At 29.6% G+C, this 60,948-nt stretch overlaps 1 protein-coding gene across 2 annotated transcripts; it reads left to right on the top strand.

Moving 5' to 3' along the window:
* Positions 1-351: 351 nt before the first annotated feature.
* LOC142238907 (uncharacterized) lies at positions 352-51,264 on the top strand. 2 transcript variants are annotated; one of them, XM_075310638.1, is made up of 7 exons: positions 352-988; positions 6,777-6,977; positions 16,923-17,256; positions 50,082-50,168; positions 50,232-50,336; positions 50,412-50,546; positions 50,610-51,264. In XM_075310638.1, exons 1-7 carry the CDS (start codon positions 636-638, stop codon positions 51,114-51,116), a joined length of 1,722 nt encoding a protein of 573 aa, XP_075166753.1. In that variant the 5' UTR covers positions 352-635; the 3' UTR covers positions 51,117-51,264. The 2 variants fall into 2 exon arrangements, with proteins under 2 accessions (XP_075166753.1, XP_075166754.1); XM_075310639.1 differs by lacking the exon at positions 6,777-6,977.
* Positions 51,265-60,948: the final 9,684 nt, after the last annotated feature.

The following is a 60,948-nucleotide window of genomic DNA, read 5'->3' as shown; positions in this document are numbered from 1 at the left end:
GAGGATATAAAAAATAAGGAAGACGCAGCTAATCGGGCACCTCTGAGGTAAGCTGACTGACCCAAACGAAAGTGTAATTTGTTTATTTTTCCTTTATAACAAAACATTTTAAAAATTAAATCGCTAACAATAGGTTTTGGCGGGCTTTGCCAATTGTGGGATTGTTTATAAAGAGTATTTATGCCCACTACTGGTCTTCTGAACAAACGAACTACAATGATATTGAACACAATGGTAAGAGAGGGTGAGATCGAGAGAGTGAGAGCGAGAGAGTAAGAGCTTTGTGATTCGCACCAAACAATCTAAAGCTTTTAGTCTAATTCAAAAATGTTTGAGATCTTTAGGCGACAGTTGATTTGGCGAATTTGAATTGGAAACATAATGGCGCGGGTGTTTTGAAAAACCAAAAAAAATGAAATTAAATCAAATCACAATAAAATGATATGCATAGTGATAGTGGACAACAAAAATTAAACGAAAGCATCTGTTAATGGAAAAAATCATTAAAATTTTTCATAATACCAACAACAAAAATGCTATGATTTGACAAATCATAAATTAAGCTAATAACAGCGTCAAGAAGAAGAAGAAGTGAATTGTTGATTGTGTGTTTATGCAAAATATTTAACGACAATATGTTATACGGTTTAATTAATTTAACGTGGTTCGATTTAATCACCGTCGGTTTTACCGTTACCATAGTGATATTAGTTCAAGTTCTTAATGCCCTGTGGTCCTTGCAGGAGGTAAAAGGCACTGACTGTGTTGATCGGGCGCCACACGCTAGTGATGACAATGTGACAAAATCATTAAAAATAAATGAGGCAAAGTCAGTGGCCTCTGGGGTGGTGGGTGGTAGTGGTACGTCATCGTATATTGATAAAATATCTGCAGTAGCTACGCCGCCCGGTACACCAACAACAGTAACGGCTGGGATTGCCTCAACAAATAGCAAATTACAAAAACAAACGAGTGAACAATGTGAAAAGTATGTGTCAAATTTTATTGGATAAGACATCAAAGCACAACAACAAAAGCAATAGCAAAAATAACACCGTATTTGAAAAAAAGAATTTGAATTGAAAACATGTGTGTTTGTGTTTGTTATCTTCCTCTGTTTTTTTTTGATGTTTTATGGTGATGATGATAGATAATCAGCCAAAAATTGTTGATGTCGATCATTTACAAAAATTTCAATACAAAAAATAAAAAAAAAACGTTGCACAGTGGGCTACATTGTAAATTCGAATAAAATGAAAAACTAAAATTTTTGTGCAAATTTTTTATTTTTATAGAAAATGTTGTCAAAATTTTGTTTCTATAGAAAATTTGGCAAAATTTTATTTCTAAAGAAAATTTTCTCAAAATTTTATTTCAATAGAAATTTTTCTAAATTTTATTTCTATAGAAAATTTTATCAAAATTTTATTTCTATAGAAAATTTTATCAAAATTTTATTTCTATAGAAAATTTTATTTCTATAGAAAAATTTCTCAAAATTTTATTTCTGTAGAAAATATTGTCAAAATTTTATTTCTATAGAAAATTTTCTGAAAATTTTATTTCTATAGAAAATTTTCTCAAAATTTTATTTCAATAGAAAATTTTCTCAAAATTTTATTTCAATAGAAAATTTTATAAAAATTTTATTTCTATAGAAAATTTTGTCAAAATTTTATTTCTATAGAAAATTTTGTTAAAAATTTAATTCTATAGAAAATTTTGTCAAAATTTTAACTCTATAGAAATTTTTGTCAAAATTTTAATTCTATAGAAAATTTTGTAAAAATTTTATTTCTACAGAAAATATTTTCAAAATTTTATATCTACAGAAAATTTTGGTAACATTTTATTTATATAGAAAATTTTGTCAAAATGTAATTTCTTTTGAAAAATTTGTTAAAATTTTATTTCTATATAAAATTTTGTTAAAATTTTATTTCGATATAAAATTTTGTTAAAATTTTATTTCTATAGAACATTTTCTTAAAATTTTATTTCTATAGAAAATTTTGTCAAATTTTTTTTTCTATAGAACATTTTGTCAAAATTTTATTTCTATAGAAAATTTTGTTAAAATTTTATTTCTGTACAAAATTTTGTTAAAATTTTATTTCTGTACAAAATTTTATTTCTATAGAAAATTTTGCAAAATTTTATTTCTATAGAAAATTTTGTTAAATTTTTATTTCTAAAGAAAATTTTGTCAAAATTTTATTTATAAAGCAAATTTTCTCCAAATTTTATTTCAATAGAAAATTTTCTCAAAATTTTATTTCTATAGAAAATTTTCTCAAAATTTTATTTTTATAGAAAATTTGGTCAACATTTTATTTCTATTGAAAATTTTGTCAAAAATTTTATTTCTATAGAAAATTTTTTCAAAATTTTATTTCTATAGACAATTTTATCAAAATTTTATTTCTATAGGAAATTTTGTCAAAATTTTATTTCTTTAGAAAATGTTGTCAAAATTTCATTTATTTAGAAAATTTTGTCGAAAATTGTGTCAAAATGTTAATGCTATAGAAAATTTTGTAAATTTTTTTCTATAGAAAATTGTTGTCAATGTTTTATTTCTATAGAAAATTTTGCCAAAAATTTATTTCTAAAGAAAATTTTGTCAAAATTTTATTTCTATCGAAAATTTTGTCAAAATTTTATTTCTATCGAAAATTTTGTCAAAATTTTATTTCTATCAAAAATTTTGTCAAAATTTTATTTCTAAAGAAAATTTTGTCAAAATTTTATTTCTATCGAAAATTTTGTCAAAATTTTATTTCTATCGAAAATTTTGTCAAAATTTTATTTCTAAAGAAAATTTTGTCAAAATTTTATTTCTTTAGAAAACTTGTCAAAATTTTATTGCTGTAGAAAATTTTGTAAAATTTTTTTCTTAGAAAATTTTTGTCAAAATTTTTTTCTTAGAAAATTTTTGTCAAAATTTTATTTCTATTGAAAAATTTGTCAAAATTTTATTTCTATAGGAATTTTTTTCAAAATTTTATTTCTATAGAAAATCTTGTCAAAAATTTTATTTCCATATAAAATTTTGTCAAAATTTTATTTCTTAGAAAATTTTGTCAAAATTTTATTTCTACAGAAAAACTTTTGTCAAATTTTTAGTTCTATAGAAGACTTTGTCAAAATTTTACTGCTATAGAAAATTTTGTTAAATTTATATTTCTAAAGAAAATATTATCAAAATTTTATTTATAAAGCAAATTTTGTCAAAAATGTTATTTCTATAGAGAATTTTATTTCTATAGAAATTGCTCTCAAAATTTTACTTCTGTAAAGATATTTCTCAAAATTCTATAAAAAATTTTCTCAAAATTTTATTTCTATAGAAAATTTTTATAGAAAATTTTGTCAAAATTTTATTTCAATAGAAATTTTTTTCAAAATTTCATTTCTATACAAATTTTTTTTTTCAAAATTTTATTTCTATAGAAAATTTTGCAAAATTTTATTTCTATAGAAAATTTAGTTAAATTTTTATTTCTAAAGAAAATTTTGTCAAAATTTTATTTATAAAGCAAATTTTCTCCAAGTTTTATTTCAATAGAAAATTTTCTCAAAATTTTATTTCTATAGAAAATTTTCTCAAAATTTTATTTTTATAGAAAATTTGGTCAACATTTTATTTCTATTGAAAATTTTGTCAAAAATTTTATTTCTATAGAAAATTTTTTCAAAATTTTATTTCTATAGACAATTTTATCAAAATTTTATTTCTATAGGAAATTTTGTCAAAATTTTATTTCTTTAGAAAATGTTGTCAAAATTTCATTTATTTAGAAAATTTTGTCAAAATTTCATTTATTTAGAAAATTTTGTCGAAAATTGTGTCAAAATGTTAATGCTATAGAAAATTTTGTAAATTTTTTTCTATAGAAAATTGTTGTCAATGTTTTATTTCTATAGAAAATTTTGCCAAAAATTTATTTCTAAAGAAAATTTTGTCAAAATTTTATTTCTATCGAAAATTTTGTCAAAATTTTATTTCTATCGAAAATTTTGTCAAAATTTTATTTCTATCAAAAATTTTGTCAAAATTTTATTTCTAAAGAAAATTTTGTCAAAATTTTATTTCTATCGAAAATTTTGTCAAAATTTTATTTCTATCGAAAATTTTGTCAAAATTTTATTTCTAAAGAAAATTTTGTCAAAATTTTATTTCTATAGAAAACTTGTCAAAATTTTATTGCTGTAGAAAATTTTGTAAAATTTTTTTCTTAGAAAATTTTTGTCAAAATTTTTTTCTTAGAAAATTTTTGTCAAAATTTTATTTCTATTGAAAAATTTGTCAAAATTTTATTTCTATAGGAATTTTTTTCAAAATTTTATTTCTATAGAAAATCTTGTCAAAAATTTTATTTCCATATAAAATTTTGTCAAAATTTTATTTCTTAGAAAATTTTGTCAAAATTTTATTTCTACAGAAAAACTTTTGTCAAATTTTTAGTTCTATAGAAGACTTTGTCAAAATTTTACTGCTATAGAAAATTTTGTTAAATTTATATTTCTAAAGAAAATATTATCAAAATTTTATTTATAAAGCAAATTTTGTCAAAAATGTTATTTCTATAGAGAATTTTATTTCTATAGAAATTGCTCTCAAAATTTTACTTCTGTAAAGATATTTCTCAAAATTCTATAAAAAATTTTCTCAAAATTTTATTTCTATAGAAAATTTTTATAGAAAATTTTGTCAAAATTTTATTTCAATAGAAATTTTTTTCAAAATTTCATTTCTATACAATTTTTTTTTTTCAAAATTTTATTTCTATAGAAAATTTTGCCAACATTTTACTTCTATTGGAAATTTTGCCAATTTTTTTTTATTTCTATAGAAAATTTTCTCAAAATTTTATTTCTATAGAAAATTTTGTCAAAAATTTTACTTCTATTGATATTTTCTCAAAATTTTATTTCTATAGAAAATTTTCTCAAAGTTTTATTTTTATAGAAAATTTTGTCAAAATTTTATTTCTATGGAAAATTTTGTCAAAATTTTATTTCTTTATTGTTGTTTTTGATCTCAGCTTAAAGCCATGCATTGACTAAACTACAAGTGTAGCTTAACCAACAGAGGAAAAGTATGCTTGTCAAATTTAGTTGGGCAAAGCCCTATAGACTGCAAGATGGTTGTATGTACAGCTGTTTCGGAATTACCACATTCCTCATCAGCATCCTCTACTTGCAGCAAAATTTTGTAAAAATTTTATTTCTATAGAAAATTTTCTCAAAATTTAATTTCTATAGAAAATTTTGTCAAAATTTTACTTCTATAGAAAATTTTCTTAAAATTTTATTTCTATAGAAAATTTTCTCAAAATTTTATTTCTATAGAAAATTTTCTCAAAATTTTATTTCTATAGAAAATTGTCTCAAAATTTTATTTCTATAGAAAATTTTGTCAAAAATTGTATTTCTATAGATATTTTTCTCAAAATTGTATTTCTATAGAAAATTTTGTCAAAATTTTATTTCTATAGAAAATTTTGTCAAAATTTTACTTCTATAGAAAATTTTGTCAAAATTTTATTTCTATACAAAATTTTCTCAAAATTTTATTTCTTTAGAAAATTTCATCAAAATTTTATTTCTATAGAAAATGTTGTCAAAATTTTATTTCCGTAGAAAAGGTTCTCAAAATTTTACTTCCGTAAAGATATTTGTCAAGATTTTATTTTTATAGTAAATTTTCTCAAAATTTTATTTCTATAGAAAATTTTGCCGACATTTTATTTCTATAGAAAATGTTGTAAAAATTTTATTTCTATAGATAATTTTTTCAAAACTTTATTTCTATAGAAAAAATTTGTCAAAAGTTTATTTCTATAGGACATTTTGTCAGGAATGTCATTTCTTTAAAAAATGTTGTCAAAATTTTATTTCTATAGAATATTTTATCAAAATTTTATTTCTATTGAAAATTTGTCAAAATTTTATTTCTATATAAAATTTTATCAAAACTTTTTTTCTATAGAAAATTTTTGTCAAAATTTTATTGTTATAGAGAACTTTGTAAAATTTTTTCTATAGAAAATTTTTGTCAAAATTTTATTTCTATAGAAAATTTTGTTAACATTTTATTTCTATAGGAAATTTTGTAAAAATTTAATTTCTATAGAAAATTTAAGTACCTCATAATTGGAGAGGAATATATTGCAAAATCTACCAAAACATCAAGTATTCTACAATGTACCAAATAGTAAAAAATCTACCATTTTTGGTATATTTCTTGGGAACCTTGAATGTAACCCTTATATAAAATAAAACAATTTTGTTTAGTATTTCAATATGGGCATATAGTTTTTGAAATTTAAAATTTTTGTGATACGAGTAGCATTTCTTCCACCTACAATTTAGGCCACTGTGTAACGAATTTGGTTTTAATGCATGATTTGTTTGTTATATACTTTTTTTATTTTTTGTTTTTGTATTTTTGGTCATGCAAAACACAAAAAAAAAATAAAAATAAAACGAAAAAACATTTATTGAATTATTGTGATTAGATAACAATGACGGTTAAGCACAATCTATGACAAGACACCACAACAATAATTCAGTGCTTTTGTTCACCTTCTTGTTTTATGCGAAAATGCAGACATTTGATAATGGCTTATATTTTATATCAATAAAAAAAAATGTGTTTGTTTTTATTTTGTTTCTTGTTTTCTATTTTTTTATGATCGTCTTGCGTTCTTCCTGTCTTGGTTTTGCCGTTTTGTTTTATGCCTTACGTTAAATCGTTTTATCATTCTCAGCGGTTCATCTACTTCAGCGTCTTCAGCAACTTTAATATCGTCTACATCACAATCATCATCATATGCTCCTTCATCTCAATACCCTACATCATCATTGCGTCATTCGGTGGGTAATCTCTTCAATGGTAATACTGGACTAAGTCTACCGAATTTTGCAACTGCCATCACATCCTGTTATCCAGATAACTTGAGTGATGAATAGTAAGTGATTTGAATTCTTTGTAATTTTAGTGTTTATTGATGTTTATTAATTTATATATGCATGTAGCCTTTTATTTAATTAATTGAATATTTATATTATTTGCATGATATATTTATTTGTCATATATATCAGTGACTAGAAATGGTATTAAATAAATTTAGTATTAATTTGTTTTATTGTGAATATATGCATATGCCATAAATCTATTACATTTACATTTTATAATAGACGTATATAAATAAGGTGACCAGAGAAAACTAAACTAAAAATAGGTCGGAAACCTATGTTGTTTGCATCTATATTTCCTGTTTATTTTCATAATTCATTATGATTGTAAATATATAAATAAATAAATAAATAAATTTAAAATCTTCTTATTTAGTATTTTTTTGAATTAAATTGTTCTTCATGGACTTGTTTGATATCAAGAAACTGCAGTGAAAACAATATTGACAGAAATTTCAGTGCAGACAATTTACACAATATGAAAGATATTTTTTTATACCCTAAAGCACATAGTGGTCAGGGTATAATAAGTTTGATCGGCCAAAAAATGTGCCTACCAGAAATATTGATTTTAGACTCCATAAAATATATACCGATCGACTCAGAATCACCTCCTGAGTCGATCTGGCGCTTGGTGTCCGTCCGTCCGTCCGTCGTCTGTCCATGTATTTGTTGTTCACAGGATTCCGGTCGCAATTATTAACCGATTTTGATGAAATTTCGTACAGGGAGTTTTTTGGGAACAAGGACGAACGCTATTGAATTTGGACGAAATCGGATCAAATTTAGATATAGCTCCCATATATATGTATCGCCCGATTTCGACAAATGGGGTCACGTTGCTCGTTTTTTCAAACGGATCGTCACCAAATTTGGCAAAACGTGATCTGTTCCATCGCCCTTCAAGTCTGCAAAATTTCATCCAAATCGGTTCAGATTTAGATATAGCTCTCATATATACGTATCGCCCGATTTTCCCAAATTTGGCACAAAACCTTTATTTATCAACCGATCTTACTCAAATTTGGCTACATGTAGTCTTCTATAGCACTAACTATATGTGCAAAAAATCATCGAAATCGGTTCAGATTTAGATATAGCTCCCATATATATGTATAGCCCGATTATCCCAAATTTGGCCATAGAACCCTTTTTTATTAACCGATCTTACTAAAAGTTGGCTAGATCCAGTCCTCTGTAGTACTGACTATATGTGCAAAAAATCATCGAAATCGGTTCAGATTTAGATATAGCTCCCATATATATGTATAGCCCGATTATCCCAAATTTGGCCATAGAACCCTTTTTTATTAACCGATCTTACTAAAAGTTGGCTAGATCCAGTCCTCTATAGTACTAACTATATGTGCAAAATTTCATCGAAATCGGTTCAGATATAGATATAGCTCCCATATATGTATCAACCGATTTTAAAAAATTCGCCCCTAATAACCTTATTTTTGACCATACAGGCCTCATTTCTTAACTGATCTTACTCAAATCTTGCACAAGGTAACCTTTTGTGGTATTAATCAAACCCGCAAAATATTATGTAAATTCGTTCAGATTTAGATATAGCTTCCATATATATGCATCGCTCGATTTTCCCAAATTTGGCCATATTACTCTTATTTATTAACCAATGTTACTCAAATTTCAAATTTTGATGTACTAGCCAATCGCACTTATACGTACTTGTAGCTCTTACATAAGAATATTGCTCGTTTTTTATAAACTTGTATTTATTACCCACACTAATTTAACGATTTTCTCTTTTTTAATAATGGGCTCAATATTTGTGGCATACTAACTCCGTAGGCGCAATATCAACACAGCCAGTGTTGCTAGAAGTAGGGGATATTCCCTATATGTAGGGTTTTTCTAATATTTAGCGTCTTGTAGGGACGTAGGGCCACAATGTAGGACATTTTCACTCAACACAATTTGTAATAATTTTTACATTTTGGTGGCTCTAGAGGAGGAAATTAGAAGCCGGCAAGGCTTGATCTTTAACAATGTGTGGTAAACTTTATTCCTGTAGAAAATTTTGTCAACATTTTATTTCTATAGAACATTTTGTCAAAATTGTACTTCTATAGAAATTTTTTTTCAAAATATTATTTCTATAAAAAATTTTCTCAAAATTTTATTTCTGTTTTTTCTCAAAATTATATTTCTATAGAATTTATTGTCAAAATTTTATTTCTATAGAAAAATTTCTCACAAAAATTTGTCTATAGAAATTTTTTCCAAAATTTTACTTTTTTAGAGATTTAACAAAAAGATTACTAATTTGGGTAGAATTCTACCAACTGTGGCAACCGTGGTGGTAATACAAATTTATATTCTATGTTATATACGTTGCATATTCATGTTTTAAGATAATAAATACTTAGAACCATTTTTGTTTTGTAAAATTTTTTAAATTTAACGAAAAATGTAGTAGGGAAAGTTGTTTGGGAATGTATGGGAAAGTAGGGAACTTTTTTTGTCCTTGTAGGGTAAACCGAACATTTTCCGTGGCAACATTGACTATGAGCTATAGCAAAGATAATTGAGAAGAAGATGCAGTCTTGTCATAGCAAAACTGAAGCACCAGAGGACTCTGCCAACAAAATATCATAAAGTTTGCGTCGACGTGTCTCTCAAATGTACTGCCGTTTGCGTCGGAAAATATCATAACTTTTGTGTTTTTCATAAATTTCTGAATAAAAACCCACAAAAGCTATACCAAAACAATTGTAGAAAATTAAAATAAAACTTATGTGTATTTTAAAGCGAATATTCATTATGATTTTATGTGAATATTGCCGTTTTGAATTTATTCCTGGGCAGAGCTGCTCTTGAAAAAATTGACAAATAAAACAATTTTTTTCTCATAGCCCTCTACACCTTGACATTTGTTTTCTCTTTATAAGAGCACAATGCTTAATCTTGTTATACTCAATTATCTTTGGCTATAGTCAGATTGACACAAAGCACCCATAGACATGTAACCCTTAATTTTCTTAAATATGCAACTGCGGTTTTTCTCCCAGACCTATATGTTACCCCACAAATGCTTACGATTACTAATTTTGTAATGGTGGTTTAGGGTATGATATAGTCGGCCCCGCCCGACTTTATACTTTACTTACTTGTTTTTATTTAAAGAAATCTTCATTTAAAGAAAGTTTATAATTTTCGTTTTGAAACTTTTTTTCCATCAAATTAGGATTAGAATTCTTGACATTTGCAATATTAAACACACATTTCTCTAAACGAAAGAAATTTTATTTTTTTTTATTAAATTTCGGACAAGAATTTTAGGAATTTGCGTCCCTCGGTTATAGTCCTATGTCTTCGAAGTAATTTTTTTTTTGGCACAAGGACTAACGCTATTGAATTTAGGTTAGGTTAGGTTAGGTTAGGTGGCAGCTTGATGTATTAGGCTCACTAAGACTATTCAGTCCATTGTGATACCACATTGGTGAACTTCTCTCTTATCACTGAGTGCTGCCCGATTCCATGTTAAGCTCAATGAAAAGGGACCTCCTTTTTATAGCCGCACACATTCCACATTGCAGTGAAACCACTTAGAGAAGTTTTAAAACCCTCAGAAATGTCACCAGCATTACTGAGGTGGGATAATCCAACGCTGAAAAACTTTTTTTTGGTGTTCGGTCGAAACAGGAATCGAACCCACGACCTTGTGTATGCAAGGCGGGCATGCTAACCATTGCACCACGGTCGTTCCCAATATTGGTGGTAATTCCGAAACGTGCGTCCATCCAACCATCTTGCAGTCTATAGGGCTTTGCCCAAATAAATTTGACAAACATTCTTTTCCTCTGGTGGTTAAGCTACACTTGTAGTTTAGCCAATGCATGGTTTTAAGTTGAAGCTTCCGTAGCCTCGGGGTCCAGACACCACCTACAAATATCATCATTCGCTAGACCGATCCTTACAATGTGTTTTTCCAGAGTGTTGTGTCCTGTTATGATGCCTGTTACCGACCTCACATCCTCTCTTTGCAATGACATCAGGATTTCAGAGTTCCTAATTAGAGGTGTGCGCGTGACTGAAATTTCACTCACACTCAGGCACATTCACGAAGCAAAATGTTTATTCACGCACGCTCACGCACGATACGTGTTGTAGCCAATGCCATTCATGCATATTCACGAAATGAAAACCAGTACTCACGCACGCTCACGCACGAACTACTTTTAAGGTGATTCGTGATTCACGAGCCTCACGACATTTTCCAAACGGAAATCAGCAAAGGTAACAAACTCCAAAAGTAGAATATAGTTCGAGAGCTAAATTAATTTCAGTTAACATACGAGTATGAATTAAATCTTGATTTTTTCGTGAGCGTGACTTTGCAGAAATTTTATTCACGCACATTCACGAAGCGATTTTATTTCTCACGCACACGCACGACATATTTATTTTAGTCCCATTCACGCACATTCACGAGACTTGCTTTGGATTTTGTTCAAGACTCACGTGATTCACGTGTGAATCACGCGTGTCACGAGAATTTCGTGTCACGCGCACACCTCTATTCCTAATATTATACTCGTTCCATACCAGTTTCGTTGATTCACAGACTATAGATGAAGCCCATCGTAAATCTTCATATTTGCTATTGATCCCGTAAATAAACAAAGAAAGCCGACGAAAAACGTACGAAATGACGTTATCCGTGCCACCTGCGCCTTCCTTAGCCAGTGCATATGGCTCTTCATTCCCAGTTATGTCATAATGTACAGGTACCCAGCACAGAGTTACATTATGCTATTCAGTGAGAAGCGTAACCTATCTACGACAGCGGCTGACTACCTTCGACCTTATGTTCGTATTGCCCAGGGCCTTTATAGCTGTCTGACTATCGATGAAAATGCTGATATTGCATCTAAATAACGGCCTCATCGATAGAAGATCCGCAGCTTTTTCAATAGCAAATATTTCAGCCTGACAAATGCTGCATTTATCGTCCAACTTAAAGGACTCCTTAACAGAGAATGAAGCCGCCGAGTCGCGCCGCCGATTTTAGCCGACGCCGACTAGTTTTTACCAGTCGAAGCCGTCGCCGAATTTGTCGACTCATCTCGACTCAAAGTACGCCGCCAATTAATCAAAAATATTGATTTGAATCAGAAAAAAATATTAATGATGGTTGCATTTTTTGTCAAAATGTTTAACTTTCCACCCAAATTCAGTCAGTATCAAGTTGCTATAATAATTTTGCAAAAATTTGGCTCAGAACCTTTGAATTATGTGTAAATGTGATTGTAAGATAAGTTGTACAAATAATCTCATTACCATTCGGATAACATCAAATTGATTTTATTATGGATAATTGTCCGCCGTCGATAAGACAAATTTATATCGGCTTAGCCATCAAGACGCAGCCGCCGGAGGCAAAAAATTAGTATTAGCCCCCGCCGACAAAAATGGGTCGGCTTCATTCTCTGCTCCTTAAGTTCCAACTCCTTACAGTAAATTCCGCTGCCTGTACCCTGGGCCATTTTCGAGCCGTCCGTATAGATGTATCCTATTTTCGTCCCAGTCCTCTATGCTCGGGATAATTGAAACCAGGTTATTCTCATACATATGCCGTGTCGTCATGTAGTCAGTTCCCATATATCGTCCGGCATAAAGGGTGATACGGCCAAAATTTGGTCAAGGGAAAACGCGTGTAAATCGGTGAAATCGTTTATTTAAAAAATCAAATTAAATTTCTTTTTCAAGTTCAATTAGTATAAAATTCAGGAAAAAATATTCAGTTAGGCTTTCGCTTTTCCAAATCTGAATTGTCGAGCCTCATGCTTGACACCTGCCATCAGCTTTTGTACAGCCACCTTGTCCACCTTCTTCGCCGCAGAAAGCCAGTTTGCCTTGAACTGCGGCTCGTCCTTAGCAGTTTTTTTGGTCTTCTTTAGGTTCCGCTTGACAATAGCCCAGTATTTCTCAATTGGGCGGAGCTCTGGCATGTTGGGAGGGTTCTTGTCCTTGGGAACCACCTGCACGTTGTTGGCGGCGTACCACTCCATGGCCTTTTTACCGTAATGACAAGATGCCAAATCCGGCCAAAACAGTACGGAACATCCGTATTTCTTCAGGAAAGGCAGCAGACGTTTATTCAAACACTCTTTCAGGTAAATTTCTTGGTTGACAGTCCCGGAAGCTATGAAAATGCTGCTTTTCAAGCCACAGGTACAGATGGCTTGCCAAACCAGATATTTCTTTGTGAACTTTGACAGTTTTATGTGCTTTGAAAATATCTGCTACCTTTCCCCTTCTTTTTGCCGTATAAAACTCCTGTCCCGGAAGCTGCTTGTAGTCGGCTTTGACGTAGGTTTCGTCGTCCATTACCACGCAGTCAAACTTCGTCAGCATCGTCGTGTACAGCCTCCGGGATCGCGCTTTGGCCGTCGTATTTTGTTTATCATCGCGATTTGTAGTCACTACCCTCTTGTAAGTCGATAGTCCGGCTCGTTTTTTGGCTCGATGCACGGTTTTAGGCGATACACCCAGCTTATTTGCGGAGAGAGAGGTTAGGGTTTCGCTTGAAACTACCGGTAACTCTCTTTGTCGTCTCAGCGTCTTCCGGTTTTCGATTCCCCCCCGATCCAGACTTCCTGGCTGTCGACAAACGTTCCCCAAACACTTTAATTACATTTGTAACGGTTGATTTGGCAACTTTTAGCGATTTTGCCAGCTTTGCGTGCGAGTAGCTTGGATTTTCGCGATGCGCGAGCAAAATTTTGATACGCTGCTCTTCTTGCTTGGACGGCATTTTGACAACTGAAGAGTGATTTCCAAAATCAAAATAGGAGCAACATTCTACACACACACCTTCAAAATGAGGGGTGTTCAGGTTTTTTAAAGGCAAAATTGAAAGAAATACGTCAAGTTTATATTGACCAAATTTTGACCGTATCACCCTTTATTATGTAAAGGTACATATTTTTCAATGACAAAAATATGTATACTTCATTTGTAATATTAAAATTTCCATTCATATTATGTACACATTCATAGTCAATGAAAACCTGTATTTTTGAATTTATGAATTGTTTTCATATAATTTATGAAACCATGTGTTTGGAAAATTTTTGTGAACAAATATTGATCTAAGACCCCATACAGTATATATATTCTTGGTCGCGGTAAAATTCTGAGTAAATCTAGCTATGTCCGTCCGTCCGTCCGGCTGTCTGTGGAATTCACGCTAACTTCCGAACGGAACAAGCTATCGCCTTGAAACTTGGAACAATTAGTTGTTATTGATGTAGGTCAGATGGTATTGAAAACGGGCCATATCGGACCATACGTTTACGTATAGACCCCATATAAACCGATCCCCAGATTTGACCTCGGAGCCTCTTGGAAGAGCAAATTTCATACGTGGTGTTAGTATATGGTCTCTAACAACCATGCAAACATTGGATCATATCGATCCATATTTATATATAGCCCCCATATAAACCGATCCCCAGATTTGACCTCCGGAGCCTCTTGGAGGAGCAAATTTCATCTGATCCAGTTGAAATTTTGTACATGGTGTTAGTATATGGTCTCTAACAACCATGCCAAAATTGGTCCATGCAACCATGCAAAAATTGGTCCACATCGGTCCATAATTACATATAGCCCCAATATAAACAGATCCCCCGATTTGGCTTGCGGAGCCTCTAAGAGCAGCAAATTTCATCCGATCCGGCTGAAATTTGGTACATGGTGTTAGTATATGGTATATAATGACCATGCAAAAATTGGTCTACATCGTATATAGCCCCCATATAAACCGATCACCAGATTTGAACTCCGGAGCCTCTTGGAAGACCAAAATTCATCTGATTCAGTTGAAATTTTGTACGTGGTGTTAATATATGGCCTCAAACACCCGTGCAAAAATTGGTCGAAATCGGTCCATAACTATATATAGGCCCCATATAAACCGATCCCCAGATTTGACCTTCGGATCCCCTCGGAAGAGCAAGATTCATCGGATTCTGTTGAAATTTGGTACGTGATGTTAGTATATGGTATCGAACAACCATGCAGGTATTGGTTCATATCAGTCCATAATTATATATAGCCCCCATATAAACCGATCCCTAGATTTGACCTCCGGTGCCTTTTGGAGAAGCAAAATTCATCCGATCTGGTTGAAATTTGGTACGTGGTGGTAGTATATGATATTTAACAACCATGTCAAAAGTGGTCCATATCAGTCCATAATCATTTATAGCCCCCATATAAACCGATCCCGAGATTTGGTTTTGGAGCCTCTTGGAGGAGCAAATTTCATCCGAGTCAGTTGAAATTTGGTACATTGTGCTAATATGTGGCCGTTAACAACCATGCCTAACTAGGTCCATATCGGTCTATAGTTGTGTATAGCCCTCAGATAAATCGATCCCCAATCACACAAAAATTGGTCCATATCAAGTTCATAATTGTATATAGCCCCCATATTTCAATTCTGGCTCTCTACCACGTATGGACTAACTCACAATTTTGAAAAAGATGTTAAGAAGTTTTAAGATATCACAACCCAAGTAATTCGATTGTGGATGACAGTCTTTCGTAGAAGTTTCTACGCAATCCATGGTGGATGGTACATAAGATTCGGCCTGGCCAAACTTACGGCCGTATATACTTGTTTATAACTACAAATCTACTCACCAAATTTTGTGAAGCTAACTTGTTGGAAAACATTTTTTGCCGCTAAAATCATGATTTAGCCCAAATTTGGATGTATTAGCCAATCTTACTTAGTCTAACATATAGCTCTTACATAAATATATAGTAAGATTTTAACAAATTTTTATACATTAACCACAATAATTGAGCGATTTCCTCTTTTCTAATAGATGCCATGCCAATTTCATAAAACTAAGTAAATAGTTTTCGACAAATTAAAGAAAATTTTATAGGTATTATTACACGCAGAGAAGGAATATGATCACCTCAAACATGTTTCAAGAGCAAAATGTTATTTTTGTATGGTGACCAGGTAACATGTTTGCACTAAAATGTTATTTTCTCGTCAAATATAACCTGCTTGCCGAAATCAGATACATGATTTCCGAGCAAATAACATGGTTGCGAAAACCATGTTACATGGTCACCACCCAAAAATAACATTTTGCTCTTAAAACATGTTTGAGGTGATCATATTCCTTCTCTGGGTGTACTTTTCACTTGTTAAAGAAATTTCGTAGTTTGAAGGAAAATATTGGAGTTCAAAATTGCAAAAATGGCTTTAGTACCATATTTACATTCCAAAGTGCGCTAAGTCTAAAAAGTGAATTTTACAGGAAACAAGTTCATAGTTTTGTTTTTTGAAATTTCTCAAAACCCGTATAAGATATTTTCGGTCTTAAAATCATATTTTTATAATTTTTTTTAGTATGTACGAACTCAAAATAGTGATAATAGACCATGGCTAAAAATTACTTAGGTCACTTTAGACCGAACAAAGCTTTTTGGATTGGACATTTTTTAAAACTTTAATAACAGGCTAAGTACAATATTAACCATAACTTTTGATAGAAGTGTCCAATAAATTCCAAATTTTGACAGGATGCAATTCACATAAATCCGAATAAAAAACAGCGAACTCCATCAAAACATGTAAGTCGACTTAGCGTACTCTGGAATGAGGCCATCGATATGAAGTTCAAGATAGGAGCAATTTTTTTGAAATTTGGGAGACACGAATTTAGTAAATCTTGCATGCTTCCCAAATAAATCGACGTTTCAAATATTGAATACTTAAAAAAAAAAAAAAACAAAATTTATGAAAAATCTCTGGTCTCCTTAATAGTACAACATATCAAACAAAACCATTTGTAGCATTACAAAAAACGACATTTTCCAATTTTTTCAAAACTCTATTCATTTCTTCTTACTTATCTACCCCCCAACGAACTATACAGCCATGAGGATGAAGATACCATCTCTTTGGAAAATCTACTACCATGTGATCATACCGAAATCTATTCATCACGTAAAATCAGTTACATTATTGATGAGCTATTGCAAACCGAAGGAAATTACATCAATAATTTGAAAAAAGGAATGCAGAATTATGGTGATTTGGATAAATATGACAAATTGCCCGATACGTTAAAGGGTGATGAGATGAAACAGCAATTGCTGGGTAATATTGGAGAAATTTTGGAATTGCATGAGAAACAAATTCTGCCACTGATGCTGGGTAATCAGAGGGATTTGAAGACAATGTTCGATGAGATGAGCTCATCCATTGATGTAAGTATTTCTTTTTATACATTTTTTTAGCAAAGTTTGCACTTTTCATTGATTGATTATTATTGATTTTATGGATTTTATTAGAATTTTTATATTTATTTAAATAATTTTGAACACCTGTTGCTAATGCCAAATGCTCACGCTGGCAATGTGTGAATATTTGAATTTAATTTTAAAATATAGAAAAAAATAAGTGAAGAAACTGAAATATATTTTTCTTTGTTTTTTTTTTTCTTTCTAAATAATAAAAAATCATTTTAATGATTTTTTGTTGTTGCAAAATATTTGTGAGAATTTTTGTTGTTTGTTTGTATCTCTTGCTATTGTTTAATGCTAATGAGCGAATGTCTGTGTCGTACGTCATTTCCAAATTATTTAAGGTAGCTTAGTTTCATGCTAATGAAAAATATATTGAATACATCATCATCATTACCTTAACTTATGTTGAATTTTCTGTCTTCAACAATTTAGAGGTTGGCTAGTAAAGTGTTTAGAAATATTAATGTGTTAAACATAATTTATTATGTTAAATCGTGACACTATAAATAAGTGAGAAGAAATTGTTCTATTCAGTTTTAAAGCTTTCGAGTTTATTATACCCTCCACCATAGGATCGGGGGGTATATTAACTTTGTCATTCCGTTTGTAACACAACGAAATATTGCTCTAAGACCCCATAAAGTATATATATTCTGGGCCGTGGTGAAGTGGTGGATCTAAGCATGTACGTCCGTCCGTGTGAGAAATCACGCTAACTTCCGAACGAAACAAGCTATCGACTTGAAACTTGGCACTAGTAGTTGTTATTGATGTAGGTCGGATGGTATTGCAAATGGGCCATATCGGACCACTTTTACGTATTCATCCGATCCGGTTGAAATTTGGTACATGATGTTAGTATATGCTCTTGCAAAAATTGGTCCATATCAGTCCATAATTATAAAGGGTGATTTGTTAAGAGCTTGATAACTTTTTTTTTAAAAAAAACGCATAAAATTTGCAAAATCTCATCGGTTCTTTATTTGAAACGTTAGATTGGTCCATGACATTTACTTTTTGAAGATAATTTCATTTAAATGTTGACCGCGGCTGCGTCTTAGGTGGTCCATTCGGAAAGTCCAATTTTGGGCAACTTTTTCGAGCATTTCGGCCGGAATAGCCCGAATTTCTTCGGAAATGTTGTCTTCCAAAGCTGGAATAGTTGCTGGCTTATTTCTGTAGACTTTAGACTTGACGTAGCCCCACAAAAAATAGTCTAAAGGCGTCAAATCGCATGATCTTGGTGGCCAACTTACCGGTCCATTTCTTGAGATGAATTGTTCTCCGAAGTTTTCCCTCAAAATGGCCATAGAATCGCGAGCTGTGTGGCATGTAGCGCCATCTTGTTGAAACCACATGTCAACCAAGTTCAGTTCTTCCATTTTTGGCAACAAAAAGTTTGTTAGCATCGAACGATAGCGATCGCCATTCACCGTAACGTTGCGTCCAACAGCATCTTTGAAAAAATACGGTCCAATGATTCCACCAGCGTACAAACCACACCAAACAGTGCATTTTTCGGGATGCATGGGCAGTTCTTGAACGGCTTCTGGTTGCTCTTCACTCCAAATGCGGCAATTTTGCTTATTTACGTAGCCATTCAACCAGAAATGAGCCTCATCGCTGAACAAAATTTGTCGATAAAAAAGCGGATTTTCTGCCACTGATTTTGGTAATAAAATTCAATGATTTGCAAGCGTTGCTCGTTAGTAAGTCTATTCATGATGAAATGTCAAAGCATACTGAGCATCTTTCTCTTTGACATCATGTCTGAAATCCCACGTGATCTGTCAAATACTAATGCATGAAAATCCTAACCTCAAAAGAATCACCCTTTATATAGCCCCCATATAAACCCCCAGATTTGGCTTGCGAAGCCTCTAAGAGAAGCAAATTTCATCCGATCCGGCTGAAATTTGGTACATGGTGTTAGTATATGGTCTCTAACAACCGTGCAAAAATTGGTCCGCATCGGTCCATAATTATATATAGCACCCATATAAACCGAACCCCAGATTTGGTTTGCGGAGCCTCGAAGAGAAGCAAGTTTCATCTGCTTCGGTTGAAATTTGGTTCGTGGTGTTAGTATATGGTCTCTAACTACCATGCAAAATTCGCATCGGTCCATAATTATATATAGCACCCATATAAACCGATCCCTCGACTTGACTTGCGGAGCCTCTAAAAGAAACATATTTCATCCGATCCGGCTGAAATTTGGTACATGGTGTTAGTATATGGTCTTTAACAACCATGCAAAAATTGGTCCGCATCGGTCCATAATTATATATATCCCCCATTTAAACCGATTCCCAGATTTGACCTCCAGAGCCTCATGGATTAGCAAAATTCATCCGATCCGATTGAAATTTGGTATATCGTGTTAGTATATGGTCTCTATCAACCATGCAGGAATTGGTCCATATCGGTTCATAATTATATATAGCCCCCATATAAACCGATCCCCAGATTTGACCTCCGAAGCCTCATGGATGAGCAAAATTCATTCGGTTCGGTTGAAATTTGGTTCGTGGTGTTAGTATATGGTCTCTAACAACCATGCGAAACTTGGTCCATAGCGGTCTTCATTATATATAACCCCCATTTAAATCGATCCCCAGATGTGACCTCCGGAGCTCTTGGAGGAGCAAAATTCATCCGGTCCGGTTGAAATTAGGTATGTGGAAAATTTGGTACATTGCTCTAGAATATGGCCGCTAACGACCATGCCAAAATTGGTCCATATCGGTCTATAGAAAATTTTGTCAAAATTTTATTTCTATAGAAAATTTTGTCAAAATTTTATTTTTATAGAAAATTTTGTCAAAATTTTATTGATATAGAATATTTGTTCAAAATTTTATTTCTATAGAAAATTTTGTCAAGCTGTGTTACGTATTTAATCGGCCTTTTTTTGTTTAATATATACCCCGTATGGACTAACTTACAATTGAGAAGACGGTGTTGAGAAGTATTAAGATACCCTGCCATCGGCAAGAGTTACCGCAACCCAAATAATTCGATTGTGGATGACAGTCTTTAGTACCAGTTTCTATGCAATCCATGGTGGAGGGTACATAAGATTCGGCCTGGCCGAACTTACGGCCGTATATACTTGTTTTATTTTAATTTAATTAATTTTGTTTGCGGGTGAGGATGGTAAAATGCTTTGTGCAACTGACAGTGCTTCCACATGTCGTGTGCCGGACTCCGTCTCAGTTGATGACACCAGCCAGATCCATGTCGGCCTTCTTCCAACATCCCAGTGCCTCTTATTCAGTATCATTCTGTTGACTATATTTCAAGGGGAGATACGACCGATCACATTCTCCACTTCCCTGTGTCGTTCTATCGATCGGCTACATTTGAAAAAGGTGTGGTCTGCATCATCAACAATTTCTGCATCCTCGAATATGCCCGTATTCGTACTGCATTTCCCCACATGGTTCACATATTTACGAAAATAGCCGTGGCCATATAGTACCTGGGTTATGTAGTAGTTCACTTCGCCGTGTTTTCTGTATCGCCATACCCGGCTATCTGTTATAAGTCGATGTGTCCATCTGCCTCTTCTTTAGTTTCTCTAGCGTTTTTGCCATTTCTCTATTGTTTGTCGTTGGATGTCTTCTCTCGCTATCACTAGTTCGGCTTCTCCCGGTACTGTGCGGTACCCTGGTGTAACCTTTAGGGCAGAGATCTGCCATTGTACGATTAATGTCGGCGCCCAGATTTAAGATCCATATAGGTGTATGCTGTCTATTGTCTCCTTGGGTACTTTCTTTTTACTTGGTAGCGGTCCTCCAATATTTGCCATAGGACGGCTCAACCGAGCCATTATCGTGGCAGTTTTTGTCATTTTATACTTTATCTGTTTGAAATACGTTAGTTTTGTGTCTAATCCTAGCGCCAAGTACTTGATTGACGATCTTGTACTTATACCAACGTCGTCTATAATCAACTCTATTTCTAGAGGCAAATGTCGCCTTGTCAGCAATAATAATAGGACCTCTTATTCTGATAATCTCATGTTTGCTATGTACTTCTCTTTTGGCGAGCAGTAGTTCGCAAAAATCCTCGCGGAATCATTTACTTCTATGTCATTTCTTGAGTTGTACAGAGTTTTGGGGATTGACACAAGACCTTTCGGGTACTTGTGTTCAGATCCAGGTCGGTGGCTAATCTGAATGTCGTATCAGATGAACCTACATTGCCAACTTAATGGTTACGTGACACAGAGCGTTCGTCAAGCCCTGTCAGGGGTTTAACGGGTCGGAGGCAGTTGTGACATTAGCCTGAAAGCCATTTCCCTGAGATTTCACTCCCAGGTAACATAATGCCTCAACTTGCCGATGGCAAGGTATCTTAAAACTTCTTAACACCGTCTTCTAAATTGCAAGTTAGTCCATATATTAAACCAAAAAAGGCCGACTAAATACGTATATAATTCAGTTTGACAAAATTTTCTATAGAAATAAATTTTTGAAAAAAAATTTCTAAAGTAATAACAATGACAATATTTTCTATAGAAATAAATTTAAGAAAATCTAAAGCAATAAAATTTTGAAAAAAAATTTCTAAAGCAATAAAATTTTGACAAAATTTTCTATAGAAATTTTGGTAGATTATTTTTGGGGGTCGGCTATTTATAACTATAGGTCGATATGGACCAATTTTGGCATGGTTGTTAATTATGGACCGGTATGGACTAATTCCTGCATGGTTGTTAGCGACCATATACTAACACCACGTACCAAATTTCTACCGAATCGGATGAATTTTGCTCATCCATGAGGCTCCGGAGTTCAAATCTGGGGATCGGTTTATATGGGGGCTATATATAATTATTGACCGATATGTACTAATTTTTGCATGGTTGTTAGAGACTAACACCATGATCGCATGAAATTTGCTTCTCTTACAGGTTCCGCAAGCCAAATCTGAGGATCGGTGTATATGGGGGCTATATATAATTATGGACAGATGTGGACCAATTTTTGCATGGTTGTTAGAAACCATATACTACCACCACTTACCAAATTTCAACCGGATCGGATAAATTTTGCTCCTCCAAGAGGCTCCGTAGGCCAAATCTGTGGGATCGGTTTAAATGGGGGTTAAATATAATTATGGACCCGTGTGGAGCAATTTTTGCATGGTTGTTAGAGACCATATACTAACACCATGTACCAAATTTCAACCGGATCGGATGAATTTTGCTCCTCCAAGAGGCTCCGCATGCCAAATCTGAGCGTCGGTTTATATGGGGGCTATACGTAAAAGTGGTCCGATATGGCCCAGTTGCAATACCATCCGACCTACATGAATAACAACTACTTGTGCCAAGTTTCAAGTCGATAGCTTGTTTCGTTTCGGAAGTTAGCGTGATTTCAACGGACGGACGGACGGACATGCTTAGATCGACTCAGAATTTCAGCAGGACCCGGAATATATATACTTTATGGGGTCTTAGAGCAATATTTCGATGTGTTATAAACGGAATGACAAAGTTAATATACCCCCATTCTATGATGGAGGGTATAACAAAATAAAAATTAAAATGAAATACAATTTTCGTTAATTTAGGAATAATAGAAACTCTTCAATTAGTACTAGAACTTCAATTTGATTTGTTCCTACCAAATTTTATTTTTCTGCGTGTACTTTCCATTGTCATACCGCTAATGTTTCATGGTAATTAGCGTATGTCTACGATATACGTCATGCAGCTGAGGTTCGTGATGCTGCAACTATATTTAAATCATCACCTTCTGATTGATTTCTTCTAAACAAGATTGCGACTAACGATAAACTTAACAATAAATACTGCATTATTAATTAGTAAATAAATTTGCATTATTTGAAACATAGTTTAAAATAGTGAGACAATATTTTCTCCATTCTCAAATATAACTGGGAACTAAAATGAAAAATTATAATTAATTTTCTTTATTGTTTAATCATTGAATAGCGGTACTCTACTCCTGTTATCAGACGAATTAAAAAAATTCACCATAGTGGAAAATAATGTCATTATTCCTATAAATAGCTTATGATTAATTCTTTTTGTTTCTAGTCTATTTTATAATAGATTAATTTTTTTTTGTAGATTAGAAAAAAAAAAATATGAAATATTGACATATTTCACCCTACGTGATGAATTCAAATGTAAAAGCTTAGGTGAAGTTAGCTAGAAATTAATAAAATGTAGTTATAGCTACAGGCTTTCACATAATAAAATAATTAATTTTTTAAAAAAGTAACACAAACTATTGACTTTGAAAATAATTTTTCCTTGAAGAAAAAAAAAATATATATATATATATTTATAAAGGGTGATTTGTTAAGAGCTTGATAACTTTTTTTTTTAAAAAAACGCATAAAATTTGCAAAATCTCATCGGTTCTTTATTTGAAACGTTAGATTGGTCCATGACATTTACTTTTTGAAGATAATTTCATTTAAATGTTGACCGCGGCTGCGTCTTAGGTGGTCCATTCGGAAGTCCAATTTTGGGCAACTTTTTCGAGCATTTCGGCCGGAATAGCCCGAATTTCTTCGGAAATGTTGTCTTCCAAAGCTGGAATAGTTGCTGGCTTATTTCTGTAGACTTTAGACTTGACGTAGCCCCACAAAAAATAGTCTAAAGGCGTCAAATCGCATGATCTTGGTGGCCAACTTACCGGTCCATTTCTTGAGATGAATTGTTCTCCGAAGTTTTCCCTCAAAATGGCCATAGAATCGCGAGCTGTGTGGCATGTAGCGCCATCTTGTTGAAACCACATGTCAACCAAGTTCAGTTCTTCCATTTTTGGCAACAAAAAGTTTGTTAGCATCGAACGATAGCGATCGCCATTCACCGTAACGTTGCGTCCAACAGCATCTTTGAAAAAATACGGTCCAATGATTCCACCAGCGTACAAACCACACCAAACAGTGCATTTTTCGGGATGCATGGGCAGTTCTTGAACGGCTTCTGGTTGCTCTTCACTCCAAATGCGGCAATTTTGCTTATTTACGTAGCCATTCAACCAGAAATGTGCCTCATCGCTGAACAAAATTTGTCGATAAAAAAGCGGATTTTCTGCCAACTTTTCTAGGGCCCATTCACTGAAAATTCGACGTTGTGGCAGATCGTTCGGCTTCAGTTCTTGCACGAGCTGTATTTTATACGGTTTTACACCAAGATCTTTGCGTAAAATCTTCCATGTGGTCGAATAACACAAACCCAATTGCTGCGAACGGCGACGAATCGACATTTCACGGTCTTCAGCAACACTCTCAGAAACAGACGCAATATTCTCTTCTGTACGCACTGTACGCATTCGTGTGGTTGGTTTAATGTCCAATAAAGTAAACTGAGTGCGAAACTTGGTCACAATCGCATTAATTGTTTGCTCACTTGGTCGATTATGTAGACCATAAATCGGACGTAAAGCGCGAAACACATTTCGAACCGAACACTGATTTTGGTAATAAAATTCAATGATTTGCAAGCGTTGCTCGTTAGTAAGTCTATTCATGATGAAATGTCAAAGCATACTGAGCATCTTTCTCTTTGACACCATGTCTGAAATCCCACGTGATCTGCAAATACTAATGCATGAAAATCCTAACCTCAAAAGAATCACCCTTATATATATATATATATATATATATATATATATATATATATATATATATATATATATATATATATATATATATATATATATATATATATATATATATATATATATATATATATATATATATATATATATATATATATATATAAATATATATATATATATAATTAAACTTATTTTATTATATTTTAAGATGTATCACCAATACCATTTTTTTAGTCCAATTTGATTACTATCTTACATGGTCATAACAAATGAGGTGTGAATTTTTTATAATTCGTCAATTAAAATTACGTGGGATAATGCCCATCCCACACCAATTGGAAATTATCTTTAACACTCTAAATCATTAACACTTTGATCAATAAACATTAGATATTAATTTTTGAATTCAAATTAAAAAAAAAAGAAAAAAAAACCAAGACAGGTGTCTAATATCATGGAAGTTCAATGAATTCCTTTATTATTCTCATAATTTATGATTTCTTTAATGTTTTCTTCAATTACTTGAGAGTGTTGTTCTTTAAACCAATAACAAATATTTAAATAATCCAGGCACTTCTAGTTTTTTCCAAAGGAAAGTGGCCTATAAGTTGATTGGATTCGGCTATTGTTTATTTTGTTGTCCTCATTTGTATTCCGGCTAAGATAAATTCATCATAAAAGCAAATAAACTCACATATATTCTACACCATATAGGTATCTTGTCTTATTTGCAGAGACTGCCTTAGGTCTTTGATATTGAATTGAATAAATCACACCTTAAAAAGAGACATTGTCTTTTGCTGCCCTCACGTCCAATTTATGTTTTTAGGGTGCGCCAAAAAATCCATCAAAAAATTATAGACAACAACAAAACAAAATTAATAAAATTTAATGGGGAAATAAATTGAAAAGAACTTATGAAGCAGACACGTCTAGTATGATGTGGAACGTATAACATCATAATTTTGAAATTGTGTCAAATTAAATGTTTAACAATTAAAAAAACAAAAACACACCAATTCGAGAATAATTAAGCAGGAATTAATATCAATTAAATGTACTTTAAATTTATTTCAATTGAAACAAGTATATATGATTGAAAGCTCGACCAGAGCAGAAATTTTTGTAAAAATTTTATTTCTACAGAAAATTTTCGTACAAATTTTATTTCTATAGAAAATTCTGTCAAAATTTTAGTTCTATAAAAAATTTTGTCAAAATTTTATTTCCGGAGAAAATTTTGCAAAAATGTTAACATATACGATCGAAAGCTCGACCCAACCAGATTTTGTCTATGAAAATTTTCGTAAAAATTTTATTTCTACAGAAAATTTTTGTACAAATTTTATTTCTATAGAAAATTTTGTCAAAATTTTAGTTGTATAAAAAATTTTGTCAACATTTTATTTCCCTAGAAAATTTTGTCAAAATTTTATTTCTATGAAAATGTCGCAAAAATGTTATTTCTTTGGAGATTTTTGTCTAAATTTTATTTCTATCCACCAGACCAGATTTTGTCTATGAAAATTTTCGTAAAAATTTTATTTCTACAGAAAATTTTCGTACAAATTTTATTTCTATAAAAAATTTTGTCAAAATTTTATTTCCCTAGAAAATTTTGTCAAAATTTTATTTCTATAGAAAATTTCAAAATTTTATTTTCATAGAAAATTTTGTCAAAATTTTATTTCCATTGAAAAATTTGTTAACATTCCATAGAAAATTTTCTCAAAATTTTATTTCTATAGAAAATTTTGTTACAATTTTAGTTCTATAGAAAATTTTGTGAAAATTTTAGTTCTATAGAAATGTTTGTCAATATTTTTTTACTATAGAACATTTTGTCAATATTTTCTTACTATAGAAAATTTTGTCAAAATTTTATTCCTATAGAAAATTTTTTTAATTTTTTTTCCATAGAAAATTTTGTCAAAATTTTATTTCTATAGAAAATTTTGTAAAAATTTTATTTCTATAGAACATTTTGTCAAAATTTTATTTCATTGTCGTTGTTTTTGATTTCAACTTAAGACCATGCATTGACTAAACTACAAGTGTAGCCAACTGCACTCAAATTGATGATTTGATGGTGGCAAAGGAAAAGAGAAATGTTTGTACGAATTTATTTCGGCAAAAGCCGGCTATCAATATAAAACCTTTTTTCGGAGGGTTCAAGTGTGGTTTATTGTTGGGTTTAATGAACTGCCTGAATTTAATCTGATAATTGGTTGATAGTTTTGCTGCAGGTAGAGGATGCTGATGAGGAATGTGGTAATTCCGAAACGTTCGTCCATCCAACCATCTTGCAGTCTATAGGGCTTTGCCCAAATAAATTTGACAAACATTCTTTTCCTCTGTTGGTTAAGCTACACTTGTAGTTTAGTCAATGTGTGGTTTTAAGCTGAAATCGAAAAAACAACAACAATTATTAAAGAACAAAAACCAACAATAACAAAACAAAACGAATGAAAAAATAAAATTTTGACAAAAGTTTCTATTCAAATAAAATTTTGACGAAATTTCCTATAGAAATAACATTTTAAGAAAATATCTATAGAAATAATTTTATTTTGTGAAAATTTTTATTTCTATAGACAATTTTATCAATTTTTTTTCTATAGAAAAATTTGTCAACATTTTATTTCTATAGAAAATTTTGTCAAAATTGTAATTCTATAGAAAATTTTGTCAAAATTTTATTTCTATAGAAAACTTTGTCAAATTGTTATGTCTTTTGAAAATTTGAACACATTTTTCAGATCACAGTAAAAAAAAATCTTGACAAAAATTCCGATAGAAATAAAATTGTAACAAAATTTCGTATAGAAATAAAATTTTGACAAAATTTTCTATTGAAATAAAATTTTGACAAAAGTTTCTATTAAAATAAAATTTTGACGAAATTTCCTACAGAAATAAAATTTTAACAAAATTTTTATCGAAATAATTTTATTTTGTCAAAATTTTTATTTCTTTAGAAAATTTGTCAAAACTTTGTCAAAATTTTATTTCGATAAAAATTTTGTTAAAATTTTATTTCCCTAGAAAATATAGTCAAAATTTTATTTCTATGGAAAATTTTGTCAAAATTTTATTTCTATAGAAAATTTGGTCAAAATTTTATTTCTATAGAAAGTTTTGTCAATTCTTTTTTTCTATAGAAAATGGTGTCCAAATTTTGTTTCTTTAGGAAATTTTGTAAACATTTTATTTCTATAGAAAATTTTTTCAGAATTTTATTGCTTTAGAAAATTTTTTCACAATTTTAGTTCTAAAGTAATTTTTGTCAAAATTTTATTTCTATAGAAAATTTTGTCAATATTTTATTTCTATAGAAAAATTTGTCAAAATTTTATTTCTAACGAAAATTTTGTCAAAATTTTATTTTTATAGAAAATTTTGTCAGAATTTTATTGCTATAGAATTTTTTTTTTTAATATTAGTTCTATAGTAATTTTTGTGAAAATTTTATTTCTATAGAAAATGTTGTCCAAATTTTATTTCTATAAAAAAATGTCAAAATTTTATTTCTATAGAAAATGTTGTCGAAATTTTATTTCTATTAAAAATTTTGTCAAAATTTTATTGTTTTGAAAATTGTGTCACAATTTTATATTTATAGAAACTTTTGTCAAAATTTTATTTCTATTAAAAATTTTGGAGAATTTTTATTTCTATAGAAAATTTTGTCCAACTTTTAATTATTTTCTGTAGAAAATTTTGTCAAAATTTTATTTATATAGAAAATGTTGTAAAACTTTTATGTCTTTAGAAAATTTGAACACAGCTTTTAGATCACAGTAATACAATTTTGCCGATAGAAATAAAATTGTGACAAAATTTTCTATAGAAATATTTTATTTTGTCAATATTTTTCAAAATTCCATGGAAAATTTTGTCAAAATTTTATTTTCATAGAAAATTTTGTTAAAATTTTATTTCTATACAAAATTTTGTAAAATGTGGATTTCTATAGAAAATTTTGTCAAGATTTTTATGCTATAGAAAATTTTGTAAAATGTTGATTTCTATAGAAAATTTTGTCGAATTTTTATTTATTTTCTGTAGAAAACTTTGTCAAAATTTCATTTATATAGAAAATGTTGTCAAATTTTTATGTCTTTAGAAAATTTGAACACATTTTTGAAATCACAGTAATAAAATTTTGCGTAAAAATAAAATATTGACAAAAATTCCGATAGAAATAAATTTGTGACAAAATTTTCTATAGAAATAGGGATCCAACGTGGTGCAATGGTTATCATGCCCGCCTTGCATACACAAGGTCGTGGGTTCGATTCCTGCTTCGACCGAACACCAAAAAGTTTTTCAGCAGTGGATTATCCCACTTCAGTAATGCTGATGACATTTCTGAGGGTTTCAAAGCTTCTCTAAGTGGTTTCACTGCAATGTGGAACGCCGTTCGGACTCGGCTATAAAAAGGATGTCCCTTGTCATTGAGCTTAACATGGAATCGGGCAGCACTCAGTGATAAGAGAAAAATTCACCAATGTGGTATCACAATGGACTGAATAGTCTAAGTGAGCCGATACATCGGGCTACCATCTAAACCTAACCTAACCTAACCTAACCTAACCTAACCAAACCAAACCTAACCTATCCTAACCTAACCAAACCTAACCTAACCTAACCTAACCTAACCTAACCTAACCTAACCTAACCTAACCTAACCTAACCAAACCAAACCTAACCTAATCTAACCTAATCTTCTATAGAAATAAAATTTTGACAAAATTTTCTATAGGAATCTAAATTGGACAAAATTTTCAACTCAAATAAAATATTGACAAAAGTTTCTATCAAAATAAAATTTTTACAAAGTTTCCTATAGAAATAAAATTTTAACAAAATTTTTATCGAACTAATTTTATTTTGTCAAAATTTTTATTTCTATAGAAAATGTTGTCGCATTTTTAGTTCTATAGAAAATTTTCTCACAATTTTATAAAATTGTATCATAAAGTTTTGTCAATTGGACCAAACTCTCCGTCGTTCTTTCTAGATTATTTAATTTTATTTGAATAACTTTTCAATGAAGCATTTCAAAAAATGTTTTTTTTTTCGGTAATTTGTTTATTGAAATTTAATTTTCATTATATTTGTTTTATATTGTTTTTTGAAATATGTGCACATATTTTCTTTGCCATATGTAAAGGGTGATTTGTTAAGAGCTTGATAACTTTTTTTTAAAAAAAAACGCCTAAAATTTGCAAAATCTCATCGGTTCTTTATTTGAAACGTTAGATTGGTCCATGACATTTACTTTTTGAAGATAATTTCATTTAAATGTTGACCGCGGCTGCGTCTTAGGTGGTCCATTCGGAAAGTCCAATTTTGGGCAACTTTTTCGAGCATTTCGGCCGGAATAGCCCGAATTTCTTCGGAAATGTTGTCTTCCAAAGCTGGAATAGTTTCTGGCTTATTTCTGTAGACTTTAGACTTGACGTAGCCCCACAAAAAATAGTCTAAAGGCGTCAAATCGCATGATCTTGGTGGCCAACTTACCGGTCCATTTCTTGAGATGAATTGTTCTCCGAAGTTTTCCCTCAAAATGGCCATAGAATCGCGAGCTGTGTGGCATGTAGCGCCATCTTGTTGAAACCACATGTCAACCAAGTTCAGTTCTTCCATTTTTGGCAACAAAATGTTTGTTAGCATCGAACGATAGCGATCGCCATTCACCGTAACGTTGCGTCCAACAGCATCTTTGAAAAAATACGGTCCAATGATTCCACCAGCGTACAAACCACACCAAACAGTGCATTTTTCGGGATGCATGGGCAGTTCTTGAACGGCTTCTGGTTGCTCTTCACTCCAAATGCGGCAATTTTGCTTACTTAATTGTTTGCTCACTTGGTCGATTATGTAGACCATAAATCGGACGTAAAGCGCGAAACACATTTCGAACCGAACACTGATTTTGGTAATAAAATTCAATGATTTGCAAGCGTTGCTCGTTAGTAAGTCTATTCATGATGAAATGTCAAAGCATACTGAGCATCTTTCTCTTTGACACCATGTCTGAAATCCCACGTGATCTGTCAAATACTAATGCATGAAAATCCTAACCTCAAAAGAATCACCCTTTACAATGGCAATCTTGACCACCTTGTATTTGGTATTCGTTTTTATCTCATGAGTCACAAAAATAAAACAAACAAAAAAATTAAGTAAAAATCTTAAAGAATTATGCTTAATACTCGAGGCAAATGAACGATGATTGCTTTATGTATTGTTGAGACTTTACTGGGTCTCGCCAACCGGCTGGCGATAGGCTACAATTGTGATAAATGACATTCTTTCATTGTTTTTGTTATTTTTGCTTTACATTTTTTGTCAAATTTAGACAATCTTAAGTCATCATAATAAATTTATGCATATATCGCATATATACGATTATTAAATTCGAAAGCATGTCATATGCATTTGGTGTATATGTAGGCATTTTTTAATGTTTAAACAACAAACCGTTAAACAATTTTCGGAAATCATATATGTAGAGTGGGGTCTTAGTAAAAATTAGAAGTTGTTTCAAAACATTTGCCTCCAGTTTTAAGTAAGAGGACAACAACTATATACGTATATATTGGCGAGGTCGAATCTTATGTATCCCCCACCATAGGTTGCGAATTACTTGTTGTGGTAAGACTTGTCTTAATCCATATGGAGGCAGATTAAATGCCTATATAAGTCAATTATGTTCTTGATCAGTTTATATAGAGGAGCCTTTTAAATAATTATGAACCTATACAATTTTTCGCAAAGTAATTAGAGGGCGAAATTTCCAATCTGGAGATCAGTTTATATGTTGGCTATGTACTAATTATGGACTGCTATAGACGAATTTTTGCAAGGTTGTTAGAAGCCATGTATTAACACCCTTAGCAAATTTCAACCGGATAGGATGCAATTTGCCCCTCCAAGAGGATCCTCAAGCACGGTTGCCACTGGAGCCAAAAACAATCTTCCAAAAATTTGGAGAAACTTTTAGCAAACAATTACCAAACAAAAACCAAATCTTATTTTGCAAAATTTTATTTTTATAAAAAATTTTACTGAAATTTTATTTCGACAGGAAAATTTGTCAAAATTTTATTTCTATAGAAAATTTTGTAAATTTTTTTTTCCATAGCAAATTTTGTCAAAATTGAATTCCTATCGAAAAATTCGTCAACATTTTATTTCTATAAAAAATTTGACAAAATTTTATTTCTATAGAAAGTTTTGTCAAAGTTGTATTTCCATAGAAAAGAGTGTCAAAATTTTATGTCTAGCTGATGGCCTTAGCAGCCAATGCTACTTTTCCCTTTTTTTTATCATACATTTACTGTTTTTATAGAAAATTTTGTCAAAATGTTATTTCTATAAACATTTTGTCAACGGTTTATATTTTTTGAAAAAATTTTATTGGTATAGAAAATTTTGTCAAAATTTTATTTGTATAGAAATGTTTGACAAAATTTTATTTATATAAAAAATTTGACAAAATTTTATTTCTATAAAAAATTTGACAACAAAATTTTAATTGTATAGAAAAATTTGTCCAAATTTTATTTCTATGGAAAATTTTGCCAAAATTTTATTTCTATAACTATTTTTGTCAAAATTTTATTTCTATGGAAAATTTGACATTATTTTCCTTCTATAGAAAATCTTACAAAATTTTATTTGTATAGAAAAATTTGTCCAAATTTTATTGTTATAGAAATAATTTTATTTCTATGGAAAATTTTGCCAAAATTTTATTTCTATAACATTTTTTGTCAAAATTTTATTTCTATAAAAAATTTGACATTATTTTCCTTCTATAGAAAATCTTACAAAATTTTATTTGTATAGAAAAATTTGTCCAAATTTTATTGTTATAGAAATAACTATAACAATTTTTGTCAAAATTTTATTTCTATAGAAATGAAATATTTTAATATTTTATTTCTGAATTTGAATTTTTGAAATATAATAAGCAACGATGAGCCCGTCGTAAAACTAGGAAAAACACGACTAATGTACGCGTTAGAATTGTTGTTGTATCCTGGAAACCAGTTTCTGTAAGTTGTCACATGTTGTTGTAGTTGACTGTAGAAACAAAAAGCATTGTTCGACTGTTCACCACTTAGGTGAATTCTAGCAAATTAGTTTTCTAAAAATAAATTTCGTGTTGTTGCACTACTATGTAACAAAACGAAATAAAAATAAGATTAAGGGACTTGAAAGTTATATGAAAAGATGATGTATAGTGGGAGAAAAGATGATTCAATTTGTAAGAGGAAATTTCCCAAATGTTTTCTCCATAAGGAGTTAGCATAAAGGGCCCAAAATTGAGTTATCTCTCTACTAAAGGCTGTGGAAAGGTTCATTCGCCCGAACCGAAACATGTACAGTTCAGGCGTATAGATTTGTATCTGCCGTTTTCTTTTCAATGGCTCTATTAACCATGTTCTTTAATCTATATCTGTCCATAAAGCTCGAAAAATAATTGTATAATTAGATAAAATTTTATTTATATAGAAAATTTGACAAAATTTTATTTCTACAAAAAATTTGACAACATTTTATTTCTATAGAAAATTTGACAAAATTTTATTTCTATAGAAATTTTGACAAGGTTTTATTTCTATAGAAAATTTTACAAAATTTGACAAAATTTTATTTCTATAGAAATTTTGACAACGTTTTATTTCTATAGAAAATTTTACAAAATCTTATTTGTATAGAAAAATTTGTCCAAATTTTATTTCTATAACAATTTTTGTCAAAATTTTATTTCTATAGAAATGAACTATTTTAATATTTTATTTCTGTAGAAAATTTGGTCAAAATTTCATTTCTGCAGAAAATTTGTCAAAATTGTATGTATTTCCAAAAAAAAATTTGTCAAAATTTTATTTCTATAAAATATTTGACAACATTATATTTTTATAGAAAATTTTACAACATTTTATTTCTATAGAAAATTTTACAAAATTTTATTTCTATGGAAAATTTTGCCAAAATTTTATTTCTATAGAAAATTTTGTCAACATTTTATTTCTTTAGAAAATTTTGTCAACATTTTATTTCTATAGAAAATTTTGTCAACATTTTATTTCTATAGAAAATTTGAAAAAAATGTATTTGTATAGAAAATTTTGTCAAAATTTTATTTCTCTAGAAAACTTGAAAAAAAAATTATTTGTATAGAAAAGAGTTACAAAATTGTATTTCTTTAGAAAGTTTTGTCAACATTTTATTTCCATTAAAAATTTTGTCAAAATTGTATTGCTATAGAAAAATTTATCAAAGTTTCATTTCTATAGAAAAATTTTTCCAAATTTTATTTCTATAGAAAATTTTGTCAAAATTTTATTTCTATAGAAAATTTTGTCAAAATTTTACAAATATACAGAAAATTTCATTCTTATAGAAAATTTTGTCAAAGTTGTATTTATACAGATAATTTTGTCAAAATTTTATTTGTATAGAAAGGTTAAACAAAATTTTATTTCTATAAAAAATTTGACACCATTTTATTTCTATAGAAAATTTTGTTAAAATTTTATTTGCATATAAAAATTTGTCAAAATGTTATTTCTATAGAAAATTTTGTCAACATTTTATTGCTATAGAAAAATTTGTTAAAGTTTCATTTCTATAGAAAAACTTTATTTCTTTAGAAAATTTTGTCAAAATTTTGTTTCTATAGAAAATTAAGTCAAAATGTTATTTCTATAGAAAAGTTTTTCCAATATTTATTTCTATAGAAAAGTTTGTCAAAATTGTATGTCTATAGAAAATTTTGTCAGAATTTTATTTTTATAGAAAATTTTGTCAGCATTTTATTTCTATAGAAACTTTTGTCAACATTTTATTTCTATAGAAAATTTTGTCAAAATTTTATTGCTATAGCAAAATTTTTTAAAGTTTCTTTTCTATAGAAAAATTTTATTTCTTTAGAAAATTTTGTCAAAATTTTGTTTCTATAGAAAATTTAGTCAACATTTTATTTCCATGGAAAATTTTGTCAAAATTGTATGTGTTTAGAAAATTTTGTCAGAATTTTATATCTATAGAAAATTTTGTCAACATATTATTTCTATAGACAATTTTGTCAACATTATATTTCTATAGAAATTTTGAAAAAATGTATTTGTATAGAAAATTTTGTCAAAATTTTATTTCTTTAGAAAATTTGAAAAGCAAGTCATTTGTATAGAAAATTGTTACAAAATTGTATTTTTTTAGAAAATTTTGTCAACATTTTATTTCCATAGAAAATTTGGTCAAAATTTTATTGCTATAGAAAAAATTATCAAAGTTTAATTTCTATAGAAAAATTTGTCCAAATTTTATTTCTATTTAAAATTTTCTTCAAATTTTACAAATATACAGAAAATTTCATTCCTATAGAAAATTTTGTCAAAATTGTATTTATACGGACAACTTTGTCAAAATTTTATTTGTATAGAAAGGTTTGACAAAATTTTATTTATATAGAAAATTTGACAAAATTTTGTATCTATAGAATATTTTACAACATTTTATTTGTTTAGAAAATTTTGTTAAAATGTTATTGTATAGGAAATTTTTTCAAAATTTTATTTCTATAGAAAATTTTATCAACATTTTATAGAAATAAATGTCAACATTTTATTGCAATATAAAAATGTGTCAAAGTTTCATTTCTGTAAAAAATTTGCCCATTTTTTAGTTTAATAGAAAATTTTGTCAAAATTTTACAAATATACAGAAAATTTCATTCTTATAGAAAATTTTGTCAAAATTTTATTTACACAGAAAATTTTGTCAAAATTTTATTTATACAGAAAATTTTGTCAAAATTTTATTTGTATAAAAATGTTTGACAACATTTTATTTATATAGAAAATTTGACAAAATTTTATTTCTATAAAAAATTTGACAACATTTGATTTCTATACAAAATTTTACAACATTTTATGTGTATAGAAAAATTTGTCCAAATATTACTTCTATGGAAAATTATGCCAAAATTTTATTTCTATAGAACATTTTGTTAAAATTGTATTTCTATAAAAATTTTTGTCAAAATTTTATTTCTAGAAAAATTTTTGTCAAAATTTTATTTCTATAGAAATAAAATATTTTAGTATTGGATTTTTGTAGAAAATTTTGTCAAAATTTTATTTTTGTAGAAAAATTGACAAAATTTTATTTCTATAGAAAATTTGACAACATTTTATTTCTATAGAAAATTTTACAAAATTTTATTTGTGTAGAAAAATTTGTCCAAATTTTATTTCTGTGGAAAATTTTGCCAAAATTTTATTTCTACAGAAAATTTTATCAAAATTTTATTTCTATAAAATTTTTTGTCAAAATTTTATTTCTATAAATATAAAGTATGTTAATATTTCATTTCTGTATAAAATTTTGTCAACATTTTATCTCTATAAAGAAATTTTGTTAAAATTTTATTTCTATAGAAAATGTTGTCAACATTTTAATTCAGTAGAAAATTTGTTAAAATTGTATTTCTATAAAAAATGTTGTCAACATTTTATCTCTATAGAAACTTTTGTCAACATATTAATTCAGTAGAAAATTTGTTAAAATTTTCTTTCTATTGAAAATTTTGTCAACATTTTATGTCTATAAAAATTTTTGTTAAAATTTTATTTCTATAGAAAATTATGCCAAATATTATTTCTGTATTTTTGTCCAAATTTTATTTTTAACATTACCCAATAGTTTTAGAGGAATATTTTTCAAAATCTACCAAAATATCAAGTATTCTACCAATCTATCAAACTTTATAAAATCTACCATTTTTTTGTAGAATTCTATTAATTGTGGCAACCTCAAGCCACATTTGAGGATCGGTTTAAAAGGGGGCTTTATATAGTAATCGACCCCTTAAGCGCCGCCGCCGGTTTGTATATTCCATAAAAATATTTTATTAAATATTATAAAAAAATACGATTTATTTATATATTTTATTTGATTTTATTTTTTATTTTTTTTTTCATGCAATTACCAAAGTTTTTTCTTGATATATAAAAATTAAATTTTTTAAAATAAATTTAAATTATTTATTTTTTTATAAAACCAATCCCACTGTCTCGTTCATTAATAAGATATGCAATTCGGTTGGTAGACGAACTCAAGTAAGGCTTGACATTCATTGTCTGTCCCCTACAAAAATTTTCAACCAATACCCTATGTCTACATGTGTCTTTGATGGAATCTTAGGGTATACAATTTCAAAATATTTCCAGGAAATTTGAAATGATGTCAAACCTTAAATTCTAACTGAAATTTGTTGCTTTTTTCGGATAAAAGAGACTTTCCTCCATCTTCTGAAATCACTTAAAAATGTTCGCATGCAAAAAGCTTTCAATTGAGTTTGAATCTGAAAATATCAAAAATATGAAGTAATCGATTGAAGATTTGAAAAATATTTTTCTTGTTTTTTTTAAGACCCCAACGGACAGATACCAATAAAAACTGACAACACAAATAAAATATTGTTAATCTTTTTTTATTTATGTTTGTGAATTGAATTTCTGTACATATAACTAACTGATAATTGCTTTATGATGATGGAAGCAATAAACATGAATTTGTTTTATGTCTTTTTTTTTGAAGATTTAAATATTGGGGCGTTTCATTTAAGGAAATAATTAAGAATTTTATGTTGGTTTTAGGGAGTGTATAAGACATGGTTGTTTTTTTGTTATTTGAGAAGCTTATTGCCTTGTGTTTGAAAGCAGGTAACTTTTTTTGATATTAAATAAATTTGCTACGATATAAGAGGTCAAACTTGTTTATAAGGATATTGTATAAATATTTCCGTGAAAAAAAGTAATCAAATTCAGGGTTGAAAACGACATTCGCATGTGTAAGAAATATCAGTATGATTCATGATCCCTTTTGCCATGATATGTAAAATACGATCACCGACGCAAATTAGGTACCACCACTTCTCAATTTTCTGAAGTTTTTTATTGAAGGATAATCAATGTTTCGTTTAAAAATACAAAATTTAAAAATTCAGTTCACATTTGGTTTAGTTGTTCAATGGCATAAAAAATGCTTTATTTAAATTTCACACAAAAATATCGCATATCATAAATCTATCCATAGTGACGGTAGAAGATTCGCTTTTAAAGACCTCTAAATAAAAAACGAAAAAAATTAGCCCAAATTATTAAAAATTCCAAACACACAGAATATTGAAGTGATTGTAGTGGGTTATTCGCATAAATAGGAAAGAAATATCAAGGTAGCGATGTTGTCAAATAAATATGCAAAAAAAGTAAGCCATCGGTTGGTATTATTTTAAATCCAGTATGACAAAAAAAATACGCACAATTTGAACAAAAAAAGGTAAGAGTGTAATATCACAATTTATACAATACGTGATTACACATTAATCGAGTTAATAAAATACAATAAAATTTACTTTTATAACACTCACAATAATAGTTTGATACCCCCATCAAAAACAAAAAAAAAAAATAATAATAATAATAATGGAGAAAAATCACAAAAAACGCCATTGACTGTGAACTGTAATTTTCCCATACTCAGTTCATTAATAGCTGTGTATATGAAAATACTACAGAAAAATATAAATGCAAGTAGATTTGAAGTTACATCATTGTTAGGTTAACGAATAATGGAGTGCTTTTTGTGACATGTGTTCGTTGGTGTTTTATTAAATTTTGTTTAAAATTTAAATAATTCCATGGTTTCTTTTTTGTTTGAGCGAAAATCAACTAAATTGAGGTTTTATTTGCACACATCAAATATCTGATGTTTTTAGAATACTAATGCCAATGTACTACATTGTGAATTACTTCTTATGAGCTGGATACTTTGTTATGCCTATTGTTTACAGTTGGTGGGTTTTTACGATAAATTTATCGTTTTTGGCTACGTAATACCGCATTTTGAATATAAAACAAACTATTTAATCAAGCTCTAAATTTAGATAAAGCAACTATGTAGGGCGCGAAATTCCATGAGGCCGAATTTGAAAATTATGTCAAAATTTTATTTCTATAAAAAATTTTGTCAAAATTTTATTTCCATAGAAAATTTTGTGAAAGTTTTATTTCTATAGAACATTTTGTCAGTATTTTATTTATATAGAAAATTTTGTCAAAATTTTATTTCTATAGAACATTTTGTGAAAATTTTATTTCTATAGAAAATTTTGTCAAAATTTTATTTGTATAGAAAATTTCGTCAAAATGTTATTTTTATAGAAAATTTTGTCAAAATTTTATTTCAATAGAAATTTTTTTCAAAATTTTATTTGTATAGAAAATTTCGACAAAATGTTATTTTTATAGAAAATTTTGTAAACATTTTATTTCTATAGAAAATTTTGTCAAAATTTTATTTGTATAGAAAATTTTGTCAAAATTTATTTCAATAGAAAATTTCTCAAAATTTTATTTGTATAGAAAATTTTGTCAAAATTTTATTTCTATAGAAAATTTTGTCAAAATTTCATTTCAATAGAAATTATTTTTCAAAATTTTATTTGTATGAAAAATGTTGTCAACATTTTATTTGTATAGAAAATTATGTAAAAATTTTATTTGTATAGGAAATTTTGTCAAAATTTTATTTCTATAGAATATTTTGTCAACACTTTCTTTTCTATATGATTTTATTTTCAAATTTTATTTCTATAAAAATTTTTGTCAGAAGTTTATTTCTATAGAAAATTTTTTCAAAATTTTATTTCTATAGAAAATTGACAAAATTGTTTATAGAAATAAAATTTTGACAAAATTTTCTACAGAAATAAAATTCTGAAAAAATTTTCTAAGGAAATAAATTTTTTCTCAAATTTTATTTCTATAGAAAATTTTGTCAAAATTTTATTTCTATAAAAATTTTTTTAAATTTTATTTCTACAAAAAATTTTCGTTTTTGTTTTTTATTGTTGGTTTGTTCTTCAATCATATTTGTTGTTTTGATCTCAGCTTTAAAACCATTGCGTTGACTAAACTACAAGAGTAGCTTAACGAACAGAGGAAAATAATGTTTGTCAAATTTATTCGGCAAGGCCCTATAGACTGCAATATGGTTGGATGGACGCACGTTTCGGAATTACCACATTCCTCATCAGCATCCTCTACTTGCAGCAAATCTATCAACCAATTATCAGAATACGTTCGGGTAGTTCACTAAACCCAAAGTGAACCACACGTGAACTTTCCGAAAAAAGTTTATGATAGTTGGCTTTGCCTAAATAATAAATTTGACAAACATTCTTTTCCTCTGTTGGTTAAGCTACTCTTTTAAGCTGAGATCAAAACAACAAATATGAAATTTTTATTTTTGTAGAAAATTTTGGCAAAATTGTATTTCTATAGAAATGTTTGAAAATGTTGTCAAAATTTTCTTTCTATAGAAAATTGTGCCAAAAATTTATTTCTATAGAAAATTTCGTCAAAATTTTATTTCTATAGAAAGTTTTCTCAAAAGTTTATTTCTATAGAAAATTAAGTCAAAATTTTATTTCCATAGAAATTTTTTCAAAATTTTATTTTAATAGAAAATTTTGTCACATTTAATTTTAATAGAAAATTTTGTCAAAATTTTAATTCTACAGAACATTTTGCCAACATTTTATTTCTATAGAAAATTTTGTTAAAATTTTATTTCTATAGAAATTTTTTTCAAAATTTTATTTCTTTAAAAAATTTTGTTAAAATTTTATTTCTATAGAAAATTTTGTCAAAAATTTATTTCTAAAGAAAATTTTGTAAAAATTTTATTTCTATAGAAAATTGTGCCAAAAATTTATTTCTATAGAAAATTGTACCAAAAATTTTTTTCTATAGAAAATTTTGTCAAAATTTTATTTCGAAATTTTTTCGAAATTCAATTTCTATAGAAAATTTTGTAAAAGTTTTATTCCTATAGAAAATGTTGTAATTTTTTCGAAACTCCATTTCTATAGAAAATTTTGTAAAAGTTTTATTCCTATAGAAAATTTTGTCAACATTTTATTTCTACAGAAAGTTTTGTCAAAATTTTATTTTTATGGAAAATTTTGTCAAAACTTTATTTCTATAGAAAATTTCGTCGAAAATTTATTTCTATATAAAATTTTCTCAAAATTGTATTGCTATAGAAAATTGTGCCAAAAATTTATTTTTATAGAAAAATTTTAATAGAAAATTTTGTCACATTTAATTTCTATACACAATTTTGTCAAAATTTTATTTCTATAGAAAATTTTCTCAAAATTTTATTTCCATAGAAAGTTTCCTCAAAATTTTATTTCTATAGAAAATTGTGTCAAAAATTTATTTCTATGGAAAATTTCGTTAAAATTTTTTCTAAATTTTATTTCTATAGGAATTTTTTTCGAAATTCTATAGAAAATATAGAAAATTTCGTCAAAAATTTATTTCTATAGAAAATTTTCGCAAAATTTTATTGCTATAGAAAATGGTGCCAACAATTTATTTCTATAGAAAAATTTCGTCAAAATTGTATTTCTATAGAAAATTTTGTCAAAATGTTATTTCTATAGACAATTTTCTCAAAATTTTATTTCCATAGAAAGTTTCCTCAAAATTTTATTTCTATAGAAAATGGTGCCAAAAATTTATTTCTATGGAAAATTTCGTCAAAATTTTATTTCTATACGAAATTTTCTCAAAAGTTTATTTCTATAGAAAATTTTGTCAAAATTTTATTTCTGTAGACAATTTTCTCAAAATTGTATTTCTATAGAAAGTTTCCTCAAATTTTTATTTCTATAGAAAATTGTGCCAAAATTTATTTCTATAGAAAATTTCGTCAAAATTTTATTTCTATAGAAAATTTTGTCGACACTTTCTTTTTTTATAGGATTTTATTTTCAAATTTTATTTCTATAGAAGATTTTGTCAAAATTTTATTTCTCTACAAAATTTTGTCATATTTGTATATCTATAAAAAAAATTTTAATCTAATTTATTCAATTTTCTTGAAGAAATATATTTACTTATTGTTGTGATATCGTCGTTTTAATTAAACTTTAATTATCTCTTTGGCTACCGATGTCCACTACAAAGGACATTTAAAAATTATACCAAACTCTAACTTCCCATTTAGTTACGATTTATTTCTCGATGATTTTTTAATGTAGATGCTGTAATCTAAATACGCTATAAATATTTCCATATTGATAAACTTTTTTTAACAATCAACAAAAAATACCGAATTTTAAGACCATTTTTTATGAACATTTCCAGCAAATGGGTATTCATAAAAAATCTGTAGCTGATATTATTGCATATTATTTTTTGTATTTTTTTCTCACACTTCAACAGATGTTGCAGACCAAATTGGGCTAATTTCCGTAAGACCATTTGGTCCAAATTCAAAAATAAAGTTTTCAGAACAAACTCATATAGCTTTTTAAATAATTGAAGTTCCCACCAATGTTTCTATAACTCGCTTTTTTCATATTTTTAATGGGAAATTTAAAATTTTATTGTTTCAAATAGATTAAAAACAGATTAAGAGTTAATAAAATAGTGAAAATTATTTAAATTTTGCCGAAAAAAAAGAAAAAGAAGAATTGCGAATTTTTGAAAATATTTGATGTCAAACGTTCCAGACAAACGTTATAAAAACGTATTAAAAATCATAAAAAATGTTAAAAATTACTTATTCGTCAAAATATCACAAAATTTCTTAATTCACACCCAAATCACTGCATTCGCATCACACCTTAAGAAGTGATGGAAATTCAGTGCAACGGCTGTTGAAATGGTGGACATCCGTCCTATGACAAGCCCATGTTATATTAATCGCTTCTGCGTCAATTTTGCACCACTTCCGGATGCAAAAAGAACATTTTCACTACTTTTTTGGCGACGCTTTTTTTTTTTTCTTCAAAATTGAAATTTTTCTACATAATGTTAGTACGATTAATGAAAGGAAGTTTTAATTAGGTTTAATTCGGTAATGGTTAAAATTTCTAAACCTAACCTACATTTTCCTTTCTGGTGGATTCACTTTTTTTTGTGAGTGTAAATATTTGCGTTTGTCTTATACCAGATACGATTTCTAACCATATTTAATTGAAATGTAACAATTTCCACAAAAGAGTTTATTTTTATTTATTTTGATTTAGGGAGGGGAACTTTACATAACCTTTGGATCAAGAACTTTGCCATGTGCCAACAAAATCATTTTTTTAAGACTGCTCCCATAAACTATAGTCTTCAAGGGAATAGAAAGAAAATAAAATTAGATTAATAAATGTTCAATAATAAATATTCCGGTTATAGGAAGGAATTCCTATAAAAACAAAAATTGTTTTTTTTTTTATATAAAAAATAATAACAACAACAATAATATTGCCATTGCAAATGACCGTTAAACAAATTGATGTTGATAAAGAACGAACAAAAAAAATCTCGTAATTTGAGGGTTCACTAGCTATTATGGCTGCTTCAAATCGAATCGAATCGTTTTGTAAAAACACAACACTCAAAATATGACGTCATCTCTGAGGCACTCATAAACGCAAGACGGCGTTAATTGATACGACAAAGTCTTATTCAAATGCCCAGTATCGCAACAGTAGACATTATATGATATAGTCTGTGCCTTTGGTCTTTTCTTGGGCTGTAGAATAATCGTTCAAACAGCAGACAAACAACAATGCCAGTAATAATAATAATCATTAAAATTATGATACGCCTTTTGGAGGGTGAATTAAACATCATATAACATTTATGGATTTTTAAAGTCAAAAGGCATTAACTCCACATTCAATTTGGGCAACAAAAAGTCTGACATGTGAATAACAGTTTGTATGTTCACATGAACTATTATTTCTTGTGACAACAAATTTTGATTTGTGTTAATTTTTTTAATGATATTTTTAATGGGTTACACTATTCTGGTGAATTTTATTTGCATTTAATGGCAATTTCACTATATTCGTTTTTTAAAAGCTTTTTCTTTAAATTCCATGTATGCCCATGTCATCTACAAATTTATTTAAAAATGTTTTTATTTCAAAATTGACTTAAGTTTCATTGTTTTGTATTGAATTGTTTTATTTTTTTCTATTTATTAATACTATGTTATTTACTCAACTAGTCGTTTAAATATTGAACAACTATCACGTTTCAATAAGCACTTGCATTATTTAAATTATGGCTTTTAAACATTATAAGTCACATTTCCATAGTAATACGGAGAATAGATGAGAACGCATTTATTAAATACGTTTGTATCTATAACAGCTGAAAAAGAGCTATCGCTGGGCTGAATCGACAATATGATATCCTACATTAAAACAATTATGGAAAGTCTAAAGTCGGGCGGGGCCGACTACATTATACCCTATACCACTTTGTATATCTAAATTTTGATACCAGATCACATCTGTCAAATGTGTTGGGGGCTATATAAAGGTTTGTCCCAAATACATACATTTAACTATAATTCGATCTGGACAGAATTTGATAGACTTCTACAAAATATATAGGCTCAAAATTTAAGTCGGCTAATGCATTAGGGTGGAACACAATGTTAGTAAAAAAACAAGTAAGGAAAGTCTAAAGTCGGGCGGGGCCGACTATATTATACCCTGCACCACTTTGTAGATCTAAATTTTCGATACCATATCACATCCGTCAAAGGGAGCCACCGTGGTGCAATGGTTAGCATGCCCGCCTTGCATACACAAGGTCGTGGGTTCGATTCCTGCTACGACCGAACACCAAAAAGTTTTTCAGCGGTGGATTATCCCACCTCAGTAATGCTGGTGACATTTCTGAGGGTTACAAAGCTTCTCTAAGTGGTTTCACTGCAATGTGTAACGCCGTTCGGACTCGGCTATAAAAAGGAGGTCCCTTGTCATTGAGCTTAACATGGAATCGGGCAGCACTCAGTGATAAGAGAGAAGTTCACCACTGTGGTATCACAATGGACTGAATAGTGTAAGTGAGCCTGATACATCGGGCTGCCACATAACCTAACCTAACCTAACATCCGTCAAATGTGTTGGGTGCTATATATAAAGGTTTGTCCCAAAAAAATACATACATTTAAATATCACTCGATTTGGACAGAATTTGATAGACTTTTACAAAATTTATAGACTCAAAATTTAAGTTGGCTAATACACTAGAGTGGAACACAATTTTAGTAAAAAAAAATATGGGAAACATTTAAATCTGAAGCAATTTTAAGGAAACTTCGCAAAAGATTATTTATGATTTATCGCTCGATATATATATATATATATATATATATATATATATATATATATATATATATATATATATATATATATATATATATATATATATATAAATATATATATATATATATATATATATATATATATATATATATATATATATATATATATATATATATATATATATATATATATATATATATATATTATATATATATATATATATATATATATATATATATATATATATATATATATATATATATATAAATATATATATATATATATATATATATATATATATATATATATATATATATATATATATATATATATATATATATATATATATATATATATATATATATATATATATATATATATATATATATATATATATATATATATATATATATATATATATATATATTAGAAGTTTTGAAAAATTAGAGTCATTTTTATAACTTTTCGACTAAGCAGTGGCGATTTTACAAGGAAAATGTTGGTATTTTGACCATTTTTCTCGAAATCAGAATAACATATATATGGGAGCTATATCTAAATCTGAACCGATTTCAATCAAATTTGGCACACATGATTATATTACTAATTGTACTCCTAGTGCAAAATTTAAACAAAATTGGGCCAAAACTCTGGCTTCTGGGGCCATATAAGTCCATATCGGGCGAAAAATATATATGGAAGCTATATCTAAATCTGAACCGATTTCAATCAAATTTGGCACACATGACTATACTACCAATTGTACTCCTTGTGCAAAATTTCAAGCTAATCGAGATAAAACTCTGGCTTCTGGGTACATATAAGTGCATATCGGGCGAAAGATATATATGGGAGCTATATCTAAATCTGAACCGATTCCAATCAAATTTGGCACACTTGACTATACTACTAATTGTACTCCTAGTGCAAAATTTCAACCAAATTCGGCCAAAAATCTAGCTTTTGGGGTCATATAAGTCCATATAGGGCGAAAGATATATATGGGAGCTATATCTAAATCTGAACCGATTTCAATCAAATTTTGCACACTTGACTATACGACTAAGTGTTATGTTTGTACAAAATTTAAGCAAATCGGTGTAAAACTCTGGCTGCTGGGTCCATATTAGTGCATATCGAGCGAAAGATATATATGGGAGCTATATCTAAATCTGAACCGATTTCTTCCAAAATCAATAGGGTTCTATTCTGACCCAAATTAGGAACATGTGCCAAATTTGAAGGCGATTGGACTTAAATTGCGACCTAGATTTTGATCACAAAAATGTGTTCACAGACAGACGGACGGACGGACAGACGGACATGGTTATATCGACTAAGGGACCCACCCTGAGCATTATTGCCAAAGACACCATGTGTCTATCTCGTCTCCTTCTGGGTGTTACAAACATATGCACTAACTTATAATACCCTGTTCCACAGTGTGGAGCATATAATTCAGTTTGACAAAATTTTCTATAGACATAAGATTTTGACAAAATTTTCTATAGAAATAAAATTTTAACAAAAATTTCTATAGAAATACAATTTTCGTTTTGTTTGTTATTGTTGACTTCTCTTCAAACGTTATTGTTGTTTTTGATCTCAGCTTAAAGCCATGCATTGACTAAACTACAAGTGTAGCTTAACCAAAAGAGGAAAAGTATGCTTGTCAAATTTATTTGAGTTTGACAAAGGAAAAAGAGATATGCTTGCAAATTTGTTTAGGTAGTAGCCGACTATCAAACCCTTTTTCGGAAGGTTCAAGTGTAATTCACTTTGGGTTGAGTGAATTACCCGAATTTATTCTGATAATTGGTTGATAGTTTTGCTGCAAGTAGAGGATGCTGATGAGGAATGTGCTAATTCCGAAACAGCTGTACATCCAACCATCTTGCAGTCTATAGGGCTTTGCCCAAATAAATTTGACAAATAAAATTTTCAAAAATTTTTTTATAGAAATAAAATGTTGAAAATTTTTTTTAGAAATAAAATTTTGACAAAAATTTCTACAGAAATAAAATGTTAACAAAATTTTCTATAGAAATAAAATTTTAACAAAATTTTTTATAAAAGTAAAATTTTGACAAAATTTTATATAGAAATAACACTTTGACAAAATTTTCTACAGAAATAAAATTTTAACAAAAATTTTCTATAGAAATAAAACTTTAACAAAATTTTCTATAGAAATAAAATTTTGGTAGATTATTTTTGGCTCGAGTGGCAACCATGATTATGAACCGATATGGACCAATTTTTGTGTGATTGGAGATCGGCTATATATAACTATAGACCTATAAGGACCAATTTTGGTATGGTTGTTAGCGGCCATATACTAACACCACGTTCCACATTTGAACCGGATCGGATGAATTTCGCTCCTCCATATAGCTCCAATGGGGGCTATATATAATTATGGACCGATGTGGACCAATTTTTGTATGGTTGTTAGAGACGATATACCAACACCATGTACCAAATTTCAGCAAGATCGGATGAAATTTGCTTCTCTTTGAGGCTTCGCAAGCCAAATCTGGGGATCGGTTTATATGGGGGCTATATATAATTAAGGACCGATATGGACCAATTTTTGCATGGTTGTTAGAGACCATATACTAACACCATGTACCAAATTTCAGCCGGATCGGATGAAATTTGCTTCTCTTAGAGGATCCGCAAGCAAAATTTGGGAGTCCGTTTATATGGGGGCTATACGTAACAGTGGACCGATATGGCCCATTTGCAATTCCATCTGACCTACATCAATAACAACTACTTGTGCCAAGTTTCAAGTCGATAGCTTATTTCGTTCGGAAGTTAGCGTGATTTCAACAGACGAACGGACGGACCGATGGACGGACATGCTGAGATCGACTCAGAATTTCGCCAGTGTATATATACTTTATGGGGTCTTAGAGCAATATTTCGATGTGTTACAAACGGTGGAGGGTATAAAAATATGTTTTTTTTTTCGGAAAATCTGTGTAAACTCAAACCAAAATTGAAAAAATAAATTAAATGAAATTTTGACCGAAAATTCAAAAACCTACAAATTGGAGAATGATTAATTTTTACCAGAAATAAAAGGAATGTTGGTAAAAATTTGTGTAGTGTGAAAATATCTCTATTCTCTACGCTCTACTACAATCAAATTGACAAATTTGCCGCAGAAACGTCACATCGGTAATTCTGCTACGTGGGTATTTTGAAGAAGCAATATCATCGAATTTCCTTGAAAATTTAGATGAGAAATTTTCGCTTCCCTCTTCTCCCAGAAATTTAGAATCTGTAGATCCCAAATAAAAATTTCAAATTTCACTACGTGTACTGTACAATGTAAACCGACCTTATTGAAAATTCTCAGGGAAAATTTCTCATTTAATTATACAGTTAAATTTTTTGGTGGCTTCTGAAATCGAAAAAACGAATAAAGGGTGATACGGTCAAAATTTGGTCAATATAAACTTGACGTATTTCTTTCAATTTTGCATTTAAAAAACCTGAACACCCCTCATTTTGAAGGTGTGTGTGTAGAATGTTGCTCCTATTTTGATTTTGGAATTCACTCTTCAGTTGTCAAAATGCCGTCCAAGCAAGAAGAGCAGCGTATCAAAATTTTGCTCGCGCATCGCGAAAATCCGAGCTACTCGCACGCAAAGCTGGCAAAATCGCTAAAAGTTGCCAAATCAACCGTTACAAATGTAATTAAAGTGTTTAGGGAACGTTTGTCGACAGCCAGGAAGTCTGGATCGGGGGGAAATCGAAAACCGGAAGCCGCTGAGACGACAAAGAGAGTTGCCGGTAGTTTCAAGCGAAACCCTAACCTCTCTCTCCGAGATGCCGCAAATAAGCTGGGTGTATCGTCTACAACCGTGCATCGAGCCAAAAAACGAGCCGGACTATCGACTTACAAGAAGGTAGTGACTCCAAATCGTTATGATAAACAAAATACGACGTCCAAAGCGCGATCCCGGAGGCTGTACACGACGATGCTGACGAAGTTTGACTGCGTGGTAATGGACGACGAAACCTACGTCAAAGCCGACTACAAGCAGCTTCCGGGACAGGAGTTTTATACGGCAAAGGGAAGGGGAAAGGTAGCAGATATTTTCAAGCACATAAAACTGTCAAAGTTCTCAAAGAAATATCTGGTTTGACAAGCCATCTGTACCTGTGGCTTGAAAAGCAGCATTTTCATAGCTTCCGGGACTGCCAATTAAGAAATTTACGTGAAAGAGTGTTTGAATAAACGTCGGCTGCCTTTCCTGAAGAAACACGGTTGTTCCGTACTGTTTTGGCCGGATTTGGTATCTCGTCATTACGGTAAAAAGGCCATGGAGTGGTACGCCGCCAACAACGTGCAGGTGATTCCCAAGGACAAGAACCCTCCCAACACGCCAGAGCTCCGCCCACTTGAGAAATACTGGGCTATTGTCAAGCGGAACCTAAAGAAGACCAAAAAAACTGCTAAGGACGAGCAGCAGTTCAAGGCAAACTGGCTTTCTGCGGCGAAGAAGGTGGACAAGGTGGCTGTACAAAATCTGATGGCAGGTGTCAAGCGTGAGGCCCGCAATTCGGATTTGGAAAAGCGAAAGCCTAACTGAATATTTTTCCTGAATTTTATACTAATTGAACTTGAAAAAGAAATTTAATTTGATTTTTTAAATAAACGATTTCACCGATTTACACGCGCTTTCTCTTGACCAAATTTTGACCGTATCACCCTTTAAGTCTAGACGATCTATAATTTACTATAGATCCTGGCGATTTCAAAATGTTCCGCCACTACTAAAATAAACAGTGTAGAACCGGATTCCTAATTTGCCGTTATTAAATTTCATTAAAGCCATTTTTCACTATATTTATTTACTTTTATTTTAATTTCATTTTTTCTTAACCATTTTATATTTTTATTAATAATTTCTGTATATTTTTTGATCTATTTCTTTCAGAAAAATAATTTCTATTGCTATGTTACATTTACGATGCATAAAAAGACTTCAATGCAGTTGCGCAAAGATAATCGAGAATGGTTCCAAGTAATGAATACATATATAAACTATATTTCCCAGATTAGATTTTAATTTTCTTTTCTCCCTTAGAATTACCAAATTGAAATCAACGATCGTCTAGGCATTGACAGTTTTTTGGTACAACCTATACAAAGACTGACTAGATATCCATTGCTATTACAGCAATTTATATCGGTAACTAAAAGGGAAAAAAATCTCAATTTCATGATGTTAAAAAAACGATTTGTTTTTTTTTTTTGTTTGTTTCAGGAATTCTATAAAAGTGGTATAAATTGTAAACCTGTATTGGTTTCCGTATGTAAACTGGAGACACGCATGCGTAGATTGTTGGAGGTGGTTAATCAATCTGAAGAAGTACTCAACATAGATGAATTGCCACCAGAGGTTGGAATATGATTAAAAGTTTTTTGTTTAATAAATTTAATTTATTTTTTCTTATACCCCCAGCTTACCATAAACCACTTTGGAGCTTTTCGTCGTTCCACGGAATTTGAGGCCTACAGTTGCCGTTCTCGTAAAAAATTCAAAGCCAAGGTTTTCCTATTCGATCAGTGTTTGGTCTGTGTGGAAATACGAAAACGTCGTTTGGCTTATCGCAACCACTACAGTTGGAGTAGCATTGAGCTAAAATTGAATTCATCCAAAAGTGTTTCTCTTCTTGTAAAAGCTGCCTCTGGAGCTGGCTCTAATGGCAGATCATCACCTGTAATCAATGGTGGTAGCAGTGTAGATTGCACTGGTGGCAGTGGAAAAAAATCCCGTGATAATTCCATTAAAGAAGAATATGAATTCTCTTCACCGGAAGCTATATCGCTTACCCAATGGATTCGTAGTGCTCGAAAAATTTTCGAAAATGCTCGCATCGAAGAATCACAGAGAGGGAAATTCTCTTTACCCATGGATTTGGTATTGGGTGCTGTTTTTGCCATTTGGTTTATATGGCAATATTTGTAGGATCTTTGTTGAAGAAGCACAAATTTTTATTTTATTTGTAATTTATTTTTCAATATATTTGTTTTAAGTTTTATTTTTTTATTGTATAATTCAATTGCATATTAAATTATTTGAAATTACATTTTCATAAATATTGTGTAAGACTAAATTGAATGCATTTTTTTGTACACAAATTGTCTGGAATCTAGGAGAAGGTGTCCCAATCACTTCCAAAGCTTTAATTTAGGTTCTAAGTTGGACTAATTTTATAAATACTCTATTGACAATATTCTAGGAGATATTAAAGCAGCTTTCTATGACATGAATTCGAGGTCAATAAAATGGGGAAATTAAATACTAATTATTGCATAGGCGGTAATGCAGGATAATTTTGTGTTTCTTTCTCGTTTTTTGTAAATAATATAAAACGTTGACAAAATTTTCTATAGAATTAAAATTTTGACAAAATTTTCTATATAAATCAAGTTTTGACAAATTTTTTCATAGAAATAAAATTTTGAGAAAACTTTCTATAGAAATAAAATTTTTACAAAATTTTCTATAGCAATAAAATTTCGACAAATTTTCTATAGAAACAAAAATTTGATAACGTTTTACTATAGAAATAAAATTTTGACAAATTTTCTATAGAAATAAAATTTTGACAAAATTTTTTTTAGAAATCAAATTTTGACAAAATTTTGTATAGAAATAAAATTTTAACAAAAATTTCTGTAGAAATAAAATTTTGACATAAGTTTCTATAAAAATAAAATTTTGACTAAATTTTCTACAGAAATAAAATTTTTGACAAAATTTTCTATTTTAAAAAATTTTCTATAGAAATAAAATTTTAACAAAATTTTCTATAGCAATAAAATTTCGACAAAATTTTCTATAGAAATAAAATTTTAACAAAATTTTCTATTTTGACAAAATTTTCTATTGCAATAAAATTTTGACAAACTTTTCTATTGAAATAAAATTTTGACAAACTTTTGTATAGAAATAAAATTTTGAAAAAATTTTCTACAGAAATAAAATTTTGACAAAATTTTCTATAGAAACAAAATTTTGACAAAATTTTTTATAGAAATAAAATTTCGACAAAATTTTCTATAGAAATAAAATTTTGATAAAACTTTCTATAGAAATACAATTTTCACAAAAGTTTCTATATAAATAAAATTTTGACAAATTTTTCTATAGAAATAATATTTTGACAAAATTTTTTATAAAATTAAAATTTTGCAAAATTTTCTAAAAAATTAAAATTTTAACAAAATTTTCTAAAAAATTAAATTTTGACAAAATTTTCTAAAAAATTAAATTTTGACAAAACTTTCTATAGAAATATATTTCTATAGAAATAAAATTTTGACAAAAATTTTCTATAGAAATAAAATTGTGACAAAATTTTCAAAAAAAAAATTTTGACAAAACTTTCTATAGAAATAAAATTTTGACTAAATTTTTATAGAAATAGAATTTTGGAAATTTTTGCTATAGAAATAAAATTTTTACAAATTTTTCTATAGAAAATGTTGACAAAATTTTCTATAGAAATAAAATTTTAACAAAATTTTCTATAGAAGTAAAATTTTGACAACATTTTCTACAGAAATAAAATTTTGACAACATTTTCTATTGAAATAATATTTTAACAAACTTTTTTATAGAAATAAAATGTCGACAAAATATTCTATAGAAATAAAATTACAACAAAATTTTCTATAGAAATAAATTTTTGAAAAATTTTTCTACAGAAATAAAATTTAGACAAAATTTTCTATAGAAATAAATTTTTATTTATGCCCTCCACCATAGGATTGGGGTATATTGACTTTGTCATTCCGTTTGTAACACATCGAAATATTGCTCTAAGACCCCATAAAGTATATATATATATATATATATATATATATATATATATATATATATATATATATATATATATATATATATATATATATATATATATATATATATATATATATATATATATATATATATATATATATATATTCTGGGTCGTACATGGTACGTGGTAAAGGTATATGGTCTCTAACAACCATGCAAAAATTGGTCCATATCGGTCCATAATTATATATAGCCCCCATATAAACCGATCCCCAGATTTGACCTCCGGAGCCTCTTAGAGGAGCAAAATTCATCCGATCCGGTTGAAATGCGGTACGTGCTGTTAATATATGGTCTTTAACAACCATGGAAGAAGTGGTCCATATCGGTCCATAATTATATATAGCCCCATATAAACCGATCCCCAGATTTGATCTCCGGAGCCTCTTGGAGAAGCAAAATTCATCCGATCAGGTTGAAATGTGCAACGTGGTGTTAGTATATGGCCGCTAATAACCACACCAAAATTTGTCCACATCAGTCTATAGTTATATATAGCCGATCTCCCAATCACACCAAAAATTGGTCCATATCGGGTCATAATCATGTTGCCACTCGAGCCAAAATTAATCTACCAAAATTTTATTTCTCTACAAAATTTTTTCAAAATTTTATTTCTATAGAAAATTTTGTCAAAATTTTTTTCCTATAGAAAATTTTGTCAAAATTTTTTTCCTATAGAAAATTTTGTCAAATTTTATTTCTATAGAAGATTTTGGCAAAATTTTATTTCTATAGAAAATTTTGTCAAAATTTTATTTCTATAGAAAATTTTGTGAAAATTTTAATTCTATAGAGAATGTTGTACAAATTTTAATTCTATTGAAAATTTTGTCAAGATTTTATTTCTATAGAAAATTTTGTCAAACTTTATTATATACGTATTTAATCGGCCTTTTTACTTTAATATATACCACATATTGCACGGTATCAATTTAGAAAGTTTTAAGATAACTTGCCATCGGCAAGTGTTACCGTAACCCAAGTAATTCGATTGTGGATGACAGTCTTCAGTAGAAGTTCCTACGCTATCCATGGTGAAGGGTACGTAAGCTACGTATATATATATATATATATATATATATATATATATATATATATATATATATATATATATATATATATATATATATATATATATATATATATATATATATATTCTGGGTCGTACATGGTACGTGGTAAAGGTATATGGTCTCTAACAACCATGCAAAAATTGGTCCATATCGGTCCATAATTATATATAGCCCCCATATAAACCGATCCCCAGATTTGACCTCCGGAGCCTCTTAGAGGAGCAAAATTCATCCGATCCGGTTGAAATGCGGTACGTGCTGTTAATATATGGTCTTTAACAACCATGCAAGAAGTGGTCCATATCGGTCCATAATTATATATAGCCCCATATAAACCGATCCCCAGATTTGATCTCCGGAGCCTCTTGGAGAAGCAAAATTCATCCGATCCGGTTGAAATGTGCAACGTGGTGTTAGTATATGGCCGCTAATAACCACACCAAAATTTGTCCACATCAGTCTATAGTTATATATAGCCGATCCCCCAATCACACCAAAAATTGGTCCATATCGGGTCATAATCATGTTGCCACTCGAGCCAAAATTAATCTACCAAAATTTTATTTCTCTACAAAATTTTTTCAAAATTTTATTTCTATAGAAAATTTTGTCAAAATTTTTTTCCTATAGAAAATTTTGTCAAAATTTTTTTCCTATAGAAAATTTTGTCAAATTTTATTTCTATAGAAGATTTTGGCAAAATTTTATTTCTATAGAAAATTTTGTCAAAATTTTATTTCTATAGAAAATTTTGTCAAAATTTTAATTCTATAGAGAATGTTGTACAAATTTTAATTCTATTGAAAATTTTGTCAAGATTTTATTTCTATAGAAAATTTTGTCAAACTTTATTATATACGTATTTAATCGGCCTTTTTACTTTAATATATACCACATATTGCACGGTATCAATTTAGAAAGTTTTAAGATAACTTGCCATCGGCAAGTGTTACCGTAACCCAAGTAATTCGATTGTGGATGACAGTCTTCAGTAGAAGTTCCTACGCTATCCATGGTGGAGGGTACGTAAGCTTCGGTCTGGCTGAACTTACGGCCGTATATACTTGTTCATGTTAGCCTGGTACTGAAACAGGCGATTAACGTCCAAATGCATGATATCTTATGGACAAATTGTGTATAGGTTTGTATCTGGCGTTTTCTTGTCAATGGTTCTATTGATCTTTTCCATAGAAATAAAATTTTGACAAAATTTTTCCATAGAACTAAAATTTTAATAACATAATAAAACATTTCTTTCGAAGAAAAAACATTTTTTTTCAAAGCAACCACAAAAATTTAATCTAAAACTTCAACCCAGCAAAAAAAGAGCTTCCAAAAAGTAGTTTGGATCCCCAATCTGTGATCCGGAAGTAGTGCAAACTTGGATCATCTCCAATGAATTTTACATGGGCTTGTCATAGGACGGAAGTACTCCCCTTTTGGATGCTTTGCATTGCTTTAGAAGTTGTGCCCTGGAAGTTAATTTGAATGAAGAAATTTAAACAGCGAAAAAAAATTCAACAAATTTCCCTTTTTTTATCCATATGTTTTATTACACTATTATTTTCCTATTATCTAATTTTTACAATTTGAAAAACTTTTTCGCTCCGACCAGGGATTGAACCTGGGTTTTATAGCACCATAACAGAACGCCTTAGCACACTCAGCCACAAACGCCATTGAACATAAAGCGTCGAAAGGTGAATTCAAATGATTGTGATATGACCGTAATACGACACCAAGGAATAACATTCTAATTGCTTCTCGAGATGTTCTTTATTAGTATGAACGAAAAAATAAGAAACGCAGGTTCAAATCTCACAAAAAAAAATCATTGGGGGATCCCACGATGCTCTTTAGAAGAAATGTTTGTGGACTTGTCAAAAAGGACTGCATCGGAAGTTGGAAAAACTCGATGGGGGATTCTGGGATGGGCTTTAAATGAAATGTTTTTGGAACAACTTCCAATTTTTTTTTGCTGGGAAACTAATTTTTTTTTTAAATTTGGTAGATTTTTAGTAAAATATTTTTCAAATTTTTGTAGATTATTTTTGGCTCGAGTGGCAACCGTGCCTATAATTCGTTATCTCTCACTCTCTTCATCATTTCCTAGATGGTTATGCATCATTATGATTTGGCAATATTCAAGATTTTTCTCAAAATCATATGAAATCTCTAAAAGGTTATAGAGTCTAAGAACTCTGTCTTTCAGCTCGTTATTTGGTAGTTGACTTCGTTAGAGATGCTTTTTAATGGGATGGGGGTTGAGGGGTAGAAACGATCTCCTCATTTATCATTGTAGTGTTGGATTGTTTGTTCGTGGGCTTCATTATTATTTATATTCCCAGCTGCACTTCCGTCCAGATTGCATTTATAACAGTAGCCAGACTCACACATAAACACACACACACACTAACGCATTTGTCCCCAATGCTTGCTTACATATGGTATTTGAAGCGTAAAATAAGCTTCTTGCCATATTCCATCATACAAAAGGCTATAAACATGTATGTATGTATGTATGTGTGCGTTTGTGTGGAAGAGCGTGCGTGTTTGTCACAAACAAACATCCTTTAATAACGACATTGCATTTGGCCATCGCATTTGTACACAAATACACTAACAAAAGCACATGAGAAGATCCGGTTAGAGATGTCAAATGTGAGTATATTTATGAAAAGAGTATAAAATGATAGAAAGAAAAAGGAATTCTATGAAATTGGTATAGCACTTCGAGGAGTTTTATTAAAAATGGAAACCTTGCATTTGAGTCTAGGCAGGTATTGTGGGATAGTTGGTCAAGTGATTTTGGGATTTCGTGAGTTTTCAACAAAACGAAAATCGAAAAATGGCCTACAGTGAGAAAAAATGTTTAAAAAATACTTAAAAATGTATTTGGAATAAAACATTTTTTCAAAAATATAGAACCGGCAAAACAAATAAGCAACCATATATCATGTCTTTGTTACAAAATTTTGTCAAAATTGATTTAATTTAGGAAACTTTCGTTTGAAATGCCTTATCTATAGAACAGTTTGTGTCAATTTCTTTGCTATAGGAAATTTTATAAAAATTTCTGCAAAAAAAACTCGTTCTTTGGAATAAGAAAACAAAAAAGCTTCACCAATATAGTCTAACATAATAATTAAAATGAGTAGATCGTTCAATAGAGTGAACTGATGAGGATGTGGAAATCCGAAATAGCTGTCTTCCCAAGGCATATAAATTAAAGGTAAAGTCATGCAATCAGGTGACTAATATCGACATTCATCTTGTCAAAGTCGTTGTTTACGTTTAGTAGGTTTGTTTACATTCTTTGTGTACATAAATATTGCTTTTATTTACATTGTGTTGTTTGTATGGGTTTAGTTTTATGAAACTTTTAGCCTACGTGTTAGAAACTGGGGAGAAAAATAAAAGAGCTTTCTTGAAAAACTGTTAAATATAATTATCTAAATTTACAACAAAGTCCAAACGTTCAACAATACAACAACACTACACATACACAAAATGCCAACTTAAGTGACCTGTCATTTCAGTTTGACTTTCTAAATATCATGGGGTGTACACACGTTTGCTCGTGACGTTACCTTTAATTAATATGCCTTGCTGTCTTCCCAACCATTTTGGACAAAATTTTTAATTTTCCAAACACCATAAAAAACTGGCAATGTTATCCTAATAAATAAGCCATGATATCATTAGAGTCTCAAATACGCATCACTATGATTAATGCATATTGAAAAAAAACGACTGAAAAACAAAAGACAATGGGAAATTTTGTCATAATTTCTTTACTATGGGAAATTTTGCGAAAATTTCTGTGCTTTACGACATTTTGTCAAAATATCTTTGCGATAGTATATTTTGTCCAAAATCTTTCACAAATTCGTGCCATAGGATTTTTTTTTTAATTTCTATGCTATAAGATATGTTGTCAAAATTTCTTTCTATGGGAAATTTTGTCATAGTTTATTTGCTATAGGAAATTATGTCTGTGCTATGGAGTTTTTGTCACAAATTTTGTGCTATATAATATTTTGTCTAAATTTCTTTGTTATAGGAATTTTCTACACAATTTTTTTGATAATTATTTTTTATAGAAATGTCTTATTCTTATAGCATGAAAGTTTCTTAAAATTTCTTTGTTATAGGAAATTTTGTCATTATTTCTTTGCTATAGGAAATTTAGTCGAAATTTCTTTTTTTAGAGATTTTTGTCACAATATTTATACCCTTCACCACTACTGTGGTACAGGGTATAATAGGTTTGTGCATTTGTATGTAACGCCAAGAAGGAGTAATCATAGACCAACCTTTTAGTATACGGATCGGCTTAGAATTAAATTCTGAGTCGATTTAGCGATGTCCGTCTGTCTGTCTGACCGTCTGTCTGACCGTCTGTCTGTCCGTCTGTCTGTCTGTTGATGTATTTTTGTGTGCAAAGTACAGCTCGCACTTTTAGTCCGATTGTCCTAAAATTTGGTATAGAGTCCTGTTTCGGCTCCAAGACGATCCCTCTTGATTTTGGAAAAAATCGGTTCAGATTTAACCGATCTTCCTCAAATTCCGTACATCCGGATATTTTATGAGTCTCGAAAAACTTGCAAAATATCAGCAAAATCGGTTCAGATTTAGATATAGCTCCCATATATAGCTTTCGCCCGATTTACACTCATATGACCACAGAGGCCAATTTTTAACTCCGATTTAGTTTAAATTTTGCACAGGGAGTAGAATTAGCATTGTAGCCATGCGTGCCAAATTTGGTTGAAATCGGTTCAGATTTGGATATATCTCCCATATATAGCTTTCGCCCGATTTACACACTCTTAGAAAAATATGTTTTTCATATGTTCCGATATAAACAAAATGTGTTTCGGGCACAATTTTAAAACACAATATATTTAAGTGCAAACAAGGAATGTTCCTAAACTAACACTAAATGTTTGGGACATCTATGTTAATATGTTAGAATATATTATGTTTGGGGCATGAATGTTTCATAAAAATCATATGTGTGAATGCAAACATATATAAATTTACAAATTTCGACTAAACATACATATGTTGTGATATTTTATTCAAAGCGACAGCGAGAGTATAGAGAAAGAAATAGAGATGGAACAAACAAATGTATGTTTCTGTTAAATAATGTTATGTTTGCATGGGCTCGTGGGCGCTGCAAACTATGCTATATAAGTGTAACTTATAACGATAATTATCTACTGGTGACTATAACAGCCACGTAGTCCAGTGGGTAGTTTGTTGGCTTACAAACTGTATAGTCCTCGGTTCGATTCTCCGTGCAGGCGAAAGGTAAAATTTGAAAAAAATTATAAAAGTGAATAATTTCTTCAACATTATTTGTATTACAGAAAAAGGTGCCAAGAACTAAAATATTTCGAGGAAGTGAAAATTACGAGTATGTTAGGCAATGAGCACAATCGTCTTTTGGAAAAATTCTTCCAAGCATATAATATTTGTGGGCTCAAAATGCTTCCAAACATATGATATGTTCACATAATACAAACATACTAATGTTTCGGCAGTATCCAATAATATATATGCTTCCTGCAAAATATGTTTGGAACATATGTTAAAGAAGCGATTTTTTTTGAGGGTGCACTCATATGACCACAGAGGCCAATTTTTAACTCCGATTTAGTTGAAATTTTGTACAGGGAGTAGAATTAGCATTGTTGCTATGCGTGCCAAATTTGGTTGAAATCGGTTCAGATTTAGATATATCTCCCATATATAGCTTTCGCCCGATTTACACTCATATGTCCACAGAGGCCAATTTTTAACTCCGATTTAGTTGAAATTTTGTACAGGGAGTAGAATTAGCATTGTTGCTATGCGTGCCAAATTTGGTTGAAATCGGTTCAGATTTAGATATATCTCCCATATATAGCTTTCGCCCGATTTACACTCATATGTCCACAGAGGCCAATTTTTAACTCCGATTTAGTTGAAATTTTGCACAGGGAGGAGAATAAGCATTGTTGCTATGTGTGCCAAATTTTGAAATCGGTTCGGATTTAGATATAGCTTCCATATATATGTTTCTCTGATTTCGACAAAAATGGTCAAAATACCAACATTTTCCTTGTAAAATCGCCACTGCTTAGTCGAAAGGTTGTAAAAATGACTCTAATTTTCCTAAACTTCTAATACATATATATCGAGCGATAAATCATAAATAAACTTTTTTGACGTTTCCTTAAAATTGCTTCAGATTTAAACGTTTCCCATATTTTTTTTACTAACATTGTGTTCCACCCTAGTGCATTAGCCGACTTAAATTTTGAGTCTATAGATTTTGTAGAAGTCTATCAAATTCTTCCAGATCGAGTGATATTTAAATGTATGTATTTGGGACAAACCTTTATATATGCCCCCAACACATTTGACGGATGTGATATGGTATCGAAAATTTAGATCTACAAAGTGGTGCAGTGTATAATATAGTCGGCCCCGCCCGACTTTAGACTTTCCTTACTGGTTTTGTTATAGGAAATGTTGTTAAAATTTTTTTGTTATAGAGATTTTTGTCACAAATTTTGTGCTATAGGATACTTTGTCCAAATTTTTGTGCTTTACGATATTTTGTCAACATTTCTTTGCTATGGAAAAGTTTGTTAACATTTCTCTGTTATAAAGAGTTTTGTCACAAATTTTGTGCTATAGAATATTTTATCCAAATTTCTGTGCTTTTTAATTTTTATACCCTCCACCATAGGATAGGGGATATATAAACTTTGTCATTCCGTTTGTAAGACATCGAAATATTGCTCTAAGACCCCATAGAGAATATATTCTGGGTCGTGGTGAAATTCTGAGTCGATCTAAGC

Source organism: Haematobia irritans, chromosome 5, assembly GCF_050003625.1.
Source record: "Haematobia irritans isolate KBUSLIRL chromosome 5, ASM5000362v1, whole genome shotgun sequence".
Classification (NCBI taxonomy): domain Eukaryota; kingdom Metazoa; phylum Arthropoda; class Insecta; order Diptera; family Muscidae; genus Haematobia; species Haematobia irritans.
This window is presented reverse-complemented; position numbering and strand designations above follow the sequence as displayed.

Coding starts and splice junctions, on each gene's coding strand:
- LOC142238907 (XM_075310638.1), top strand. CDS start 636: ATGTTATACGGTTTAATTAATTTAACGTGGTTCGATTTAATCACCGTC. Junction 6,978..16,922: donor GATAACTTGAGTGATGAATA/GTAAGTGATTTG, acceptor CGAACTATACAG/CCATGAGGATGAAGATACCA. Junction 17,257..50,081: donor AGATGAGCTCATCCATTGAT/GTAAGTATTTCT, acceptor TATTTCTTTCAG/AAAAATAATTTCTATTGCTA.